Source organism: Prunus avium, chromosome 8 (genome assembly GCF_965620075.1).
Source record: "Prunus avium chromosome 8, drPruAviu1.hap1.1, whole genome shotgun sequence".
NCBI lineage: Eukaryota > Viridiplantae > Streptophyta > Magnoliopsida > Rosales > Rosaceae > Prunus > Prunus avium.
The window spans coordinates 18,116,648-18,188,736 of NC_142291.1; the positions used below are offsets into that span (position 1 = coordinate 18,116,648).

The following is a 72,089-nucleotide window of genomic DNA, read 5'->3' on the forward strand; positions in this document are numbered from 1 at the left end:
GCCCAAAACTTGGGCAACATCCTAATATGGTGGGAGGAGTCATTTGGTGAGTTTTGAGTGAAATCCTATCGCTAGAAGTATGGAATACACCAACCACTCCAATTATGAACGAACTTCCGTTGAACTTGAATTGTCCAATTTCTCACACCTATTGATTTCGGATCGAGCCCAAAACTTGGGCAACATCATAATATGGTGGGAGGAGTCATTTGGTGAGTTTTGAGTGAAATCCAATCGCTAGAAGTATGGAATACCCAAACCACTCCAATTAGGAACGAACTACCGTTGAACTTGAATTCTGCAATTTGGAACACCTATTGATTTCGGATCGAGCCCAAAACTTGGGCAACATCATAATATGGTGGGAGGAGTCATTTGGTGAGTTTTGAGTGAAATCCAATCGCTAGAAGTATGGAATACACCAACCACTCCATTTTGGAACGAACTGCCGTTGAAATTGAATTGCCCAATATCTCACACCTATTGATTTCAGATCGAGCCCAAAACTTGGGCAACAACATAATTTGGTGGAAGGAGTCATTTGGTGAGTTTTGAGTGAAATCCAATCGCTAGAAGTATGGAATACACCAACCACTGCCATTAGGAACGAACTGCCGTTGAACTTGAATTGTCCAATTTCTCACACCTATTGATTTCGGATCGAACCCCAAACTTGAGCAACATCATATTATGGTGGGAGGAGTCGTTTGGTGAGTTTTGAGTGAAATCCAATCGCTAGAAGTATGGAATACACCAACCACTCCAATTAGGAACGAACTGCCGTTGAACTTGAATTGTCCAATTTCTCACACCTGTTGATTTCGGATCGAGCCCCAAACTTGGGCAACATCATAATATGGTGGGAGGAGTCATTTGGTGAGTTTTGAGTGAAATCCAATCGCTAGAAGTACGGAATACACCAACCACTCCAATTAGGAACGAACTGCCGTTGAACTTGAATTGTCCAATTTGGAACACCTATTGATTTCGGATCGAGCCCAAAACTTGGGCAACATCATAATATGGTGGGAGAAGTCATTTGGCGATTTTTGAGTGAAATCCGAACGCTAGAAGTATGAAATACACCAACCACTCCAATGAGGAACGAACTGCCGTTGAACTTGAATTGTCCAATTTCTCACACCTATTGATTTCGGATCGAGCCCAAAACTTGGGCAACATCATAATATGGTGGGAGGAGTCATTTGGTGAGTTTTGAGTGAAATCCAATCGCTAGAAGTATGGAATACACCAACCACTCCATTTTGGAACGAACTGTCGTTGAAATTGAATTGCCCAATTTCTCGCACCTATTGATTTCGGATCGAGCCCAAAACTTGGGCAACATCATAATATGGTGGGAGGAGTCATTTGGTGAGTTTTGAGTGAAATCCAATCGCTAGAAGTATGGAATACACCAACCACTCCCATTAGGAACGAACTGCCGTTGAACTTGAATTCTCCAATTACACCTATTGATTTCGGATCGAGCCAAAAACTTGGGCAGCATCATAATATGGTGGAAGGCGTCATTTGGTGAGTTTTGAGTGAAATCCAATCGCTAGAAGTATGGAATACACCAACCACTCCCATTAGGAACGAACTGCCGTTGAACTTGAATTGTCCAATTTCTCACACCTATTGATTTCGGATCGAACCCCAAACTTGTGCAACATCATATTATGGTGGGAGGAGTCATTTGGTGAGTTTTGAGTAAAATCCAATCGCTAGAAGTACGGAATACACCAACCACTCCAATTAGGAACGAACTGCCGTTGAACTTGAATTGTCCAATTTCTCACACCTATTGATTTCGGATCGAGCCCCAAACTTGGGCAACATCGTAATATGGTGGGAGGTGTCATTTGGTGAGTTTTGAGTGAAATCCAATCGCTAGAAGTATAGAAAACACCAACCGCTCCAATTAGGAACGAACTGCCGTTGAACTTGAATTGTCCAATTTCTCACACCTATTGATTTCGGATCGAGCCCAAAACTTGGGCAACATCATAATATGGTGGGATGAGTCATTCGGTGAGTTTTGAGTGAAATCCAATCGCTAGAAGTATGGAATACACCAACCACTCCCATTAGGAACGAACTGCCGTTGAACTTGAATTGTCCAATTTCTCTCACCTATTGATTTCGGATCGAGCCCAAAACTTGGGCAACATCATAATATGGTGGGAGGAGTCATTTGGTGAGTTTTGAGTGAAATCCAATCGCTAGAAGTATGGAATACACCAACCACTCCAATTAGGAACGAACAGCCGTTGAACTTGAATTTTCCAATTTGGAACACTTATTGATTTCGGATGGAGCCCAAAACTTGGGCAACATCATAATATGGTGGGAGGAGTCATTTGGTGAGTTTTGAGTGAAACCCAATCGCTAGAAGTATGGAATACTCCAACCACTTCAATTAGGAACGAACTGCCGTTGAACTTGAATTGTCCAATTTCTCACACCTATTGATTTCGGATCGAGCCCCAAACTTGGGCAACATCATAATATGGTGGGAGGAGTCATTTGGGGAGTTTTGAGTGAAATCCAATCGCTAGAAGTACGGAATACACCAACAACTCCAATTAGGAACGAACTGCCATTGAACTTAAATTGTCCAATTTCTCACACCTATTGAGTTCGGATCGAGCCCAAAACTTGGGCAACATCATAATATGGTGGGAGGAGTCATTTGGTGAGTTTTGATTGAAATCCAATCGGTAGAAGTATGGAATACACCAACCACTCCAATTAGGAACGAACTGCCGTTGAACTTGAATTGTCCAATTTGGAACACCTATTGAGTTCGGATCGAGCCCAAAACTTGGGCAACATCTTAATATGGTGGGAGGAGTCGTTTGGTGAGTTTTGAGTGAAATCCAATCGCTAGACGTACGGAATACTCCAACCACTCCAATTAGGAACGAACTGCCGTTGAACTTGAATTGTCCAATTTCTCACACCTATTGAGTTCGGATCGAACCCAAAACTTGGGCAACATCATAATATGGTGGGAGGAGTCATTTGGAGAGTTTTGAGTGAAATCCAATTGCTAGAAGCATGGAATACACCAACCACTCCAATTAGGAACGAACTGCCGTTGAACTTGAATTGTCTAATTTGGAACACCTATTGATTTCAGATCGAGACCAAAACTTGGGCAACATCAAAATATGTTGGGAGGAGTCATGCAGTGAGTTTTGAGTGAAATCCAATCGCTAGAAGTATGGAATACACCAACCACTCCAATTAGGAACGAACTGCCGTTGAACTTGAATTGTCCAATTTCTCACACCTATTGATTTCGGATCGAGCCCCAAACTTGGGCAACATCATAATATGGTGGGAGGAGTCATTTGGTGTGTTTTGAGTCAAATCCAATCGCTAGAAGTATGGAATACACCAACCACTCCAATTAGGAACGAACTGCAGTTGAACTTGAATTGTCCAATTTCTCACACCTATTGATTCCGGATGGAACCCCAAACTTGTGCAACATCATAATATGGTGGGAGGAGTCATTTGGTGAGTCTTGAGTGAAATCCAATTGCCAGAAGTGTGGAATACTCCAACCACTCCAATTAGGAACGAACTGCCGTTGAACTTGAATTGTCCCATTTCTCACACCTATTGATTTCGGATCGAGCCCAAAACTTGGGAAACATCATAATATGGTGGGAGGAGTCATTTGGTGGGTTTTGAGTGAAATCCAATCGCCAGAAGTATAGAATACACAAACCACTCCAATTAGGAACGAACTGCCGTTGAACTTGAATTGTCCAATTTCTCACACCTATTGATTTCGGATCGAGCCCCAAACTTGGGCAACATCATAATATGGTGGGAGAAGTCATTTGGTGAGTTTTGAGTGAAATCCAATCGCTAGAAATATGGAATACACCAACCACTCCAATTGGGAAAGACCTGCCGTTGAACTTGAATTGTCCAACTTGGAACACCTATTCATTTCAGATCGAGCCCAAAACTTGGGCAACATCATAATATGGTGGGAGGAGTCATTTGGTGAGTGTTGAGTGAAATCCAATCGCTAGAAGTATGGAATACACCAATGATCGGTTCATAATTGTATATCATTTTGTACCCTTCTAGCTTATGATTTGGTTATGTTTTTGAGTTAAACTTGTGCTTTTAATCCTTTTTGTATTTATCTTTCAGTTAATTGACATTTAGGTAACAATGATGACTTTGGATAGGAAATGATGCAATCCATACATGTTAATGGCTGATTGGCATATGAGGAATATGAGCTTAAAGACAAACACATTTTGGCTACAGCCCATTTCCAGCCCAGTTTCGTAGGTCAACTTCTTGGCCTTGGATCAGCATTCTCTGGGGCTCGGATGAGGTGAAGATCTTCATGAAAGTTGTTCCATTGGGTGTGTACTATAACATATCCAAATTTCAGCCCAATTGAACATGTCTGGAGTCCTTAGCCCGTCCAACACTGAACCATGCTCAGGAGGATTTGCAGCTGCCAGCTTTGAGCCTTGTCTCCTCCTTTAAGCCATGTGCCTCACCCATGCTGCAACTGACTTTGGATCCAACATAATGAGTGAAGTGGGGAGGAATTCCAGCAATGAAATTCTAAAGGAGCAAGTTGGTACATAATGGAGCTATTAAAGAGAAAGCATGTGCATGCATGTAAAGCATAAATGAAATGAAGTCAATTCCAGTCTCTGTTCGGCAGCCAAATTGCAAGGCCCAAAACGCACACTTCTACTGCTCCGATGGGAATACTTTCTTCATAGAAGTTGTTCCAATGGGTGTCTACTATAACATATCCAAATTTGAGCCCCATTGGATAAGTTTTGAAACCTCTGGCCTTCCTACACCAAGTCTGGTTCAGAAGACTCGTTTTTGTTCAACAACCAAAAGAAGACCACATGGGTTGGCAGCAAAAGGCAGCCACAATTGATCACCTTTGATCCCATGTGAAGAAAGCTTGAGGTGCAGCAAAAGAAGTATGGGATGAGATTGATTCCAACCACACTAACATAGACAAGATGAAGTGTGAGTTATGGGTTGTATTAAAAGAGGAATGGTGGTGTTGGATTTCATCATGTTGTTCCTCCCTCTTAGCCCTATAAATAGAGAAGCCTTCAAGCTTCAAAACACACCCCAAGGGGGGGAGCTCTCAAACACTTCTCTAGAGCTCCCTTCCCTTCTCTCCCTCAAATTCTCTTAGTTTCCTTTCAAGTTGTAAATTGTTGTAACAAAATGAGTTTACTAAATTTTCCTTCAAGTTTTCTTAGTTCCACTTTACTTTTATTTGTAATGTACATTCTTTCTTAAGTATTCAAGTTTAATTAGTTTCCAAGTTTCAATTATGGTTTTTGTTCTTATTCATTATGCTTATAAGTTAATATGCTAGTTTGAATGATTGATCACCATTTAGGCTTGCATGTTAGCTATCTTGGTTTGAATTAAGAGTAGACACCATGCTTTAATTCGAATTGAACTATGGATAAGAAGAGTATGTATGGACATTCGACAACAGGGATTAGATACATGCTTGGTTGTTTAAATTGTTCTTCTATGCTTAATGGGTTCCTAATGCTTAGTTTTAGGTTAGACAACAAATGATCAAATTAGGGAATTAGGAACACAAGGTTATGACCAAACACCATGGCTTAATCATACTTTAGCTAGAATCAATCCGTTAATCTAATTGAACTTGGGAACTTATTTGCTTGAGTTATTTCCTTTTTCTTGTTTTATTTATTTTCTTTTTCATTTCTGTTTTGTGCAGGAGAAATGAATTGGATCATTCAACCACCAATCCTCGTGGGATCGACCTTGCACTTACATATGCTATACTACCAAACGGCTCGTGCACTTGCGAGTATCACAAGTTGAGGATGCGGCTGAATCTATTTTGGTGCAGCTGAATCGAAGCAACAAGTTTTTGGCGCCGTTGCCGGGGATCGGTAACATTGTTTGATTCTATTTGATTTTCCTACTTTTTATTTATTTATAATGTTTAAAGTCTACTTAGTTCTCTATTGTTCATTCCTAATCCTTTTAATTCCATTTCAAGTTTGTGTGTTGGTTTTAGCAATTTATGACAGCTTAATAAAAATGGAGAGAGATGGCAACCTCAATCGTAAAAATGGGAAGTGTGGAGCAATGGGAGAAGTCGACCTCCAAGTGCATCCATGCTCGACCTAATCGCTTCAAGGGGGAGCATTTCAATCCTTTCTCTTCTTTGAATTCTGTTTATTTATGTTATTGTTTTTGCCTTTCGGTCCGCGTTGGGGTCTTTGTTTTTCTGTGCTGAATCCAACCATATAAAGAACGTGAAATTTGGACTTGCGGTTGGAAAGTTATGGCCTAAAAACTGAACACAGGTCGAAGCTGAAAAACAGAGAAACGAATCTGTCCAAATGGTGATAAATAGGTGATAGAAAGTGCTGTTTGTGTTTTTCTTTGGTTTCTTGGTTTGTTTCTTTTAGTACAACAATTTATTTCGTTTGTTTGAGTTTTTTTAGAGTACTTAGTTCATTTTCATTTATGGTTTTTTGTTTCATTTTATCTTAATTTGTTTTTGTTTTTTTTATCTTAAAAATTTTAAAAAGATTTTTCATATGAGCTGACTTATGGTAACCCCAGTGAGCACTTCTGTCAATACAGTGTCTAGGAGTTCTTTAGGCGACACCTTCGGTGTCTAAGAAGTTTGGGTTTTAAGCGGGACCATTGTGACCCCTCCAACCTTCCCGGATCCCCTGGCTGTGTTTTCTGAGGCCCTTAACTGGTCATCCGTGAGTTGCTTGTATATTCGTGTGTTTTTAAATTAAGTTTTTTTTAAGTTTTCTTTGTTTTCTTTTCTGTTGAGTCTTTGTTTTTGTTTTTGTTTTGTTAAGTTAGTTTATTTATTTATTTACGTGGTATGGTTAGTTAGTTTATTTCTGAGTGTTAAAAACACATTTTTATTTCACTTCAAACTCTGCATTACAAAACAAAACAAAAAACAAAAAAACAAAAACAAAAAAAAAAAACAATAACAACAACTTCTTCTTCTTCTTCTTCTTCTTCTTCTTCTTCTTCTTCATCTTCATCCTCATCATCATGGCATGCCCCTATTTTCTCTTACTTGTAGAATCTGCAGCAGCTCTACATGGTCTTCATTTCTCTTTTGCAGCATTTCTACATGCTGGTTGGCACTGTAGAGCCGCTTCTGCAAGTCTGCCACCATAGCCTTCAAGGAAGCCACTTCCTCGCTCAGCGCGGCACACTCACGTGTCCTCGCCAGTAATCGCATGCCCAAATTGGTAGCCGAGACCGCATGGAGCACAGATAAAGAGTGGGACTCATCCACTGCCATCTTGTCAGACCTACGTGCCACATGCAGATGATCTGCCGGTGTGAGTATACTGCCAATCATGCCACCCAACAGCACTGCTCTGTTCGGCATTGCCTCAGCAAAGTTCGGTATTGCCTCAGCAAAGTTTGAGGCCGTGCCGTGATGATATGTGGAGTTTGGGAAGACAGGAGTTGGAGGAGCCCTTATTTGGGCATTCGGAGGTGCAAGGGACAATTCAAGGTTGAGATCATCAAGGTGAGTGCATGAAGATGCCATTGTTTTGTTTCTGAATTTTTTTGATGTTTTTCCTTGAGTTTGCAGGAAGAAATGCTGGGTATCATCCGCTTGCAGAGGTGTGGTTTAAATAGACATATGCTGATGAGAGAGAGCCAACACCATTTCGGATTTCCCGGGCATGCTCGACCTAATCGCTTCAAGGGGGAGCACATTAACTTTCACTTTACTTTTCTTTTTTCCGTGTTTTCTGGTGTTTTATGTTTTTGCCCGTTACTTTCATTTTCTAGTGCTTTGTGTTTTTGCCTTTCCCTTTCGGCTATCATCTTTGTCTTATTTTAGTTAGGGAAATGTGTTTTCTTTTCCGTTTGTCGTCTTTGTTTTATTTTAGTTGGGAAGTGTGTTTTCTTTTTTTTTTTCTTTTTCTTTCTGCAACCTTACTCTTTTATTTCCGAAACAAAATAACGAAAATACAAAAACAACAAAATAAAATAAAAACAACAATAATGCAGTAGGAAATCATTTCTTCACAGTGCTCGGTGTCTCGACCATTGGAGCTTTGAGTTTGGCCCTATGGCTGTCCTCTTCTGGATTTTCACGAACAGCCTCTTGGGGCTCATCACTTGAGCTCCCAAAGATCGCAATCTTAGCTTGAGCGTAACTACTCTCGCGATCTGCTTGTTTGCGTTTACCCGGTCGGTCTAGGTCCTCCAGCTGTTTTCGCATGTCGCGAGAGTACAACTCTACCATTTTTGATAGGTTTTTATTCTCGTCCCGCAATACTTCTAGCTGGTGTCGATTCACCTCCACTATCCTTGCCCTCTCCCTTTTCAAGCTTTTTATAGCACTCTGACACTCTTCAACCATACTTCGCTCCGCCGCCAACTGACCCTTTAGCACCTCTACCTCATGGGACTTCGCAAGTAGGCGATGACCCAAACTTGCGACTGTTGCCGTACTCTGCACGCTCAGTGCCAGGGCATCGCTCACGACCCGGTTGTCATCCCTTGTCCCCAGCACACGTATATCTTTAGGAGTCACTAAATTTCTAGCCACTCCAATGGCAACATCGTTGTCCAGGAGTATTGAGTCAGTTACTGTCACAGGCCCCCGTGCGGAAGCAAAGTAGGGCATCCATACTGGTGCCGCTGCTTGGCCTCGTGTCTGAGTCGGTGGAGCTAGGTTGAGATCCAACGAAAATGGGTAGTTAGAGGCCATTTGATTTCTCACTCTTTTTTCTTCTTTCTTTTCTGTTTTGTGTGTTTCTGAGTTTGTGTTTTTCACCCATTCTTTTTACCTTTTTATAGACTTAGTCTGCTAAACCCTAGCCGCTGCGGTTCTGGGTTATGCGCAGCCCTTATGGCTTATCTCTATTTGTCGCCGCACCCGTTTCCCAACCCCCCTTAATTGCATTTTCACCTTTCACCACCTTCAAAGTGAAAAAGTCATCCCGCTTCACCCAAGAGGCCAATAATTCTGGCTTGGGGGATGTGAAAGCGGCCTCTGCGCGCCGACACGTCCCTCACCTCTTTTGCCCGTGACTTCCCAAGAACCGAGGCATTAGGGACCACATTTTCTCTTTTCAGAAATCCCGCCTTTGCGCTCCCAATTCACATTTCTTCTTAAAAATAAAAAATAATAATAAAAAAAAATGTGTGGGCTTCGGATTTCTTTGTGGGTCGGGTTTTCACCGTTGTCTAGGTTTCAAAGTAGGCTAACTTTCTTTTGGGTTGAGCTTTGAATTGTTTGGGTTTTGGTTTGCATTTTGGGTTGAGCTTTGAATTGTTTGGGTTTTGGTTTGCATAAGACTGTTTAGGGCTTTCTGTTTCGTTTCTTTTGTTTGTTTGTTTTGTAATTTTTATTTTGTAATTATTTTGTTTTTGTATTTTAACTCTTGTGTGTTTTGTGATTTTTTATTGCTTTAATACCTTCATTTGTTATTTTTGACATTGCTTGTGCCTAAATTTTAAACATTGAGGACAATGTTCATTTCTAGGTTTGGGGGTATTGGAGTTTAACATGTAAATTTGGTTTTTCCTTAATTTAATTTTTTTTTTTATTTGCTTGTTTTTATTTTTATTTTATTTTGTTTAAGTCTTGCTTTTATTTTTTATTTTATTTTGAGTCTTGTTTTATTTTGATTTTATTTCACTTTCCGAACACATTTGATGAGATTGTGATAAATGTTTGCATGACTTAAATGAAAATTGAATTTTATTTATTTATTATTATTTTTTTTTATTGTAAAAAAAATAAAAAATAAAAAATAATTAATTTGGCATCGTTCTAGCATGATATGTTCGAAACCTTCTTTGCGCTTGCCATTTGTTTCATAATTTTCCAATTAAAGGATTTGCATGACCCAAAGAATTGTATCAAGCATAAATTAGACTTACATAACCATATAATGTGAGCTTTTGAGCCTTGTGCTTCATTTCATGAGTGTTATACACATACTCTTATTTTCTTGTCATCAAAGTTGTTGTTTGATCTCATTATTCATTGATTTGGTTGAACACTTAAAAGTCATTCATTCTTATGCAATTTGATTTCATGACATTTAAGAAGTGATATTAAGGCCCTCTTTGGATCGTTTGTGCCTTTCAAGCTAACCTTATGCATGCTTAAGCATGATTTTCCATTGTTAACCATTTTGAGCCTACATGTAAACCTTTTCTTTCATTTTACCAATTATATTTCCTCGCCTTAGCCCGAAAAACAAATATTTACCTTTCTAAGGAACTCATGAGCTCTAATTCGGATGTGTTTTCAATGCTAAGTTTGGGAAGGGATATTACATAAAGAAAAAAAAAAAACTTCACTCAATTGGTGAAAGAAAAGAAGAAAAAAAAAAAAAAAGTTGTGATTAAGTGGTGGTTGATTAAAAATTCATTTTTGGGCCTTCAAAATAAATTGGCATTTGGAAAGGAGTATGAATCATTGTAAATGAAGGTATAAGGAGTTTTGATCATATAAAAGAAAAAAATCTAATCGTGATGATTCGAAGTCTTGTAAACAATTTTATTTTATGCTCTTACATTGTGAGTTCCTTGGACTTTGTATTATCCATACCTTTCATTTCTCACTCACCTTACACCCTTGGCCCCATTACAACCTATAATAAAGACCTAAATTGATCTTAAATGTCATGTGGTTGAATTGCATTCATTTTTCTACTTTTAAGTGTTTGGCATCCTTCTTGAGATCATATTAATGCAAGTTCTTCATCTTCCTATTTTTGAGTTAAGTCCTTTATGATTTAACTCTAATATCATGTTTATAACTGAGTGTTGCACTGTAACCCTCTTCTGAGTAATTCATTTGTGAGAGGACAACTTTGGTGAGATTTGAAGTTGCATTTGTGTTTGGTATGATTTTTGAAATTGTGTGAAAACTAAGATTGGGGAATTTGTTGCATTTGGCTATCACACTACTACACTTTGAGCATGTTGTGTTTTGAACTTTGCCGCCTTGTAAATAATGTCTAAAATTGAGTTTTTATTGTTAAAACTTTTGAGTCATGTGCATGAGTCATTTCTCTTCAGAAAATGTTCGGAAAGATTGTTTTGAGTTTACTTTTTACATTTATTTATTTATTTATTTATTTATTTTGGTTTTGTAATTATTTTTATTTTGGTTTTTGTTTTAGTTTTATTTTGCTTAAGGACTAACAAATTTAGTAAAGTTTTCTAACCACTTTGTTTTGTAGAGTTAGTAAAACGTTTGTGGGTATCGTTTCTGTTAAACCCTCAGGAGACACAACTCCTCCTACTAGGGATGCCTAGAGGTTTAAAGGCTTGTTGCATATGCTCAATGCAATCGAGTTACCTGCGGAAGTGGTTTAGTTAACTTCTTGTTTTGTTTTTAACTTTGTTTTGTGTTGTTTTGCTCGAGGACTAGCAAAATCTAGGTTTGGGGGTATTTGATCGGTTCATAATTGTATATCATTTTGTACCCTTCTAGCTTATGATTTGGTTATGTTTTTGAGTTAAACTTGTGCTTTTAATCCTTTTTGTATTTATCTTTCAGTTAATTGACATTTAGGTAACAATGATGACTTTGGATAGGAAATGATGCAATCCATACATGTTAATGGCTGATTGGCATATGAGGAATATGAGCTTAAAGACAAACACATTTTGGCTACAGCCCATTTCCAGCCCAGTTTCGTAGGTCAACTTCTTGGCCTTGGATCAGCATTCTCTGGGGCTCGGATGAGGTGAAGATCTTCATGAAAGTTGTTCCATTGGGTGTGTACTATAACATATCCAAATTTCAGCCCAATTGAACATGTCTGGAGTCCTTAGCCCGTCCAACACTGAACCATGCTCAGGAGGATTTGCAGCTGCCAGCTTTGAGCCTTGTCTCCTCCTTTAAGCCATGTGCCTCACCCATGCTGCAACTGACTTTGGATCCAACATAATGAGTGAAGTGGGGAGGAATTCCAGCAATGAAATTCTAAAGGAGCAAGTTGGTACATAATGGAGCTATTAAAGAGAAAGCATGTGCATGCATGTAAAGCATAAATGAAATGAAGTCAATTCCAGTCTCTGTTCGGCAGCCAAATTGCAAGGCCCAAAACGCACACTTCTACTGCTCCGATGGGAATACTTTCTTCATAGAAGTTGTTCCAATGGGTGTCTACTATAACATATCCAAATTTGAGCCCCATTGGATAAGTTTTGAAACCTCTGGCCTTCCTACACCAAGTCTGGTTCAGAAGACTCGTTTTTGTTCAACAACCAAAAGAAGACCACATGGGTTGGCAGCAAAAGGCAGCCACAATTGATCACCTTTGATCCCATGTGAAGAAAGCTTGAGGTGCAGCAAAAGAAGTATGGGATGAGATTGATTCCAACCACACTAACATAGACAAGATGAAGTGTGAGTTATGGGTTGTATTAAAAGAGGAATGGTGGTGTTGGATTTCATCATGTTGTTCCTCCCTCTTAGCCCTATAAATAGAGAAGCCTTCAAGCTTCAAAACACACCCCAAGGGGGGGAGCTCTCAAACACTTCTCTAGAGCTCCCTTCCCTTCTCTCCCTCAAATTCTCTTAGTTTCCTTTCAAGTTGTAAATTGTTGTAACAAAATGAGTTTACTAAATTTTCCTTCAAGTTTTCTTAGTTCCACTTTACTTTTATTTGTAATGTACATTCTTTCTTAAGTATTCAAGTTTAATTAGTTTCCAAGTTTCAATTATGGTTTTTGTTCTTATTCATTATGCTTATAAGTTAATATGCTAGTTTGAATGATTGATCACCATTTAGGCTTGCATGTTAGCTATCTTGGTTTGAATTAAGAGTAGACACCATGCTTTAATTCGAATTGAACTATGGATAAGAAGAGTATGTATGGACATTCGACAACAGGGATTAGATACATGCTTGGTTGTTTAAATTGTTCTTCTATGCTTAATGGGTTCCTAATGCTTAGTTTTAGGTTAGACAACAAATGATCAAATTAGGGAATTAGGAACACAAGGTTATGACCAAACACCATGGCTTAATCATACTTTAGCTAGAATCAATCCGTTAATCTAATTGAACTTGGGAACTTATTTGCTTGAGTTATTTCCTTTTTCTTGTTTTATTTATTTTCTTTTTCATTTCTGTTTTGTGCAGGAGAAATGAATTGGATCATTCAACCACCAATCCTCGTGGGATCGACCTTGCACTTACATATGCTATACTACCAAACGGCTCGTGCACTTGCGAGTATCACAAGTTGAGGATGCGGCTGAATCTATTTTGGTGCAGCTGAATCGAAGCAACAACCAACCACTCCAATTAGGAACGAACTGCCGTTGAACTTGAATTGTCCAATTTCTCACACCTATTGAGTTCGAATCGAAACCAAAACTTGGGCAACATCATAATATGGTGGGAGGAGTCATTTGGAGAGTTTTGAGTGAAATCCAATAGCTAGAAGTATGGAATACACGAACCACTCCAGTTAGGAACGAACTGCCGTTGAACTTGAATTGTCCAATTTCTCACACTTATTGATTTCGGATCGAGCCCCAAACATGGGCAACATCATAATGTGGTGGGAGGAGTCATTTGGTGAGTTTTGAGTGCAATCCAATCGCTAGAAGTATGGAATACACCAACCACTCCAATTAGGAATGAACTGCCGTTGAACTTAAATTGTCCAATTTGTCACACCTATTGAGTTCGGATCGAGCCCAAAATTTGGGCAACATCATAATATGGTGGGAGGAGTTGTTAAGCTCATAATTTCATACATATACATGCCCAATTTACTTACTTCTTTTGCTTAGTTTCTTATAATTTTGAGTTATTTGCCTCCCTTTATGTGTTTTGTAGGCCAAAAGAGCAAGAGAGCATAATTCATGCAATTCATGCATGTTAAGGCCTAATTTGGATGAAGAGAAGAAGAGCTTAAAGACAAACTCATTTTGGCTACAGCCCCCTGCCAGTCCAGTTCCGTAGGTCATATTGCAAGCTTTGTTTCAGCAACCTACATAGCTCGGATGAGGCAACATTCTTCATGAAAGTTGTTCCAATGGGTGTGTACTATAAGATATCCAAAATTCAGCCCCATTGGATAAATCTGGAGTCCGTCACCTAGCAAACACAGAACCATGCTCAGGATGGATTTTGTCAGCGAGCAAACTGAGTTAGCAATTTGTTTCGGCCTTAACTTCCTCCTCCGAGCTTGGATTGGGCCAATACTTGTGTGGTTGGATCATACACATTCTGAACTTCACAATGGACATCTTAAAGTCTTCATTTGATTCAGCCTAGCCCAAGTTGTAAGCCCTTGAAGTTGCTGGTCATGCTGACCTCAGGATGAGCTGGTTGGAAGCTTGGTCATGGTGAGCTAGGCATGAGCTATTGTAGCTGGTTGGAAGCTTGGTCATGGTGACATGAAGATGAGCTAGGGCTGCTGGTGGGATTTATTGCTGAAGTGCATCAACCAATTCAGATTTTATAATGCAAGTGTTGTATGCATTAGTGAAGTGCATCAACCAATTCATCTTTTATAATGCAAGTGTTGTATGCATTAGCCATATTGAATTCAGATTTATCACTCCCCTCTCCCTATAAATACCACATCCATTCCACATTCAAGACACAAAAAATCCTGAGATTCACAACCCCCCACAATTCACTCCAACCATCCTCAAACACTCTCACAATCCCAAACACTCCAACAATCACCAAAACAACTCCAGCAAACTTCTCTTCCATTTCCCTACGAATTTCATCTTCCTTAGCCATCACCACTCACTCAAACTCATCCCAAATCACCTCCATATCCTTCATACATCTTTCTAGAAGTGGGGAAGCTCTTGGAGAAGCATTAGAAGTGGAGAAGCACTTGGAGAAGCCTTGGACACCACAAGAACTTCAGAAAAAGGGTTTTTCTACTCTTATTGCATTCATTATGTTTTCTCATTTCTGTTCAAGTCTCTTTTCCATTATGAGTAGCTAAATCCATAACTAGGGCTTCGATGTAACCTAACATGAATATTCTGGGTTTATAAGTTTGGAGTTTCAAGTTTGATTCATGATTCATGTTCTTATTCATTATGCTTATAAGTTAACATGCTTGTTTGAATGATTGATCACCATTAGAACTTGTTTGTTAACTATCTTGGTTTGAATTAAGAGTATACACCATGCTTTAATTCGAATTGAACTATGAATAGGAAGAGTATGTATGGACATTCGACAACAGGGATTAGATACATACTTGGTTGTTTAAAATGTTCTTCTATGCTTAATGGGTTCCTAATGCTTAATTTTAGGTTAGACAACAAATGATCAAATTAGGGAATTAGGAACACAAGGTTAGGACCAAACACCATGGCCTAATCATACTTTAGCTAGAATCAATCTTTGAATCTGAATTAGACTTGTTACTTGAATCTTTATAACCCAGAATTGAAGTGTTATGGTGAATCGAATGCCCTAGTCTCCAAACCTGTGTTTTAACTTTCAAAACCACCCTTTGTTACTTTTGTTTACTTGCTTTCCGTTGCAATTTCAGTTTGTTCATTTCTTTCTATAATCACAAGCATTCTCACTTCAAAGTTCATTTTAATCTTGCTGCATTTGTTTTCAAACTCACTCTTGCTTTAAATTCTGTTTTAGATTTAACTTCCTAACTTCTTGAATTTGGTAATCTAAAGTACATAACTAATTTGAACTTCTCAGTCTTCGTGGGTACGACCTCGTACTTGTCTTGCTATACTACTAATTGCCCCGTACAATTGCGAGTTAACATATTATTAACAACAAATTTTGGCGCCATTGCCGGGGAGACCAAGAGAAAACCACATTCACATGCCCATTTGGTACGTTTGCTTATAGAAGGATGCCATTCGGTTTGTGCAATGCCCCAGCAACTTTCCAAAGATGCATGATGTCAATCTTTTCAGATATGGTGGAACGATTCATTGAGGTATTTATGGATGATTTTTCAGTTTTTGGTTCCTCTTTTGATAATTGTCTTCACCACTTGTCTCTAGTGCTTAAAAGATGCCAGGAAACAAATCTGATTTTGAATTGGGAGAAGTGTCACTTCATGGTGAGACAAGGCATTGTGCTAGGCCATGTGATTTCAAGCAAGGGAATCGAAGTGGATAAAGCCAAGATCGATCTCATCTCAAATCTTCCACCCCCTACCTCTGTTAAAGGAATTAGAAGCTTTCTAGGTCATGCTGGATTCTATAGAAGGTTCATAAAAAATTTCTCAAGCATTACAAGGCCATTGTGTAATCTCCTTGCTAAGGATGCTGTTTTTGAGTTTAATGAAGCTTGCATGGAAGCTTTTTCTACCTTGAAGAGGGAGCTAACTTCAGCCCCTATTATCATAGCTCCGGATTGGTCTTTACCATTTGAAATAATGTGTGATGCCTCTGACTTTGCTATTGGTGCAGTTTTAGGTCAAAAGAAGAACAAGCTGCCCCATGTGATTCATTATGCTAGCCGGACCTTGAATGATGCTCAAATCAACTACTCCACAACAGAGAAGGAGTTGCTTGCTGTGGTTTTTGCTTTAGAAAAATTTCGTTCTTACCTTGTTGGTTCTAAAGTAATTGTTTATTCTGACCATGCAGCCCTTAGATACTTGCTCACTAAGAAGGATGCCAAACCACGCTTGATTAGATGGATTCTCTTGCTGCAAGAATTCGATTTGGAGATTCGAGATAAGAAGGGATGTGAGAATGTGGTAGCTGATCATTTGAGCAGAATTGTGGTTGAAGAAAAAGGAGGAGCTGTGCTACCCTTGAATGAGACTTTCCCTGATGAACAACTATATGCTGCCCAAGTCAAAGAGCCATGGTATGCTGATTTTGTTAATTATCTTGCTTGTGGTGTTCTTAGAAATGATTTAACTTCTCAGGATAAGAAGAAGTTCTTTTCCATGGTGAAACATTATGTATGGGATAAACCTTTCTTATTCAAGCATTGCCCGGATCAACTCATCAGAAGATGTGTTCCAGAAGAAGAGCAAGAAAGCATACTTAGGCATAGCCACGAATTGGCCTGTGGAGGTCACTTTGGAGCTAAGAAAACAGCACTTAAAATTCTGCAATCTGGTTTCTTTTGGCCCACTCTATTTAAAGATGCATTTAATTTTTGTGTTAAGTGTGATAGGTGCCAAAGGATGGGGAACATAAGTCGCAGGAATGAAATGCCATTGAATAACATACTTGTTGTGGAGCTCTTCGATGTGTGGGGTATTGATTTCATGGGACCATTCCCATCTTCCTTTGGTTATACTTACATACTTGTTGCTGTTGATTATGTGTCTAAATGGGTGGAAGCCATAGCCACCAAAACCAATGATTATAAGGTGGTGCTGAAGTTCTTGAAGGATAATATTTTCACAAGGTTTGGTACTCCAAGGGCTGTCATTAGTGATGGAGGCAGCCACTTCTGTAACAAGCCATTCGAAGCACTCATGAAGAAGTACAACATCACCCATCGAGTCTCTACACCATATCATCCGCAAACTTCTGGTCAAGTGGAAATAAGCAATAGAGAAATTAAGCACATCCTGGAGAAGGTGGTGAACAATACAAGGAAAGATTGGGCAGCTAAGCTCAATGATTCATTATGGGCTTATAGGACTGCATATAAGACTCCCATTGGAATGAGCCCTTATCGTCTTGTGTTTGGGAAAGCTTGTCACCTGCCAATGGAGCTTGAACACAATGCTTTTTGGGCCATCAAGAAGTTAAATTTTGATCTAGACAAGGCAGGCCATGCAAGAAAGTTTCAGCTCAATGAATTGGAAGAAATTAGACATGAGTCTTATGAGAATGCAAAGCTTTACAAAGAACGAACCAAGAGTTACCATGACAGAAACATTCAACGGAAAGAGTTCTCCAAAGGTATGTCAGTTCTTTTGTTTAACTCACGTTTGCGTCTCTTTCCAGGAAAATTGAAGTCTAGATGGCAAGGCCCATTCACCGTGGTCAATGTTTCTCCCTATGGAGCTGTGGAGATTCAAAACCCTAAAGATGGCTCGACTTTCAAAGTAAATGGACAACGTTTAAAGCCATTCTATGAGGGAGTTTCAGCTGGCATCCAAACTGGCCATGTGGTAGATCAACTTCCCTTCGTACCATCAACTTAGCTGATTGCACAATGTCTTGCCAAGACAGTAACTAAGGCGCTTCTTGGGAGGCAACCTATGTGTTCAAGAAGAAGGTGCTTGGTAGCAATCGACCTAATCGCATCAAGGGGAAGCATTTCAATCCTTTCTCTTTACTTGTTTTGTTTTTATTTTTAAGTTTCTGTTCCTTTTTATAAATAAATAAATATAAAAATTAAAAAAAAATTAAAAAAAAAAAAAATCATATAAGCTAACTTTTGGTAACCCCAGTGAGCACCTCCGTCAATACAGTGTCTAGGAGTTCTTTAGGCGACACCTTCGGTGTCTAAGAAGTTTGGGTTTTAAGCGAGACCATTGTGACCCCTCCAACCTTCCCGGATCCCCTGGCTGTGTTTTCTGAGGCCCTTAACTGGTCATCCATGAGTTGCTTATATATTCATTTTTTTATTTTTTTTATTTTTCCTAAACCTTCTTCTAACTTTTCCCTTATCATTTGTTTGTTCTCAATCATCTTTTGTATGCTTTCACATTGAGGACAATGTTTAATTCAGGTCTGGGGGGAAGGTTTTCAAATTTCATTCATTTGTGTTTCAATTTTCGTTCATTTGTCACTAATTTTTTTTTTCTAAATGTCATACAATCGATGCTATGGAGCTGCCATTGAGGTTTTCATATCAGAATTTTGCACTTCACAAAGCTTTGGCTCTTAGAATTCTGGTGGCTAAAGTACCATGCTCAAATTCTTGAAGGAAAATAGTGGAGACTACCCTAGTGAGCTATATCGAGCCTAATTGCTTTCTTGAGAGGGTTTAAAGTGTTCTATTTCTCATCCATACTTATTTTCTTCAATTCACTCTAATTGATCTCATCATTTCATTTTGATCGAATACTAAGGATGATTCTCTTTTGCAGATATCATATGCTTGCTCTCATTCATGAATGAACTCATTGAAGTGATGCTAGGCTATGTGTGTATAACCATTCTATATGCTTTCTTTTCACCCTACCCATATGTGTGTTCCATTAGCCCTCTTGAAGCCAAACACTCAAAGCCTTTTCTTTTATCACCCTCATCATTTTCCCTACCTTTGTATCTCAATCTGAGATACTTAACCTCTTGTAGCCATACCCTATAACTTAGAAATATACCAAGGTGTGCCAAGATAAAGTTTGATGCAAGGAAGTTGCTGCCGTGTACCTAAATGAAATTTGGTGTGAATCTGTGCAATGAAGTTAATGAAGATGCAGATCAAATCAACGAAGATGAAAGTGTTTCGATTTGATCTAAGTGTGAAAAATAAAGTCCATGCCAGGTGATACCATGAAGTTTGCTGCCATGCCAATCTAAATCAATGATGCCTTGCAGATTAATGAAGCATGCAACCTTGGTATGTTCTTAAGTTATTTGTTTTTCCTTCCAATTCTTCCATTTCCCCTAAACCTTAGCCTTTCATTACAACATTGTGAAAGACCTAGCTGATCTTTGAGGATGTATTCATGGGTGCTGGTAAGTATGTGTGTATCTCTATTCTTAGTATTTAATTCCTTTCATGAGATCTAACCAAATTTGTGCTTCTATTTCATACACTCACTTATGCTTTCTTGAGAGAATTAAAACATAGGTTCTGAGTGATTGAGTGTTATCTGTGAGAATTAGAGTCGAAGCATGTTCTCTATTCAAGGTTTGAGTGTGCTTGCTTTGAAACTGTGTGCCTTTGAGCTATAGCTTCCACTTGTACACACTGATTGATGACCTATCTTGGCAACTCTATGGTGTTGAAGGTATGACTAAAACTTTCTTTCATTTTCATTAGTTGATTTCAAAGTTGTTTTTCTAACCATTTTGTTTTGTAGAGTTAGAAAAACGTTTGTGGGTATCGTATCTGTTAAACCCTCAGGAGACACAACTCCTCCTACTAGGGATGCCTAGAGGTTTAAAGGCTTGTTGCATACGCTCAATGCAATCGAGTTACCTACGAAAGTGGTCTAGTTAACTTCTTGTTTTGTTTTTATCTTTGTTTCTCTTTTGTTTTGCTCGAGGACTAGCAAAATCTAAGTTTGGGGGTGTGTTAAGCTCATAATTTCATACATATACATGCCCAATTTACTTACTTCTTTTGCTTAGTTTCTTATAATTTTGAGTTATTTGCCTCCCTTTATGTGTTTTGTAGGCCAAAAGAGCAAGAGAGCATAATTCATGCAATTCATGCATGTTAAGGCCTAATTTGGATGAAGAGAAGAAGAGCTTAAAGACAAACTCATTTCGGCTACAGCCCCCTGCCAGTCCAGTTCCGTAGGTCATATTGCAAACTTTGTTTCAGCAACCTACATAGCTCGGATGAGGCAACATTCTTCATGAAAGTTGTTCCAATGGGTGTGTACTATAACATATCCAAAATTCAGCCCCATTGGATAAATCTGGAGTAACTTCCTAACTTCTTGAATTTGGTAATCTAAAGTACATAACTAATTTGAACTTCTCAGTCTTCGTGGGTACGACCTCGTACTTGTCTTGCAATACTACTAATTGCCCCGTACAATTGCGAGTTAACATATTATTAACAACAGGAGTCATGTGGTGAGTTTTGAGTGAAATCCAATCGCTAGAAGTATGGAATACACCAACCACTCCAATTAGGAACGAACTGCCGTTGAACTTGAATTGTCCAATTTCTCACACCTATTGATTTCGGATGGAGCCCCAAATTTGTGCAACATCATAATACGGTGGGAGGAGTCATTTGGTGAGTTTTGAGTGAAATCCGATCGCTAGAAGTATGGAATACACCAACCACTCCAATTAGGAACGAACTGCAGTTGAACTTGAATTGTCCAATTTCCCACACCTATTGATTTCGGATCAAACCCCAAACCTGTGCAACATCATAATACTGTGGGAGGAGTCATTTGGTGACTTTTGAGTGAAATCCAATTGCTAGAAGTGTGGAATACACCAACCACTCCAATTAGGAACGAACTGCCATTGAACTTGAATTGTCCAATTTCTCACACCTATTGATTTCGGATCAAGCCCCAAACTTGTGCAACATCATAATACTGTGGGTGGAGTCATTTGGTGAGTTTTGAGTGAACTCCAATTGCTAGAAGTGTGGAATACACCAACCACTCCAATTAGGAACGAACTGCCGTTGAACTTAAATTGTCCAATTTCTGACACCTATTGAGTTGGGATCGAGCCCAAAACTTGGGCAACATCATAATATGGTGGGAGGAGTCATTTGGTGAGTTTTGAGTGAAATCCAGTCGCTAGAAGTATGGAATACACCAACCACTCCACTTAGGAACGAACTGCCGTTGAACTTGAATTGTCCAATTTCTCACACCTATTGATTTCGGATGGAAACCCAAACTTTGGCAACATCATAATACGGTGGGAGGAGTCATTTGGTGAGTTTTGAGTGAAATCCAATTGCTAGAAGTGTGGAATACACCAACCACTCCAATTAGGAACGAACTGCCGTTGAACTTGAATTGTCCAATTTCGAACAACTATTGATTTCGGATCGAGCCCAAAACTTGGGCAACGTCATAATATGGTGGGAGGAGTCATTTGGTGAGTTTTGAGTGAAATCCAATCGATAGAAGTATGGAATACACCAACCACTCCAATTAGGAACGAACTGCCGTTGAACTTGAATTGTCCAATTTGGAACACCTATTGATTTCGGATCGAGCCCAAAACTTGGGCAACATCATAATTTGGTGGGAGGAGTCATTTGGTGAGTTTTGAGTGAAATCCAATCGCTAGAAGTATGGAATACACCAACCACTCCAATTAGGAACGAACTGCCGTTGAACTTGAATTGTCCAATTTCTCACACCTAGTGATTTCGGATCGAGCCCCAAACTTGGGCAACATCGTAATATGATGGGAGGAGCCATTTGGAGAGTTTTGAGTGAAATCCAATCGCTAGAAGTATGGAATACAGCAACCACTCCAATTAGGAACGAACTGCCGTTGAACTTGAATTGTCCACTTTGGAACACCTATTGATTTCGGATCGAGCCCAAAACTTGGGCAACATCATAATATGGTGGGAGGAGTCATTTGGTGAGTTTTGAGTGAAATCCAATCGCTAGAAGTATGGAATACACCAACCACTCCAATTAGGAACGAACTGCCGTTGAACTTGAATTGTCCAATTTGGAACACCTATTGATTTCGGATCGAGCCCAAAACTTGGGCAACATCATAATATGGTGGGAGGAGTCATTTGGAGAATTTTGAGTGGAATCCAATCGCTAGAAGTATGGAATACACCAACCACTCCATTTAGGAACGAACTGCCGTTGAACTTGAATTGTCCAATTTGGAACACCTATTGATTTCGGATCGAGCCGAAAACTTGGGCAACATCATAATATGGTGGGAGGAGTCATTTGGTGAGTTTTGCGTGAAATCCAATCGCTAGAAGTATGGAATACACCAACCACTCCAATTAGGAATGAACTGCCGTTGAACTTGAATTGTCCAATTTCTCACACCTATTGATTTCAGATCGAGCCCAAAACTTGGGCAACATCATAATATGGTGGGAGGAGTCATTTGGTGAGTTTTGAGTGAAATCCAATCGTTAGAAGTATGGAATACACCAACCACTCCAATTAGGAACGAACTGCCGTTGAACTTGAATTGTCCAATTTCTCACACCTATTGATTTCGGATGGAACCCCAAACTTGGGCAACATCATAATACGGTGGGAGGAGTCAATTGGGGAGTTTTGAGTGAAATCCAATTGCTAGAAGTACGGAATACACCAACCACTCCAATTAGGAACGAACTGCCGTTGAACTTGAATTGTCCAATTTCTCACACCTAGTGATTTCGGATCGAGCCCCAAACTTGGGCAACATCATAATATGGTGGGAGGAGCCATTTGGAGAGTTTTGAGTGAAATCCAATCGCTAGAAGTATGGAATACAGCAACCACTCCAATTAGGAACGAACTGCCGTTGAACTTGAATTGTCCACTTTGGAACACCTATTGATTTCGGATCGAGACCAAAACTTGGGCAACATCATAATTTGGTGGGAGGAGTCATTTGGTGAGTTTTGAGTGAAATCCAATCGCTAGAAGTATGGAATACACCAACCACTCCAATTAGGAACGAACTGCCGTTGAACTTGAATTGTCCAATTTGGAACACCTATTGATTTCGGATCGAGACCAAAACTTGGGCAACATCATAATATGGTGGGACGAGTCAATTAGTGAGCTTTGAGTAAAATCCAATCGCTAGAAGTATGGAATACACCAACCACTCCAATTAGGAACGAACTGCCGTTGAACTTGAATTGTCCAATTTCTCAAACCTATTGATTTCGGATCGAGCCCCAAACTTGGGCAACATCATAATATGGTGGGAGGAGTCATTTGGTGAGTTTTGAGTGAAATCCAATCGCTAGAAGTATGGAATACACCAACCACTCCAATTAGGAACGAACTGCCTTTGAACTTGAATTGTCCAATTTGGAATACCTATTGATTTCGGATCGAGCCCAAAACTTGGGCAACATCATAATATGGTGGGAGGAGTCATTTGGTGAGTTTTGAGTGAAATCCAATCGCTAGAAGTATGGAATACACCAACCACTCCAATTAGGAACGAACTGCCGTTGAACTTGAATTGTCCAATTTGGAACACCTATTGATTTCGGATCGAGCCCAAAACTTGGGCAACATCATAATATGGTGGGAGGAGTCCTTTGGTGAGTTTTGAGTGAAATCCAATCGCTAGAAGTATGGAATACACCAACCACTCCAATTAGAAACGAACTGCCGTTGAACTTGAATTGCTCAATTTCTCACACCTATTGATTTCGGATCGAGCCCAAAACTTGGGCAACATCATAAAATGGTGGGAGGAGTCATTTGGTGAGTTTTGAGTGAAAGCCAATCGCTAGAAGTATGGAATACACCAACCACTCCAATTAGGAACGAACTGCCATTAAACTTGAATTGTCCAATTTCTCACAACTATTGATTTAGGATCGAGCCCAAAACTTGGGCAACATCATAATATGGTGGGAGGAGACATTTGGTGAGTTTTGAGTGAAATCCAATCGCGTGAAGTATGGAATACACCAACCACTCCAATTAGGAACGAACTGCCCCTGAACTTGAATCGTCCAATGTCTCACACCTATTGATTTCGGATCGAGCCCAAAACCTGGGCAACTTCATAATCTGGTGGGAGGAGTCATTTGGTGAGTTTTGAGTGAAATCCAATCGCTAGAAGTATGGAATACACCAACCACTCCAATTAGGAACGAACTGCCGTTGAACTTGAATTGTCCAATTTCTCAAACCTATTGATTTCGGATCGAGCCCCAAACTTGGGCAACATCATAATATGGTGGGAGGAGTCATTTGGTGAGTTTTGAGTGAAATCCAATCGCTAGAAGTATGGAATACACCAACCACTCCAATTAGGAACGAACTGCCTTTGAACTTGAATTGTCCAATTTGGAATACCTATTGATTTCGGATCGAGCCCAAAACTTGGGCAACATCATAATATGGTGGGTGGAGTTATTTGGTGAGTTTTGAGTGAAATCCAATCGCTAGAAGTACGGAATACACCAACCACTCCAATTAGGAACGAACTGCCGTTGAACTTGAATTGTCCAATTTGAAACACCTACTGATTTCGGATCGAGACCAGAACTTGGGTAACATCATAATATGGTGGGAGGAGTCATTTAGTGAGTTTTGAGTGAAATCCAATCGCTAGAAGTATGGAATACACCAACCACTCCAATTAGGAACGAACTGCCGTTGAACTTGAATTGTCCAATTTATCACAACTATTGATTTCGGATCGAGACCAGAACTTGGGCAACATCATAATATGGTGGGAGGAGTCATTTGGTGAGTTTTGAGTGAAATCCAATCGCTAGAAGTATGGAATACACCAACCACTGCAATTAGGGACGAACTACCGTTGAACTTGAATTGTCCAGTTTGGAACACCTATTGATTTCGGATCGAGCCCAAATCTTGGGCAACATCATAATATGGTGGGAGGAGTCATTTGGTGGGTTTTGAGTGAAATCCAATCACTAGAAGTATGGAATACACGAACCAGTCCAATTAGGAACGAACTGCCGTTGAACTTGAATTGTCCAATTTGGAACACCTATGGATTTCGGATCGGGCCCAAAACTTGGGCAACATCATAATATGGTGGGAGCAGTCATTTGGTGAGTTTTGAGTGAAATCCAATCGCTAGAAGTATGGAATACACTTACCACTCCAATTAGGAACGAACTGCCGTTAAACTTGAATTGTCCAATTTGGAACACCTATTGATTTCGGATCAAGCCCAAAACTTGGGCAACATAATAATATGATTCGTGGAGTCATTTCGTGAGTTTTGAATGAAATCCAATCGCTAGAAGTATGGAATACACCAACCACTCCAATTAGGAACGAACTGCCGTTGAACTTGAATTGTCCAATTTATCACACCTATTGATTTCGGATCGAGACCAGAACTTGGGCAACATCATAATATGGTGGGAGTAGTCATTTGGTGAGTTTTGAGTGAAATCCAATCGCTAGAAGTATGGAATACACCAACCACTCCAATTAGGGACGAACTACCGTTGAACTTGAATTGTCCAATTTGGAACACCTATTGATTTCGGATCGAGCCCAAAACTTGGGCAACATCATAATATGGTGGGAGGAGTCATTTGGTGGGTTTTGAGTGAAATCCAATCGCTAGAAGTATGGAATACACGAACCAGTCCAATTAGGAACGAACTGCCGTTAAACTTGAATTGTCCAATTTGGAACACCTATGGATTTCGGATCGGGCCCAAAACTTGGGCAACATCATAATATGGTGGGAGGAGTCATTTGGTGAGTTTTGAGTGAAATCCAATCGCTAGAAGTATGGAATACACTTACCACTCCAATTAGGAACGAACTGCCGTTAAACTTGAATTGTCCAATTTGGAACACCTATTGATTTCGGATCAAGCCCAAAACTTGGGCAACATAATAATATGATTCGTGGAGTCATTTGGTGAGTTTTGAATGAAATCCAATCGCTCGAAGTATGGAATACACCAACCACTCCAATTAGGAACGAACTGCCGTTGAACTTGAATTGTCCAACTTCTCACACCTATTGATTTCGGATCGAGCCCAAAACTTGGGCAACGTCATAATATGGTGGGAGGAGTCATTTGGTGAGTTTTGAGTGAAATCCAATCGCTAGAAGTATGGAATACACCAACCACTCCAATTAGGAACGAACTGCCGTTGAACTTGAATTGTCCTATTTCGCACACCTATTGATTTCGGATCGAGCCCAAAACTTGGGCAACAACATAATATGTTGGGAGGAGTCATTTGGTAAGTTTTGAGTGAAATCCAATTGCTAGAAGTATGGAATACACCAACCACTCCGATTAGGAACGAACTGCCGTTGAACTTGAATTGTCCAATTTCTCACACCTATTGATTTCGGATCGAACCCAAAACTTGGGCAACATCATAATATGGTGGGAGGAGTCATTTGGTGAGTTTTGAGTGAAATCCAATCACTAGAAGTATGGAATACACCAACCACTCAAATTAGGAACGAACTGCCGTTGAACTTGAATTGTCCAATTTCTCACACCTATTGACTTCGGATCGAGCCCAAACCTGGGGCAACATCATAATATGGTGGGAGGAGTCATTTGGTGAGTTTTGAGTGAAATCCAATCGCTAGAAGTGTGGAATACACAAACCACTCCAATGAGGAACGAACTGCCGTTGAACTTGAATTGTCCAATTTGGAACACCTATTGATTTCGGATCGAGACCAAAACTTGGGCAACATCATAATATGGTGGGAGTAGTCATTTGTGAGTTTTGAGTGAAATCCAATCGCTAGAAGTATGGAATACACCAACCACTCCAATTAGGAACGAACTGCAGTTGAACTTGAATTGTCCAATTTCTCACAAGTATTGATTTCGGATCGAGCCCAAAACTTGGGCAACATCATAATATAGTGGGAGTCATTTGGTGAGTTTTGAGTGAAATCCAATCGCTAGAAGTATGGAATACACCAACCACTCCAATTGGGAACGAACTGCCGTTGAACTTAAATTGTCCAATTTCTGACACGTATTGATTTCGAATCGAGCCCAAAACTTGGGCAACATCATAATATGGTGGGAGGAGTCATTTAGTGGGTTTTGAGTGAAATCCAATCGCTAGAAGTATGGAATACACCAACCACTCAAATTAGGAACGAACTGCCGTTGAACTTGAATTGTCTAATTTTTTACACCTTTTGATTTCGGATCAAGCCCCAAAGTTGGGCAACATCATAATATGGTAGGAGGAGTCATTTGGTGAGTTTTGAGTGAAATCCAATCGCTAGAAGTACGGAATACACCAACCACTCCAATTAGGAACAAACTGCCATTGAACTTGAATTGTTCAATTTCTCACACCTATTGATTTCGGATCGAGCCCAAAACTTGGGCAACATCATAATTTGGTGGGAGGAGTCATTTGGGGAGTTTTGAGTGAAATCCAATCATTAGAAGTATGGAATACACCAACCACTCCAATTAGGAACGAACTGCCGTTGAACTTGAATTGTCCAATTTGGAACACCTATTAATTTCGGATCGAGCGCCCAAAACTTGGGCAACATCATAATATGGTGGGAGGAGTCATTTGGTGAGTTTTGAGTGAAATCCAATCGCTAGAAGTATGGAATACACCAGCCACTCCAATTAGGAACAAACTGCCATTGAACTTGAATTGTCCAATTTCTCTCACCTATTGATTTCGGATCGAGCCCAAAACTTGGGCAACATCATAATATGGTGGGAGGAGTCATTTGGTGAGTTTTGAGTGAAATCCAATCATTAGAAGTATGGAATACACCAACCACTCCAATTAGGAATGAACTGCCGTTGAACTTGAATTGTTCAATTTCGAACACCTATTGATTTCGGATCGAGCCCAAAACTTGTGCAACATCATAATATGGTGGGAGGAGTCATTTGGTGAGTTTCGAGTGAAAACCAATCGCTAGAAGTACGGAATACACCAACCACTCCAATTAGAAACGAATTGCCGTTGAACTTGAATTGTCCAATTTCGCGCACCTATTGATTTCGGATCAAGCCCAAAATTTGGGGAACATCATAATATTGTGGGAGGAGTCATTTGGTGAGTTTTGAGTGAAAACCAATCGCTAGAAGTACGGAATACACCAACCACTCCAATTAGGAACGAACTGCCGTTGAACTTGAATTGTCCAATTTCTCACACCTATTGATTTCGGACCGAGCCCCAAACTTGGGCAACATCATAATATGGTGGGAGGAGTCATTTGGTGAGTTTTGAGTGAAATCCAATCGCTAGAAGTATGGAATACACCAACCACTCCAATTAGGAACGAACTGGCAATGAACTTGAATTGTCCAATTTCACACACCTATTGATTTCGGATCGAGCCCAAAACTTGGGCAACATCATAATATGGTGGGAGTAGTCATTTGGTGAGTTTTGATTGAAATCCAATCGCTAGAAGTATGGAATACACCAACCACTCCAATTAGGAACGAACTGCCGTTGAACTTGAATTGTCCAATTTGGAACACCTACTAATTTCGGATCGAGCGCCCAAAACTTGGGCAACATCATAATATGGTCGGAGGAGTCATTTGGTGAGTTTTGAGTGAAATCCAATCGCTAGAAGTATGGAATACACCAACCACACCAATTAGGAACAAACTGCCATTGAACGTGAATTGTCCAATTTCTCACACCTATTGATTTCGGATCGAGCCCAAAACTTGGGAAACATCATAATATGGTGGGAGGAGTCATTTGGTGAGTTTTGAGTGAAATCCAATCGCTAGAAGTATGGAATACACCGACCACTCCAATTAGGAACGAACTGCCGTTGAACTTGAACTGTCCAATTTCTCACACCTATTGATTTCGGATCGAGCCCCAAACTTGGGCAACATCATAATATGGTGGGAGGAGTCATTTGGTGAGTTTTGAGTGAAATCCAATCGCTAGAAGTACGGAATACACCAACCACTCCAATTAGGAACAAACTGCCATTGAACTTGAATTGTCCAATTTCTCACACCTATTGATTTCGGATCGAGCCCAAAACTTGGGCAACATCATGATATGGTGGGAGGAGTCATTTGGTGAGTTTTGAGTGAAATCCAATCATTAGAAGTATGGAATACACCAACCACTCCAATTAGGAATGAACGGCCGTTGAACTTGAATTGTTCAATTTCGAACACCTATTGATTTCGGATCGAGCCCACAACTTGTGCAACATCATAATATGGTGGGAGGAGTCATTTGGTGAGTTTTGAGTGAAATCTAATCGCTAGAAGTATGGAATACACCAACCACTCCAATTAGGAACGAACTGCCGTTGAACTTGAATTGTCCAATTTCGAACACCTATTGATTTCGGATCGAGCCCAAAACTTGGGCAACATCATAATATGGTGGGAGTAGTCATTTGGTGAGTTTTGATTGAAATCCAATCGCTAGAAGTGTGGAATACACCAACCACTCCAATTAGGAACGAACTGCCGTTGAACTTGAATTGTCCAATTTGGAACACCTATTAATTTCGGATCGAGCGCCCAAAACTTGGGCAACATCATAATATGGTGGGAGGAGTCATTTGGTGAGTTTTGAGTGAAATCCAATTGCTAGAAGTATGGAATACACCAACCACTCCAATTAGGATCGAACTGCCGTTGAACTTGAATTGTCCAATTTCTCACACCTATTGATTTCGGATGGAGCCCAAAACTTGGGCAACATCATAATATGGTGGGAGGAGTCATTTGGTGAGTTTTGAGTGAAATCCAATCGCTAGAAGTATGGAATACACCAACCTCTCCCATTAGGAACGAACTGCCGTTGAACTTGAATTGTCCAATTTTTCACACCTATTGATTTCGGATCGAACCCCAAACTTGTGCAACATCATAATATGGGGGGCGGAGTCATTTAGTGAGTTTCACTACAAAAAAAAGGGTCATTACCGACGAACTTTTTCCGAGGACCTCGAAATTTCATCGGTAAAAGTGATATTTCCGACCAAAAAATGTTGTCCGTTGGAAATACTTCACAAGGATGAAATTTATTTCCGACAAAGGAACTACCCTCGGAAAAAGTCTCTAAATTCGTAGAAAATGTAATTTATTTGGCGGGAAAACTTTGCGCCAACTTTATTAACGACAAAAAATATTTTAGTCGGAAATAAGATGATTATTTCCGAGGGGCTACTCATTCCGTCGAAATTGTTTGACTATTTCCGAGGAGCTTCTCTTTCCCTCGGAATTGTTTGACTATTTCTGAGGAGCTTCTCATTCCGTCGGAATTGTTTGACTATTTTTGAGGGGCTTCTCATTTCCATCGGATTTGTCTATGAACAAAATTGAGTTTTTATTATTACTTTGTATTTTATAATTCAAAATTGGATTTTTTGAACTTTAAGGTAAAGAGAATGTCACAAGGAGTTCCTAGGAATTTTCGGTGTATTTTTCTTATTTTAAATTTATTTATTATGAATTATAGAAGTTAAATCTAAAAGAAATAATATGAAATAGAATGGATTGACACATGTCATTCTCTTAAAGGCACTCCGTCAACGTTTCTGACAGGAGGCCTATAATATGGCGACACATGTCATTTTCTTACTATTTATTGCTTTTATCTTAAACAATTCATTAAAATTAAATAAAAAGCATAAAAATGCACCGAAAATTGCTACAAACTCTTTATAAATTAGCCTTTGATTATGAAGATCTAAAATCATGATTCCACATGTTTGAGTTCATGAGAATCATTGGATCTAATAAACAAGAGTGTTATGAGATAGAATGTTTTGATTTGTATATGAACAAAGTTGTGTTTTCGTGCTCCATTATTGTTTGTGGTTTGGTCAAACTCAAACTCAAACACAACATTAATATATTAGAACGTCATTAAGATGGTAAGATGGTAACATGTGATAGAATGTTTTGATTTGTCTATGAACAAAGTTGATTTGCGCATGTCAGCATTTCTCATGTGTGGCCTTATAAGATGGTAACATGTGTAATGTTTTTTTTGTAATTTATTGTGTTTTATCTTAAACAATTCTTAAAAATTATATAAAAATCATAAATATACACCAAAAAATGATAAAAATTTCTTACGACATAGCCTTCGATTATGGAGATCTAAAATCATGATGATTTCATTTGTTTAAATTAATGGGAATCATTGGATCAAATAAACAAGAGTGTATGTGATAGAATGTTTTGATTTATCTATGAATAAAGTTGAGTTTTTATTATTGATTTGTATTTTTATAATTTAGAATTAGAATTTTTTAGCTTTAAGGAGAAGAGAATATCACAAGGTGTTCATAGGAATTTTTGGTGTATTTTTCTGATTTTTAATTTATTTATTATGAATTTCTAAATTATAGAGAAATAATATGAAATATAATAGATTGACACGTGGCTGAGTCTTGGACGTTGATTTCTACAACATGTCATGCGCTCATAAACATTGATTTCTCTTCCCCATTTTTTTTTCGCTGGCGCTCTTTTTTTAAAAGGAAATATACCCAAAATTTATGCGGGAGAACTCCCTCTCTCTCAAAATGTTAAAACATTTGAAAGTTTTCTAAAACCCCTCTTTTCTGAATAACATTTCACGGCCCCTCTTTCTTTTGCCCATCACTCTCACACTGCTAAACCTAGGGAAAAATCCAATATCCCTACCTCTTTTGCTCCATCCCAGCCATCTCTCTCTCTCTCTCTCTCTCTCTCTCTCTCTCTCTCTCTCCATGGCAGATCTGGTTGCTGAACTTGTGTGTTCTCCTCCATGACAGAGCTTCTAGGTATTGGTTTTAAGATTTTTCATTCGAGTGTAATTTGGGGCTAAATATGGGTGATATTAGGTATTGTTATTATTTATATTTTTTCAATTTAATCTTTTGTGGGCGATTGGGGCATTATTTGTAGGTATTCAATTAATTTTTTATTTATAAATTTCTGCTTTTAATCGAAGACATGCTTAGTTAGTTCAATTATATGTGGATGAACTCTTGGTTTCTTTTTGCTGTTAAGAAATCTTGTCTGCCATTGCAGTCGATGAACACACTTGACACCCATACGACCCTTTTGGCTTCTCTTTGCTATTGCAGTCGGTAATCCAAATATTTTTAATCTTGTTTCTTTTTATGGATTAACTAAAGATTGCCTCAAATTTAATCATGTTTCTTTTCTGGTATTGCTGTTGGAATTGGCCCAAATTGTATTGATTAATTAAGTGTGTAAGGGCCACTTTATTGATGTTTGCTAGCTTTCTTCCTTGTCATGCCGTGGGTTTTGAAATGAGGAAATGATGGCACATGCCATCTTTGTTTCAAAGCTGGAGACAAAGAGATGAAGTGGGAGCCAACACTTGAGTGATCTACACCTAAAGCAATTGGAGTGCAATTCGGTGGGCATGTGCGGCTATTTTCTGTGGCTAGCAAAGTCAAGAAAGAGGAGCGGCTAGTTGTAGTTATGAATCTCTCTGTTTTTTGTTGGTCGAATCCATCTCTCGGTTTTAATTATGAATCTGAATTTTTTCCCTTTTTGATTTTTTTAAATTCCTCTTCCTCTGCAACTAAGGATCAACGCCACCACCCCATGACCACTGACTGCTCCACACTTTGGTAAGAATATTTTATTTTTTATTTGAGTTTTATTTTCTTTTGGTGTTTGGGGTTGAATCTGTCTGGATTTTCTGGGTTATATTGATTATTTGAGTTTTGTGGATTTTCTGGGTTGTATAGGTTTTATTTAATTTCTGGGTCACAACATAGTTGATCTTTTTAATTTGACAGTAATATGGTTTTACAGATTTGCATAGGTCTTTTTAATTTGATAGTTGGAGGAGGTGTTCAATTTTCATAATTTATGTCTGATCTTCTAGCCAATTGTTTTCACACATATAATATTGATAACTTTGTACATAAAGGATGTGTTACTTCTTTGGCTATGTCACCTGTTACAGGTGTGGTTGCTTCAGCTAGTTACGATAAGATTGTCAAGCTGTTTGGATCGCTATTCCACAGGTGTTAGAGATGATGAGTACAAACCTTGGGGTTACAAAGGGCATAAAGCTTGAACATTATTAGTTGAAGATGACTGAACGACAAGATTAGTTGTGTTAGTTTGCCATAAAGCATGTACATTATTGTTATATGAGAATAAATGAGACGCTACTATATTTAGGGAGCCTTGTTTTATCACGGCTATGTATTGCACAATGAATTTTTATTTATTTATGATGATATTTAGTGTTTTCAATTGTTTTGCTTTTATATACCATTTAACAAGATTTTTTTACAATGAATTGACATTGTTAGAAATAAATTTGTTGGTTGAATATAATGTTTTCGACCACTTGTTCATCGAAAATATTTGTCGACAAGATTAATCTATTTGCAACAAACTTTGCGATGACTAAATGTGGTTGAAAATATATATTTCCGATGAGATATTATATATTTTCCACAAACTCTTTTGGTCAGTAATGATAATTGCGATGAAATTTAGCCCTTGCAAATAATATATTATTGTTGGAAAATGTATTTTCGACAACACTCATTGGTCGAAAATATGAATTCGCGAAATCTTGATAAAAAAAATTGTTTCCGACAATCTTTTAAGTAATTGCGACTACATGTACGGGTCGGAAATAAATATGCATGGTCGTTTTAAAAATTCATTTCCGATAGAAATTTAAGCAGCAGCTACGAAACATGGGCGTCGAAAATACATTATTTTCGACGGAATGGTCGAAAAAGAAGTATTTCCAACCAGCGTTTTACCGACGACTTCCGACGGACTTTTGCCGTCGTAAAAGGGTATTTCCGACAGCAAAAGGCTTTTTACGACAAAAAAAAGCCCTCGCTAAAGGGGTTCTGTTTTGTAGTGTTTTGAGTGAAATCCAATCCCTAGAAGTATGGAGTACACCAACCACTCCAATTACGAGCGAACTGCGGTTGAACTTGAATTGTCCAATTTCTCACACCTATTGATTTCGGACCGAGCCCCAAACTTGGGCAACATCATAATATGGTGGGAGGAGTCATTTGGTGAGTTTTGAGTGAAATCCAATCGCTAGAAGTATGGAATACACCAACCACTCCAATTAGGAACAAACTGCCATTGAACTTGAATTGTCCAATTTCTCACACCTATTGATTTCGGATCGAGCCCAAAACTTGGGCAACATCATAATATGGTGGGAGGAGTCATTTGGTGAGTTTTGAGTGAAATCCAATCGTTAGAAGTATGGAATACACCAACCACTCCAATTAGGAATGAACTGCCGTTGAACTTGAATTGTTCAATTTCGAACACCTATTGATTTCGGATCGAGCCCAAAACTTGTGCAACATCATAATATGGTGGGAGGAGTCATTTGGTGAGTTTTGAGTGAAATCCAATCGCTAGAAGTATGGAATACACCAACCACTCCAATTAGGAACGAACTGCCGTTGAACTTGAATTGTCCAATTTCGAACACCTATTGATTTTGGATCGAGCCCAAAACTTGGGCAACATCATAATATGGTGGCAGTAGTCATTTGGTGAGTTTTGATTGAAATCCAATCGCTAGAAGTATGGAATACACCAACCACTCCAATTAGGAACGAACTGCCGTTGAACTTCAATTGTCCAATTTGGAACACCTATTAATTTCGGATCGAGCGCCCAAAACTTGGGCAACATCATAATATGGTGGGAGGAGTCATTTGGTGAGTTTTGAGTGAAATCCAATCGCTAGAAGTATGGAATACACCAACCACTCCAATTAGGAACGAACTGCCGTTGAACTTGAATTGTCCAATTTGGAACACCTATTGATTTCGGATCGAGCCCAAAACTTGGGCAACATCATAATATGGTGGGAGGAGTCATTTGGTGAGTTTTGAGTGAAATCCAATCGCAAGAAGTATGGAATACACCAACCACTCCAATTACTAACGAACTGCCGTTGAACTTGAATTGTCCAATTTCTCACACCAATTGATTTCGGATCGAGCCCAAAACATGGGCAACATTATAATATGGTGGGAGGAGTCATTGGGTGAGTTTTGAGTGAAATCCAATCCCTAGAAGTATGGAATACACCAACCACTCCAATTAGGAACGAACTGCCTTTGAAATTGAATTGTCCAATTTCTCACACCTATTGATTTCGGATCGAGCCCAAATTTTGGGCAACATCATAATATGGTGGGAGGAGTCATTTGGTGAGTTTTGAGTGAAATCCAATCGCTAGAAGTATGGAATACACCAACCACTCCAATTAGGAACGAACTGCCGTTGAACTTGAATTGTCCAATTTCTCACACCTAGTGATTTCGGATCGAGCCCCAAACTTGGGCAACATCATAATATGGTGGGAGGAGTCATTTGGTGAGTTTTGAGTGAAATCAAATCGCTAGAAGTATGGAATACACCAACCACTCCAATTAGGAACGAACTGTCGTTGAACTTGAATTGTCCAATTTGGAACACCTATTGATTTTGGATCGAGCCCAAAACTTGGGCAACATCATAATATCATGGGAGGAGTCATTTGGTGAGTTTTCAGTAAAATCCAATCGCTCGAAGTATGGAATACACCAACCACTCGAATTAGGAACGAACTGCCGTTGAACTTGAATTGTCCAATTTCTCACACCTATTGATTTCGGATCGAGCCCCAAAAATGGGCAACAACATAATATGGTGGGAGGAGTCATTTGGTGCGTTTTGAGTGAAATCCAATCGCTAGAAGTATGGAATACACCAACCACTCCAATTAGGAACGAACTGCCGTTGAACTTGAAATGTCCAATTTCTCACACCTATTGATTTCGGATCGAGCCCAAAACTTGGGCAACATCATAATATGGTGGGAGGAGTCATTTGGTGAGTTTTTAGTGAAATACAATCGCTAGAAGTATGGAATACACCAACCACTCCAATTAGGAACGAACTGCCGTTGATCTTGAATTGTCCAATTTCTCACACCTATTGATTTTGGATCGAGCCCAAAACTTGGGCAACATCATAATATGGTGGGAGGAGTCATTTGGTGAGTTTTGAGTGAAATCAAATCGCTAGAAGTATGGAATACACCAACCACTCCAATTAGGAACGAACTGCCGTTGAACTTGAATTGTGCAATTTGGAACACCTATTGATTTCGGATCGAGCCCAAAACTTGGGCAACATCATAATATCATGGGAGGAGTCATTTGGTGAGTTTTCAGTAAAATCCAATCGATCGAAGTATGGAATACACCAACCACTCGAATTAGGAACGAACTGCCGTTGAACTTGAATTGTCCAATTTCTCACACCTATTGATTTCGGATCGAGCCCAAAACTTGAGCAACATCATAATATGGTGGGAGGAGTCATTTGGTTAGTTTTGAGTGAAATCCAATCGCTAGAAGTACGGAATACACCAACCACTCCAATTAGGAACGAACTGCCGTTGAACTTGAAATGTCCAATTTTGAATACCTATTGATTTCGGATCGAGCCCAAAACTTGGGCAACATCATAATATGGTGGGAGGAGTCATTTGGTGAGTTTTTAGTGAAATACAATCGCTAGAAGTATGGAATACACCAACCACTCCAATTAGGAACGAACTGCTGTTGAACTTGAATTGTCCAATTTCTCACACCTATTGATTTCGGATCGAGCCCCAAACTTGGGCAACATCGTAATATGGTGGGGGGAGTCATTTGGTACGTTTTGAGTGAAATCCAATCTCTAGAAGTATGGAATACACCAACCACTCCAATTAGGAACGAACTGCCGTTGAACTTGAATTGACCAATTTGGAACACCGATTGATTTCGGATCGAGCCGAAAACTTGGGCAACATCATAATATGGTGGGAGGAGTCATTTGGTGAGTTTTGAGTGAAATCCAATCGCTAGAAGTATGGAATACACCAACCACTCCAATTAGGAACGAACTGCCGTTGAAATTGAATTGTCCAATTTCTCACAGCTATTGATTTCGGATCGAGCCCAAATCTTGGGCAACATCATAATATGGTGGGAGGGTCATTTGGTGAGTTTTGAGTGAAATCCAATCGCTAGAAGTATGGAATACGACGACCACTCCAATTAGGAACGAACTGCCGTTGAACTTGAATTGTCCAATTTCTCACACCTATTGATTTCGGATCGAGCCCAAAACTTGGGCAACATCATAATATGGTGGGAGGGTCATTTGGTGAGTTTTGAGTGAAATCCAATCGCTAGAAGTATGGAATACTCCAACCACTCCAATTAGAAACGAACTGCCGTTGAACTTGAATTGTCCAATTTCGAACACCTATTGATTTCGGATCGAGCCCAAAACTTGGACAACATCATAATATGGTGGGAGGAGTCGTTTGGTGAGTTTTGAGTGCAATCCAATTGCTAGAAGTGTGGAATACACCAACCACTCCAATTAGGAACGAATTGTCGTTGAACTTGAATTGTCCAATTTCTCACACCTAGTGATTTCGGATCGAGCCCCAAACTTGGGCAACATCATAATATGGTGCGAGGAGTCATTTGTTGAGTTTTGAGTGAAATCCAATCGCAAGAAGTATGTAATACACCAACCACTCCAATTATCAACGAACTGCCGTTGAATTTGTATTGTCCAATTTCTCACACCTATTGATTTCGGATTGAGCCCAAAACTTGGGCAACATCATAATATGGTGGGAGGAGTCATTTGGTGAGTTTTGAGTGAAATCCAATCGCTCGAAGTGTGGAATACACCAACCACTCCAATTAGGAACGAACTGCCGTTGAACTTTTATTGTCCAATTTCTCACACCTATTGATTTCGGATCGAGCCCAAAACTTGGGCAACATCATAATATGGTGGGAGGAGTCATTTGGTGAGTTTTGAGTGAAATCCAATCGCAAGAAGTATGGAATACACCAACCACTCCAATTACTAACGAACTGCCGTTGAACTTTAATTGTCCAATTTCTCACACCAATTGATTTCGGATCGAGCCCAAAACATGGGCAACATTATAATATGGTGGGAGGAGTCATTGGGTGAGTTTTGAGTGAAATCCAATCGCTAGAAGTATGGAATACAAAAACCAATCCAATTAGGAACGAACTGCCTTTGAAATTGATTTGTCCAATTTCTCACACCTATTGAGTTCGGATCGAGCCCAAAACTTGGGCAACAACATAATATGGTGGGAGGAGTCATTTGGTAAGTTTTGAGTGAAATCCAATCGCTAGAAGTTCGGAATACACCAACAACTCCAATTAGGAACGAACTGCCATTTAACTTAAATTGTCCAATTTCTCACACCTACTGAGTTCGGATCGAGCCCAAAATTTGGGCAACATCATAATATGGCGGGAGGAGTCATTTGGTGAGTTTTGAGTGAAATGCAATCGATAGAAGTACGGAATACACCAACCACTCCATTTAGGAACGAACTGCCGTTGAACTTGAATTGTCCAATTTCTCACACCTATTGATTTCGGATGGAACCCCAAACTTGTGCAACGTCATAATATGGTGGGAGGAGTCATTTGATGAGTTTTGAGTGAAATCCAATCGCTAGAAGTATGGAATACACCAACCACTCCAATTAGGAACGAACTGCCGTTAAACTTGAATTGTTCAATTTCTCACACCTATTGATTTCGGATGGAACCCCACACTTGTGCAACATCATAATATGGTGGGAGGAGTCATTTGGTGAGTTTTGAGTGAAATCCAAGATCTAGAAGTATGGAATACACCAACCACACCAATTAGGAACGAACTGCCGGTGAAGTTAAATTGTCCAATTTCTCACACCTATTGAGTTCGGATGGAACCCCAAACTTCTGCAACATCATAATATGGTGGGAGGAGTCATTTAGTGAGGTTTGAGTGAAATCCAATCGCTAGAAGTATGGAATACACCAACCACTCCAATTAGGAACGAACTGCCGTTGAACTTGAATTGTCCAATTTGGAACACCTATTGATTTCGGATGGATCCCCAAACTTGTGCAACATCATAATATGGTGGCAGGAGTCTTTTGGTGAGTTTTGAGTGAAATCCAATCGCTAGAAGTATGGAATACACCAACCACTCCAATTAGGAACGAACTTCCGTTGAACTTGAATTGTCCAATTTCTCACACCTATTGATATCGGATCGAGCCCAAAACTTGGGCAACATCATAATATGGTGGAAGGAGTCATTTGGTGAGTTTTGAGTGAAATCCAATCGCTAGAAGTATGGAATACACCAACCACTCCAATTAGGAACGAACTGTCGTTGAACTTGAATTGTCCAATTTCTCACACCAATTGATTTCGGATCGAGCCCCAAACTTGGGCAACATCATAATATGGTGGGAGGAGTCATTTGGTGAGTTTTGAGTGAAATCCAATCGCTAGAAGTATGGAATACACCAACAACTCCAATTAGGAACGAACTGCCGTTGAACTTGAATTGTCCAATTTCTCACACCTATTGATTTCGAATCGAACCCCAAACATGTGGAACATCATAATATGGGGGGAGGATTCATTTGGTGAGTTTTGAGTGAAATCCAATCGCTTGAAGTATGGAATACACCAAACCCTCCAATTAGGAACGAACTGCCGTTGAACTTAAATTGTCCAATTTCTCACACCTATTGAGTTCGGATCGGGCCCAAAACTTGGGCAACATCATAATATGGTGGGAGGTGTCACTTGGTCAGTTTTGAGTGAAATCCAATCGCTAGAAGTATGGAATACACCAACCACTCCAATTAGGAACGAACTGCCGTTGAACTTGAATTGTCCAATTTCTCACACCTATTGATTTCGGATGGAACCCCACACTTGTGCAACATCATAATATGGTGGGAGGAGTCATTTGGTGAGTTTTGAGTGAAATCCAATTGCTAGGAGTATGGAATACACCAACCACTCCAATTGGGAACGAACTGCCGTAGAACTTGAATTGTTCAATTTCTCACACCTATTGATTTCGGATAGAGCCCAAAACTTGGGCAACATCATAATATGTTGGGAGGAGTCATTTGGTGAGTTTTCAGTGAAATCCAATCGCTAGAAGTATGGAATACACCAACCACTCCAATTAGGAACGAACTGCCGTTGAACTTAAATTGTCCAATTTCTCACACCTATTGAGTTCGGATCGAGCCCAAAACTTGGGCAACATCATAATATGGTGGGAGGAGTCATTTGGTGAGTTTTGAGTGAAATCCAATCGCTAGAAGTATGGAATACACCAACCACTCCAATTTGGAACGAACTGCCGTTGAACTTGAATTGTTAAATTTCTCACACCTATTGATTTCGAATCGAGCCCAAAACTTGGGCAACATCATAATACGTTGGGAGGAGTCATTTGGTGAGTTTTCAGTGTAATCCAATCGCTAGAAGTATGGAATACACCAACCACTCCAACTAGGAACGAACTGCCGTTGAACTTGAATTGTCCAATTTGGAACACCTATTGATTTCGGATCGAGCCCAAAACTTGGGCAACATCATAATATGGTGGGAGGAGTCATTTGGTAAGTTTTGAGTGAAATCCAATCGCTAGAAGTATGGAATACACTAACCACTCCCATTAGGAACCAACTGCCGTTGAACTTGAATTGTGCAATTTCTCACACCTATTGATTTCGGATCGAACCCCAAACTTGTGCAACATCATAATATGGTGGGAGGAGGCATTTGGTGGGTTTTGAGTGAAATCCAATCGCTAGAAGTATGGAATACACCAACCACTCCAATTAGGAACGAACTGCCGTTGAACTTGAATTGTCCAATTTGGAACACCTATGGATTTCGGATCGAGCCCAAAACTTGGGTAACATCATAATATGGTGGGAGGAGTCATTTGGTGAGTTTTGAGTGAAATCCAATCGCTAGAAGTATGGAATACACCAACCACTCCAATTAGGAACGAACTGCCGTTGAACTTGAATTGTCCAATTTCTCTCACCTATTGATTTCGGATCGAGCCCAAGACTTGGGCAACATCATAATATGGTGGGAGGAGTCATTGGTGAGTTTTGAGTGAAATCCAATCGCTAGAAGTATGGAATACACCAACCACTCCAATTAGGAACGAACCGCCGTTGAACTTGTATTGTCCAATTTCGAACACCTATTGAGTTCGGATCGAGCCCAAAACTTGGGCAACATCATAACATGGTGGGTGGTGTCCTTTGGTGAGTTTTGAGTGAAATCCAATCGCTGGAAGTATGGAATACACCAACCACTCCAATTAGGAACGAACTGTCGTTGAACTTGAATTGTCCAATTTCAAACACCTATTAATTTCGGATCGAGCCCAAAACTTGGGCAACATCATAATCTGGTGGGAGGAGTCATTTGATGAGTTTTTAGTGAAATCCAATCGCTAGAAGTATGGAATACACCAACCACTCCAATTAGGAACGAACTGCCGTTGAACTTGAATTGTCCAATTTCTCACACCTATTGATTTCGGATCGAGCCCAAAACATGGGCAACATCATAAAATGGTGGGAGGTGTCATTTGGTGAGTTTTGAGTGAAATCCAATCGCTAGAAGTATGGAATACACCAACCGCACCAATTAGGAACGAACTGCCGTTGAACTCGAATTGTCCAATTTCTCACACCTATTGATTTCGGATCGAGCCCAAAACTTGGGCAACATCATAATATGGTGGGAGGAGTCATTTGGTGAGTTTTGAGTGAAATCCAATCGCTAGAGGTATGGAATACACCAACCACACCAATTAGGAACGAACTGTCGTTGAACTTGAATTGTCCAATTTGGAACACCTATTGATTTCGGATCGAGCCCAAAACATGGGCAACATCAAAATATGGTGGGAGGAGTCATTTGGTGAGTTTTGAGTGAAATCCAATCGCCACACCAACCAGACCAATTAGGAACGAACTGCCGTCGAACTTGAATTGTCCAATTTCTCACACCTATTGATTTCGGATCGAGCCCAAAACTTGGGCAACATCATAATACGGTTGGAGGAGTCATTGTGTCAGTTTTGAGTGAAATCCAATCGCTAGAAGTATGGAATACACCAACCACTCCAGTTAGGAACGAACTGCCGTTGAACTTGAATTGTCCAATTTGGAACACCTATTGATTTCGGATCGAGCCCAAAACTTGGGCAACATCATAATATGGTGGGAGGAGTCATTTGGTGAGCTTTGAGTGAAATCCAATCGCTGGAAGTGTGGAATACACCAACCACTCCAATTAGGAACGAACTGCCGTTGAACTTGAATTGTCCAATTTGGAACACCTATTGATTTCGGATAGAGCCCAAAACTTGGGCAACAGCATAATATGGTGGGAGGAGTCATTGGGTGAGTTTTGAGTGAAATCCAATCGCTAGAAGTATGGAATACGCCAACCACTCCAATTAGGAACGAACTGCCGTTGAAATTGAATTGTCCAATTTCTCAAACCTATTGATTTCGGATCGAGCCCAAAACTTGGGCAACATCATAATATGGTGGGAGGAGTCGTTTGGAGAGTTTTGAGTGACATCCAATCGCTAGAAGTATGGAATACACCAACCACTCCAATTAGGAACGAACTGCCGTTGAACTTGAATTGTCCAATTTCGAATGCCTATTGATTTCGGATCGAGCCCAAAACTTGGGAAACATCATAATATGGTGGGAGGAGTCATTTGGTGAGTTTTGAGTAAAATCCAATCGCTAGAAGTATGGAATACACAAACCACTCCAATTAGGAACGAACTGCCGTTGAACTTGAATTGTCCAATTTGGAAGACCTATTGATTTCGGATCGAGCCCAAAACTTGGGCAACATCATAATATGGTGGGAGGAGTCATTTGGTGAGTTTTGAGAGAAATCGAAACGCTAGAGGTATGGAATACACCAACCAATCCAATTAGGAACGAACGGCCGTTGAACTGGAATTGTCCAATTTGGAACACCTATTGATTTCGGATCAAGCCCAAAACTTGGGCAACATCATAATATGGTGGGAGGAGTCATTTGGTGAGTTTTGAGTGAAATCCAATCGCTAGAAGTATGGAATACACTAACCACTCCCATTAGGAACCAACTGCCGTTGAACTTGAATTGTGCAATTTCTCACACCGATTGATTTCGGATCGAACCCCAAACTTGTGCAACACCATAATATGGTGGGAGGAGTCATTTGGTGAGTTTTGAGTGAAATCCAATCGCTAGAAGTATGGAATACACCAAGCACTCCAATTAGGAACGAACTGCCGTTGAACATGAATTGTCCAATTTGGAACACCTATTGATTTCGGATCGAGCCCAAACTTGGGCAACATCATAATATGGTGGGAGGACTCATTTGGTGAGTTTTGAGGGAAATCCAATCGCTAGAGGTATGGAATACACCAACCACTCCCATTAGGAACGAACTGCCGTTGAACTTGAATTGTCCAATTTCTCACACCTATTGATTTCGGATTGAGCCCAAGACTTGGGAAACATCATAATATGGTGTGAGGAGTCATTTGGTGAGTTTTGAGTGAAATCCAATCGCTAGAAGTATGGAATACACCAACCACTCCAATTAGGAACGAACTGCCGTTGAACTTGAATTGTCCAATTTCTCACACCTATTGATTTCGGATCGAGCCCAAAACTTGGGCAACATCATAATATGGTGGGAGGAGTCATTTGGTGAGTTTTGAGTGAAATCCAATAGCTAGAAGTATGGAATACACCAACCACTCCAATTAGGAACGAACTGCCGTTGAACTTGAATTGTCCAATTTGGAACACCTATTGATTTCGGATCGAGCCCAAAACTTGGGCAACATCATAATATGGTGGGAGGACTCATTTGGTCAGTTTTGAGTGAAATCCAATCGGTAGAAGTACGGAATACACCAACCACTCCAATTAGGAACGAACTGCCGTTGAACTTGAATTGTCCAATTTGGAACACCTATTGATTTCGGATCGAGCCCAAAACTTGGGCAACATCATAATATGGTGGGAGGAGTCATTTGGTGAGTTTTGAGTGAAATCCAATAGCTAGAAGTATGGAATACACCAACCACTCCAATTAGGAACGAACTGCCGTTGAACTTGAATTGTCCAATTTGGAACACCTATTGATTTCGGATCGAGCCCAAAACTTGGGCAACATCATAATATGGTGGGAGGACTCATTTGGTCAGTTTTGAGTGAAATCCAATCGGTAGAAGTACGGAATACACCAACCACTCCAATTAGGAACGAACTGCCGTTGAACTTGAATTGTCCAATTTCTCACACCTATTGATTTCGGATCGAGCCCAAAACTTGGGCAACAAAATAATATGGTGGGAGGACTCATTTGGTGAGTTTTGAGGGAAATCCAATCGCTAGAGGTATGGAATACACCAACCTCTCCAATTAGGAACGAAGTGCCGTTGAACTTGAATTGTCCAATTTGGTTCACCTATTGATTTCGGATCGAGCCCAAAACTTGGGCAACATCATTATATGGTGGGAGGAGTCATTTGGTGAGTTTTGAGTGAAATCCAATCGCTAGAAATATGGAATACACCAACCACTCCAATTAGGAACGAACTGCCGTTGAACTTGAATTGTGCAATTTCTCACACCTATTGATTTCGGATCGAACCCCAAACGTGTGCAACATCATAATATGGTGGGAGGAGTCATTTGGTGAGTTTTGAGTGAAATCCAATCGCTAGAAGTATGGAATAAACCAACCCCTCCAATTAGGAACGAACTGCCGTTGAACTTGAATTGTCCAATTTCTCACACCTATTGACTTCGGATCGAGCCCAAAACTTGGGCAACATCATAATATGGTGGGAGGAGTCATTTGGTGAGTTTTGGGTGAAATCCAATCGCTAGAAGTATGGAATACACCAACCACTCCAATTAGGAATGAACTGCCGTTGAATTTGGATTGTCCAATTTGGAGGACCTATTGACTTCGGATCGAGCCCAAAATTTGGGCAACATGATAATATGGTGGGAGGAGACATTTGGTGAGTTTTGAGTGAACACCAAACGCTAGAAGTATGGAATACACAAACCACTCCAATTAGGAACTAACTGCCGTTGAACTTGAATTGTCCAATTTGGAACACCTATTGACTTCGGATCGAGCCCAAAACTTGGGCAACATCATAATATGGTGGGAGGAGTCATTTGGTGAGTTTTGAGTGAAATCCAATCGCTAGAAGTATGGAATACACCAACCACTCCAATTACGAACGAACTGCCGTTGAACTTGAATTGTCCAATTTGGAACACTTATTGACTTCGGATCTAGCCCAAAACTTGGGCAACATCATAACATGGTTTGAGGAGTCATTTGGTGAGTTTTGAGTGAAATCCAATCGCTAGAAGTATGGAATACACCAACCACTCCAATTAGGAACGAACTGCCGTTGAACTTGAATTGTCCAATTTCTCACACCTATTGATTTCGGATCGAGCCCAGAACTTGGGCAACATCATAATATGGTGGGAGGAGTCATTTGGTGAGTTTTGAGTGAAATCCAATAGCTAGAAGTATGGAATACACCAACCACTCCAATTAGGAACGAACTGCCCATGAACTTGAATTGTCCAATTTGGAACACCTATTGATTTCGGATCGAGCCCAAAACTTGGGCAACATCATAATATGGTGGGAGGAGTCATTTGGTGAGTTTTGAGTGAAATCCAATCGCTAGAAGTATGGAATACACCAACCACTCCAATTAGGAACGAACTGCCGTTGAACTTGAATTGTCCAATTTCTCACACCTATTGATTTCGGATCGAGCCCAAAACTTGGGCAACATCATAATATGGTGGGAGGAGTCATTTGGTGAATTTTGAATGAAATCCAATCGCTAGAAGTATGGAATACACCAACCACTCCAATTAGGAACGAACTACCCTTGAACTTGAATTGTCCAATTTGGAACACATATTGATTTCGGATCGAGCCCAAAACTTGGGCAACATCATAATATGGTGGGATGAGTCATTTAGTGAGTTTCGAGTGAAATCCACTCGCTAGAAGTATGGAATACACCAACCATTCCAATTAGGAACGAAATGCCGTTGAACTTGAATTGTCCAATTTGGAACAACTATTGATTTCGGATCGAGCCCAAAACTTGGGAAACAACATAATATGGTTTGAGGAGTCATTTGGTGAGTTTTGAGTGAAATCCAATCGCTAGAAGTATGGAATACACCAACCACTCCAATTAGGAACGAACTGCCATTGAACTTGAATTGTCCAATTTGGAACACCTATTGATTTCGGATCTAACCCAAAACTTGGGCAACATCACAATATGGTCGAAGGAGACATTTGGTGAGTTTTGAGTGAAATCCAATCGCTAGAAGTATGGAATACACCAACCACCCCAATTAGGAACGAACTGTCGTTGAACTTGAATTGTCCAATTTCTCACACCTATTGATTTCATATCGAGCCCAAAACTTGGGCAACATCATAATATGGTGGGAGGAGTCATTTGGTGCGTTTTGAGTGAAATCCAATCGCTAGAAGTACGGTATACACCAACCACTCCAATTAGGAACGAACTGCCGTTGAACTTGAATTGTCCAATTTCTCACACCTATTGATTTCGGATCGAGCCCAAAACTTGGGCAACATCATAATATGGTGGGAGGAGTCATTTTGTGAGTTTTGAGTGAAATCCAAACGCTAGAAGTGTGGAATACACCAACTAGTCCAATTAGGAACGAACTGCCATTGAACTTAAATTGTCCAATTTCTCACACCTATTGAGTTCGGATCGAGCCCAAAACTTGGCCAACATCATAATATGGTGGGAGGAGTCATTTGGTGAGTTTTCAGTGAAATCTAGTCGCTAGAAGTATGGAATACACAAACCACTCCAATTAGGAACGAACTGCCGTTCAACTTGAATTGTCCAATTTGGAACACCTATTGATTTCGGATCGAGACCAAAACTTGGGCAACATCATATTATGGTGGGAGGAGTCATTTGGTGAGTTTTGAATGAAATCCAATCGCTAGAAGTATGGAATACACCAACCACTCGAATTAGGAACGAACTGCCGTTGAACTTGAATTGTCCAATTACTCACACCTATTGATTACAGATCGAGCCCAAAACTTGGGCAACATCATAATATGGTGGGAGGAGTCATTTGGTGCGTTTTGAGTGAAATCCAATCGCTAGAAGTATGGAATACACCAACCACTCAAATTAGGAACGAACTGCCGTTGAACTTGAATTGTCCAATTTCTCACACCTATTGACTTCGGATGGAACCCCAAAGTTGTGCAACATCATAATATGGTGGGTGGAGTCATTTGGTGAGTTTTGAGTGAAATCCAATCGCTAGAAGTATGGAATACACCGACAACTCCAATTAGGAACGAACTGCCATCGAACTTAAATTGTCCAATTTCTCACACCTACTGAGTTCGGATCGAGCCCAAAACTTGGGCAACATCATAATATGGTGGGAGGAGTCATTTGGTGAGTTTTGAGTGAAATCCAACCTCTAGAAGTATGGAATACACCAACCACTCCAATTAGGAACGAACTGCCGTTGAACTTGAATTGTCCAATTTGGAACACCTATTGATTTCGGATCGAGCCCAAAACTTGGGCGACATCATAATATGGTGGAGGAGTCATTTGGTGAGTTTTGAGTGAAATCCAATTGCTAGAAGTGTGGAATACACCAACCACTCCAATTTGGAACAAACTGCCGTTGAACTTGGATTGTCCAATTTGGAACACCTATTGATTTCGGATCGAGCCCAAAACTTGGGCAACATCATAATATGGTGGGAGGAGTCATTTGGTGAGTTTTGAGTGAAATCCAATCGCTAGAAGTATGGAATACACCAACCACTCCAATTAGGAATGAACTGCCGTTGAACTTGAATTGTCCAATTTCTCACACCTATTGATTTCAGATCGAACCCAAAACTTGGGCAACATCCCAACATGGTGGGAGGAGTCATTTGGTGAGTTTTGAGTGAAATCCAATCGCTAGAAGTATGGAATACACCGACAACTCCAATTAGGAACGAACTGCCATTGAACTTAAATTGTCCAATTTCTCACACCTACTGAGTTCGGATCGAGCCCAAAACTTGGTCAACATCATAATATGGTGGGAGGAGTCATTTGGTGAGTTTTGAGTGAAATCCAACCTCTAGAAGTATGGAATACACCAACCACTCCAATTAGGAACGAACTGCCGTTGAACTTGAATTGTCCAATTTGGAACACCTATTGATTTCGGATCGAGCCCAAAACTTGGGCGGCATCATAATATGGTGGAGGAGTCATTTGGTTAGTTTTGAGTGAAATCCAATTGCTAGAAGTGTGGAATACACCAACCACTCCAATTTGGAACAAACTGCCGTTGAACTTGGATTGTCCAATTTGGAACACCTATTGATTTCGGATCGAGCCCAAAACTTGGGCGACATCATAATATGGTGGAGGAGTCATTTGGTGAGTTTTGAGTGAAATCCAATTGCTAGAAGTGTGGAATACACCAACCACTCCAATTTGGAACAAACTGCCGTTGAACTTGGATTGTCCAATTTGGAACACCTATTGATTTCGGATCGAGCCCAAAACTTGGGCAACATCATAATATGGTGGGAGGAGTCATTTGGTGAGTTTTGAGTGAAATCCAATTGCTAGAAGTGTGGAATACACCAACCACTCCAATTAGGAACGAACTGCAGTTGAAATTGAATTGTCCAGTTTGGAACAACTATTGATTTCGGATCGAGCCCAAAACTTGGGCAACATCATAATATGGCGGGAGGAGTAATTTGGAGAGTTTTGAGTGAAATCCAATTGCTAGAAGTATGGAATACACCAACCACTCCAATTTGGAACGAACCGCCGTTGAACTTGAATTGTCCAATTTGGAACACCTATTGATTTCGGATCGAACCCAAAACTTGGGCAACAACACAATATGGTGGGAGGAGTCATTTGGTGGGTTTTGAGTGTAATCCAATCGCTAGAAGTACGGAATACAACAACCACTCCAATTAGGAACGAACTGCCGTTGAACTTGAATTGTCCAATTTCTCACACCTATTGATTTCAGATCGAGCCCCAAACTTGGGCAACATCATAATATGGTGGGAGGAGTCATTTGGTGAATTTTGAGTGAAATCCAATCGCTCGAAGTATGGGATACACCAACTACTCCAATTAGGAACGAACTGCCGTTGAACTTGAATTGTCCAATTTCTCACACCTATAGATTTCTGATCGACCCCAAAACTTGGGCAACATCATAATATGGTGGGAGGAGTCATTTGGTGGGTTTTGAGTGAAATCCAATCGCTAGAAGTACGGAATACACCAACCACTCCAATTAGGAACGAACTGCCGTTGAACATGAATTGTCCAATTTCTCACCCCTATTGATTTCGGATCGATCCCCAAACTTGGGCAACATCATAATATGGTCGGAGGAGTCACTTGGTGAATTTTGACTGAAATCCAATCGCTAGAAGTATGGAATACACCAACCACTCCAATTAGGAACGAACTGCCGTTGAACTTGAATTGTCCAATTTGGAACACCTATTGATTTCGGATCGAGACCAAAACTTGGGCAACAACATCATATGGTGGGAGGAGTCATTTAGTGAGTTTTGAGTGAAATCCAATCCCTAGAAGCATGGAATACACCAACCACTCCAATTAGGAAAGAACTGCCGTTGAACATGAATTGTCCAATTTCTCACACCTATTGATTTCGGATCGAGCCCAGAACTTGGGCAACATCATAATATGGTGGGAGGAGTCATTTGGTGAGCTTTGAGTGAAATCCAATCGCTAGAAGTATGGACTACACCAACCACTCCAATTAGGAACGAACTGCCGTTGAACTTGAATTGTCCAATTTGGAACACCTATTGATTTCGGTTCGAGACCAAAACTTGGGCAACATCATAATATGATGGGTGGAGTCATTTAGTAAGTTTTGAGTGAAATCCAATCGCTAGAAGTATGGAATACACCAACCACTCCAATTAGGAACGAACTGCCGTTGAACTTGAATTGTCCAATTTCGGACACCTATAGATTTCGGATCGAGCCCACAATTTGGGCAACACCATAATATGGTGGGAGGAGTCATTTGGTGAGTTTTGAGTGAAATCCAATCGCTAGAAGTATGGAACACACCAACGACTCCAATTAGGAACGAACTGCCGTTGAACTTGAATTGTCCAATTTGGAACACCTATTGATTTCGGATCGAGCCCAAAACTTGGGCAACATCATAATATGGTGGGAGGAGTCATTTGGTGGGTTTTGAGTGTAATCCAATCGCTAGAAGTACGGAATACAACAACCACTCCAATTAGGAACGAACTGCCGTTGAACTTGAATTGTCCAATTTCTCACACCTATTGATTTCGGATCGAACCCAAAACTTGGGCAACATCATAATATGGTGGGAGGAGTCATTTGGTGAGTTTTGAGTGAAATCCAATCGCTAGAAGTATGGAATACACCAACCACTCGAATTAGGAACGAACTGCCGTTGAACTTGAATTGTCCAATTACTCACACCTATTGATTACAGATCGAGCCCAAAACTTGGGCAACATCATAATATGGTGGGAGGAGTCATTTGGTGCGTTTTGAGTGAAATCCATTCGCTAGAAGTATGGAATACACCAACCACTCAAATTAGGAACGAACTGCCGTTCAACTTGAATTGTCCAATTTCTCACACCTATTGATTTCGGATGGAACCCCAAAGTTGTGCAACATCATAATATGGTGGGTGGAGTCATTTGGTGAGTTTTGAGTGAAATCCAATCGCTAGAAGTATGGAATACACCGACAACTCCAATTAGGAACGAACTGCCATTGAACTTAAATTGTCCAATTTCTCACACCTACTGAGTTCGGATCGAGCCCAAAACTTGGGCAACATCATAATATGGTGGGAGGAGTCATTTGGTGAGTTTTGAGTGAAATCCAACCTCTAGAAGTATGGAATACACCAACCACTCCAATTAGGAACGAACTGCCGTTGAACTTGAATTGTCCAATTTGGAACACCTATTGATTTCGGATCGAGCCCAAAACTTGGGCGACATCATAATATGGTGGGAGGAGTCATTTGGTGAGTTTTGAGTGAAATCCAATCGCTAGAAGTGTGGAATACACCAACCACTCCAATTAGGAACAAACTGCCGTTGAACTTTAATTGTCCAATTTGAAACACCTATTGATTTCGGATCGAGCCCAAAACTTGGGCAACATCACAATATGGTGGGAGGAGTCATTTGGTGAGTTTTGAGTGAAATCCAATCGCTAGAAGTATGGAATACACCAACCACTCCAATTAGGAACGAACTGCCGTTGAACTTGAATTGTCCAATTTCTCACACCTATTGATTTCGGATCGAACCCAAAACTTGGGCAACATCACAACATGGTGGGAGGAGTCATTTGGGGAGTTTTGAGTGAAATCCAATCGCTAGAAGTATGGAATACACCAACCACTCCAATTAGGAACGAACTGCCGTTGAACTTGAATTGTCCAATTTCTCACACCTATTGATTTCGGATCGAGCCCAAAACTTGGGCAACATCATAATATGGTGGGAGGAGTCATTTGGTGAGTTTTGAGTGGAATCCAATCGCTAGAAGTATGGAATACACCAACCACTCCAATTAGGAACGAACTGCCGTTGAACTTGAATTGTCCAATTTCGAACACCTATTGATTTCGGACCGAGCCCAAAACTTGGGCAACATCATAATATGGTGGGAGGAGTCATTTGGTGAGTTTTGAGTGAAATCCAATCGCTAGAAGTATGGAATACACCAACCACTCCAATTAGGAACGAACTGCCGTTGAACTTGAATTGTCCAATTTCTCAAGCCTATTGATTTCGGACCGAGCCCCAAACTTGGGCAACATCATAATATGGTGGGAGGAGTCATTTGGTGAGTTTTGAGTGAAATCCAATCGCTAGAAGTATGGAATACACCAACCACTCCAATTAGGAACGAACTGCCGTTGAACTTGAATTGTCGAATTTGGAACACCTATTGATTTCGGATCGACCCCAAAACTTGGGCAACACCATAATATGGTGGACGGAGTCATTTGGTGAGTTTTGAGTGAAATCCAATCGCTAGAAGTATGGAATACACCAACCACTCCATTTAGGAACGAACTGCCGTTGAACTTGAATTGTCCAATTTCTCACACCTATTGATTTCGGATCGAGACCAAAACTTGGGCAACATCATAATATGGTGGGAGGAGTCATTTAGTGAGTTTTGAGTGAAATCCAATCGCTAGAAGTATGGAATACACCAACCACTCCAATTAGGAACGAACTGCCGTTGAACTTGAATTGTCCAATTTGGAACACCTATTGATTTCGGATCAAGCCCAAAACTTGGGCAACATCATAATATGGTGGGAGGAGTCATTTGGTGAGTTTTGAGTGAAATCCAATCGCTTGAAGTATGGAATACGCCAACCACTCCAATTAGGAACGAACTGCCGTTGAACCTGAATTGTCCAATTTCTCACACCTATTGATTTCGTATGGAACCCCAAACTTGTGCAACATCATAATATGATGGGAGGAGTCATTTCGTGAGTTTTGAGTGAAATCCAATCGCTAGAGGTATGGAATACACCAACCACTCCAATTAGGAACGAACTGCCGTTGAACTTGAATTGTCCAATTTGGAACAACTATTGATTTCGGATCGAGCCCAAAACTTGGGCAACATCGTAATATGGTGGGAGGAGTCATTTGGTGAGTTTTGAGTGAAATCCAATCGCTAGAAGTATGTAATACACCAACCACTACAATTAGGAACGAACTGCCGTTGAACTTGAATTGTTCAATTTCTCACACCTATTGATTTCGGATCGAGCCCAAAACTTGGGTAACATCGTAATATGTGGGGAGGAGTCATTTGGTGAGTTTTGAGTGAAATCCAATCGCGAGAAGTATGGAATACACCAACCACTCCAATTAGGAACGAACTGCCGTTGAACTTGAATTGTCCAATTTGGAACACCTATTGGTTTCGGATCGAGCCCAAAACTTGGGCAACATCGTAATATGGTGGGAGGAGTCATTTGGTGAGTTTTGAGTGAAATCCAATCGCTAGAAGTATGGAATACACCAACCACTCCAATTAGGAACGAACTGCCGTTGATTTTGAATTGTCCAATTTCTCACACCTATTGATTTCGGATCGAGCCCCTAACTTGGGCAACATCATAATATGGTGGGAGGAGTCATTTGGTGAGTTTTGAGTGAAATCCAATCGCTTGAAGTATGGAATACGCCAACCACTCCAATTAGGAACGAACTGCCGTTGAACCTGAATTGTCCAATTTCTCACACCTATTGATTTCGTATGGAACCCCAAACTTGTGCAACATCATAATATGATGGGAGGAGTCATTTCGTGAGTTTTGAGTGAAATCCAATCGCTAGAAGTATGGAATACACCAACCACTCCAATTAGGAACGAACTGCCGTTGAACTTGAATTGTCTAATTTGGAACACCTATTGATTTCGGATCGAGCCCAAAACTTGGGCAACATCGTAATATGGTGGGAGGAGTCATTTGGTGAGTTTTGAGTGAAATCAAATCGCTAGAAGTATGGAATACACCAACCACTACAATTAGGAACGAACTGCCGTTGAACTTGAATTGTTCAATTTCTCACACCTATTGATTTCGGATCGAGCCCAAAACTTGGGCAACATCGTAATATGTTGGGAGGAGTCATTTGGTGGGTTTTGAGTGAAATCCAATCGCGAGAAGTATGGAATACACCAACCACTCCAATTAGGAACGAACTGCCGTTGAACTTGAATTGTCCAATTTGGAACACCTATTGATTTCGGATCGAGCCCAAAACTTGGGCAACATCATAATATGGTGGGAGGAGTCATTTAGTGAGTTTTGAGAGAAATCCAATCGCTAGAAGTATGGAATACACCAACCACTCCAATTAGGAACGAACTGCCGTTGATTTTGAATTGTCCAATTTCTCACACCTATTGATTTCGGATCGAGCCCCTAACTTGGGCAACATCATAATATGGTGGGAGGAGTCATTTGGTGAGTTTTGAGTGAAATCCAATCGCTAGAAGTATGGAATACACCAACCACTACAATTAGGAACGAACTGCCGTTGAACTTGAATTATCCAATTTGGAACACCTATTGATTTCGGATCGAGACCAAAACTTGGGCAACAACATAATATGGTGGGAGGAGTCATTTAGTGAGTTTTGAGTGAAATCCAATCGCTAGAAGTATGGAATACACCAACCACTCCAAATAGGAACGAACTGCCGTTGATTTTGAATTGTCCAATTTCTCACACCTATTGATTTCGGATCGAGCCCCTAACTTGGGCAATATCATAATATGGTGGGAGGAGTCATTTGGTGAGTTTTGAGTGAAATCCAAACGCTAGAAGTATGGAATACATCAACCACTCCAATTAGGAACGAACTGCCGTTGAACCTGAATTGTCCAATTTGGAACACCTATTGATTTCGTATGGAACCCCAAACTTGTGCAACATCATAATATGATGGGAGGAGTCATTTCGTGAGTTATGAGTGAAATCCAATCGCTAGAAGTATGGAATACACCAACCACTCCAATTAGGAACGAACTACCGTTGAACTTGAATTGTGCAATTTCTCACACCTATTGATTTCGTATCGAGCCCCTAACTTGGGCAACATCATAATATGGTGGGAGGAGTCATTTGGTGAGTTTTGAGTGAAATCCAATCGCTAGAAGTATGGAATACACCAACCACTCCAATTAGGAACGAACTGCCGTTGAACTTGAATTGTCCAATTTGGAACACCTATTGATTTCGGATCGAGCCCCAAACTTGGGCAACATCATAATATTGTGGGAGTAGTCATTTGGTGAGGTTTGAGTGAAACCCAATCGGTAGAAGTATGGACTATACCAACCATCCCAATTAGGAACGAACTGCCGTTGAACTTGAATTGTCCAATTTCTCACACCTATTGATTTCAGATCGAGCCCAAAACTTGGGCAACGTCATAGTATGGTGGGCGGAGTCATTTGGTGAGTTTTGAGTGAAATCCAATCGCTAGACGTATGGAATACACCAACCACTCCAATTAGGAACGAACTGCCGTTGAACTTGAATTGTCCAATTTGGAACACCTATTGATTTCGGATCGAGACCAAAACTTGGGCAACATCATAATATGGTGGGAGGAGTCATTTAGTGAGTTTTGAGTGAAATCCAATCGCTAGAAGTATGGAATACACCAACCACTCCAATTAGGAATGAACTGCCGTTGAACTTGAATTGTCCAATTTGGAACACCTATTGATTTCGGATCGAGCCCCAAACTTGGGCAACATCATAATATTGTGGGAGTAGTCATTTGGTGAGGTTTGAGTGAAACCCAATCGGTAGAAGTATGGACTATATCGACCATCCCAATTAGGAACGAACTGCCGTTGAACTTGAATTGTCCAATTTCTCACACCTATTGATTTCGGATCGAACCCCAAACTTTTGCAACACCATATTATGGTGGGAGGAGTCATTCGGTGAGTTTTGAGTGAAATCCAATCGGTAGAAGTATGGAATATACCAACCATTCCAATTAGGAACAAACTGCCGTTGAACTTGAATTGTCCAATTTGGAACATCTATTGATTTCGGATCGAGACCAAAACATGGGCAACATCATAATATGATGGGAGGAGTCATTTAGTGAGTTTTGAGTGAAATCCAATCGCTAGAAGTATGGAATACACCAACCACTCCAATTAGGAACGAACTGCCGTTGATTTTGAATTGTCCAGTTTCTCACACCCCAATTGATTTCGGATCGAGCCCCTAACTTGGGCAACATCATAATATGGTGGGAGGAGTCATTTGGTGAGTTTTGAGTGTAATCCAATCGCTAGAAGTATGGAATACACCAACCACTCCAATTAGGAACGAACTGCCGTTGAACTTGAATTGTCTAATTTGGAACACCTATTGATTTCGGATCGAGACCAAAACTTGGGGAACATCATAATATGGTGGGAGGAGTCATGCAGTGTGTTTTGAGTGAAATCCAATCGCTAGAAGTATGGAATACACCAACCACTCCAATTAGGAACGAACTGCCGTTGAACTTGAATTGTCCAATTTCTCACACCTATTGATTTCGGATCGAGCCCAAAACTTGGGCAACATCATAATATGGTGGGAGGAGTCATTTGGTGAGTTTTGAGTGAAATCCAATCGCTAGAAGTATGGAATACACCAACCACTCCAATTAGGAACGAACTGCCGTTGAACTTGAATTGTCCAATTTGTCACACCTATTGATTTCGGATCGAGCCCAAAACTTGGGCAACATCATAATATGGTGGGAGGAGTCATTTGGTGAGTTTTGAGTGAAATCCAATTGCTAGAAGTATGGAATACACCAACCACTCCAATTAGGAAGGAACTGCCGTTGAACTTGAATTGTCCAATTTGGAACACCTATTGATTTCGGATCGAGCCCAAAACTTGGGCAACATCATAATATGGTGGGAGGAGTCATTTGGTGAGTTTTGAGTGAAATCCAATTGCTAGAAGTATGGAATACACCAACCACTCCAATTTGGAACGAACTGCCGTTGAACTTGAATTGTCCAATTTCTCGCACCTATTGATTTCAGATCGAGCCCAAAACTTGGGCAACATCATAATATGTTGGTAGGACTCATTTGGTGAGTTTTGAGTGAAATCCAATCGCTAGAAGTATGGAATACAGCAACCACTACAATTAGGAACGAACCGCCGTTGAACTTAAATTGTCCAATTTCTCACACCTGTTGATTTCGGATCGAGCCGAAAACTTGGGCAACATCATAATATGGTGGGAGGAGTCATTTGGTGAGTTTTGAGTGAAATCCAATCGCTAGAAGAATGGAATACACCAACCACTCCATTTTGGAACGAACTGCCGTTGAAATTGAATTGCCCAATTTCTCACACCTATTGATTTCGGATCGAGCCCAAAACTTGGGCAACAACATAATATGGTGGGAGGAGACATTTGGTGAGTTTTGAGTGAAATCCAATCGCTAGAAGTATGGAATACACCAACCACTCCAATTAGGAACGAACTGCCGTTGAACAGGAATTGTCCAATTTCTCACACCTATTGATTTCGGATCGAGCCCAAAACTTGGGGAACATCATAATATGGTGGGAGGAGTCATTTGGTGAGTTTTGAGTGAAATCCAATCGCTAGAAGTATGGAATACACCAACCACTCCAATTAGGAACGAACTGCCGTTGAACCTGAATTGTCCAATTCCTCACACCTATTGATTTCGTATGGAACCCCAAACTTGTGCAACATCATAATATGATGGGAGGAGTCATTTCGTGAGTTTTGAGTGAAATCCAATCGCTAGAAGTATGGAATACACCAACCACTACAATTAGGAACGAACCGCCGTTGAACTTAAATTGTCCAATTTCTCACACCTGTTGATTTCGGATCGAGCCGAAAACTTGGGCAACATCATAATATGGTGGGAGGAGTCATTTGGTGAGTTTTGAGTGAAATCCAATCACTAGAAGTATGGAATACACCAACCACTCCAATTAGGAACGAACTGCCGTTGAACTTGAATTGTCCAATTTCTCACACCTATTGATTTCGGATCGAGCCCAAAACTTGGGCAACATCATAATATGGTGGGAGGAGTCATTTGGTGAGTTTTGAGTGAAATCCAATCGCTAGAAGTATGTAATACACCAACCACTCCAATTAGGAACGAACTGCCGTTGAACTTGAATTGTCCAATTTGGAACACCTTTTGATTTCGGATCGAGCCCAAAACTTGGGCAACATCATAATGTGGTGGGCGGAGTCATTTGGTGAGTTTTAAGTGAAATCCAATCGCGAGAAGTATGGAATACACCAACCACTCCAATTAGGAACGAACTGTCGTTGAACTTGAATTGTCCAATTTGGAACACCTATTGATTTCGGATCGAGCCCAAAACATGGGCAACATCATAATGCGGTGGGAGGAGTCATTTGGTGAGTTTTAAGTGAAATCCAATCGCGAGAAGTATGGAATACACCAACCACTCCAATTAGGAACGAACTGCCGTTGAACTTGAATTGTCCAATTTGGAACACCTATTGATTTCGGATCGAGCCCAAAACTTGGGCAACATCGTAATATGGTGGGAGGAGTCATTTGGTGAGTTTTGAGTGAAATACAATCGCTAGAAGTATGGAATACACCAACCACTACAATTAGGAACGAACTGCCGTTGAACTTAAATTGTCCAATTTCTCACACCTGTTGATTTCGGATCGAGCCGAAAACTTGGGCAACATCATAATATGGTGGGAGGAGTCATTTGGTGAGTATTGAGTGAAATCCAATCGCTAGAAGTATGGAATACACCAACCACTCCAATTAGGAACGAACTGCCGTTGAACTTGAATTGTCCAATTTCTCACACCTATTGATTTCGGATCGAGCCCAAAACATGGGCAACATCATAATATGGTGGGAGGAGTCATTTGGTGAGTTTTGAGTGAAATCCAATCGCTAGAAGTATGTAATACACCAACCACTCCAACTAGGAACGAACTGCCGTTGAACTTGAATTGTCCAATTTGGAACACCTATTGATTTCGGATCAAGCCCAAAACTTGGGCAACATCATAATATGGTGGGAGGAGTCATTTGGTGAGTTTTAAGTGAAATCCAATCGCGAGAAGTATGGAATACACCAACCACTCCAATTAGGAACGAACTGCCGTTGAACTTGAATTGTCCAATTTGGAACACCTATTGATTTCGGATCGAGCCCAAAACTTGGGCAACATCGTAATATGGTGGGAGGAGTCATTTGGTGAGTTTTGAGTGAAATACAATCGCTAGAAGTATGGAATACACCAACCACTCCAATTAGGAACGAACTGCCGTTGAACTTGAATTGTCCAATTTCTCACACCTATCGATTTCGGATCGAACCCAAAACTTGGGCAACATCATAATATGGTGGGAGGAGTCATTTGGTGAGTTTTGAATGAAATCCAATCGCTAGAAGTATGTAATACACTGTTGAGCCTATTCCTAACAACTAAAATGAGTTATTAAAAATAGAAACTTCAATTCTCGCAAGTGCACGAACCATTTATAGTATAGCTTATGAAATACGAGGTCGATCCCACGGAGAATGGTAACTTGGTTGCAAGTTAAACTACTTAGAATGATTAAAAAACTGAAAACAAAGAAACAAACTAACTAACAATTGGCAAGGTCTAGGACAGAATCCTAGCACCACACACGCACTCGAATGGGGGGTTTTTGTTGTTTAAATGAAAACAAGAGAATGAAATGGAAGTGCTGGAAGTAAACAATGGCAGCAATGAACAAGTTGTGAAACAATGATTGAGAAGTGTTAGAGCCTTGGAATCTACCACTAGTCTTCCTATCCAAGTTATGAATGCATAGAAATTGACTCAAGCTTCATTAACAATAGATTATCGCATACAAGCCTATGGTATCTAGGTGCAGGATGCATGATTCTCCTAAGGCATGTAATTGTGCATGGTATCTACACAACACGTGATCTCTAATATGCAACCTAAGCATGGTATCTACTTAGAATAAAGCATATAAGAGTCATTAAGTTCCTTGAGAATATGATAATCACACAAGTCCTAGAACATGGTATCTGTCCTAGTCAACCTATGGTTATTAACCCCTTGAATGATTCTTAGGCCATTCATGTGTTGCTTGTGAAAGGAGAGTAGAATTGGTGAATCTAAACCCCTTCCCAACCTGTGCTAGATGCATAAAATCCTAGTTAGCTACTCCAAGAAAACATACATCAAGCACATAATAAGCTGGAGATTAACAACTTGATAATGAAAGCAAGGAAATCAATTAACTATGAAATCATCCATAACATTGAATATTCATGACTAGGGCTTCATCCTAAGCCCTAACAAAATGGATTAGTTAAACATAATTATGAATACAGAAGATAAGAAATACATAGGTAGAATAAAGAGAATAGAAGAACTAGCTGGTGGCAGCAAGGTAGTTTCCAGGACAGCTCCCAGCTCTCCCTCCTTTGCAGCTAGCTCTCTCTCTCTCTTTGTGGTGAATCTGAATGTGTGTATGGAAGTAATGGATGAAGTGAATTGTGTCTGGGATGTGGAATGGAAGTGGTATTTATAGGGAGAAGGAAAGGGGAATTCTGAATTGAATATGACTAATGCATACAACACTTGTATTTAGATAATCAGAATTGGTTGCTGCACTAATAAATCCCACCAGCAGCCATAGGTCATCTTCATGTCAGCATGATCAAGCATCCATCCAGAAACCAATAGCTCATGCCTAGCTCACCATGACCAAGCATCCATCAGCTCATCCTCATGTCAGCATGATGTGTATTTTGATGGGCTCACGGATTGGGTTTGGCTGAATCCAAATATGACTTTAAGATATCCATTTTGAAGTTCAGAATGTCTCTGATCCAACCACACAAGTATTGGCCCAATCCAAGCTCGGATGAAGAAGATAAGTCCGAAATGAACTTCTAACTCAATATCCAGTTTTTGCACGTTTTGCACCATTTTGCTTCAAAAGCAATCTCTTGCTGCCTTCAACCTATAGAACACACAAACATAGGTAAGTGACTTGAAATAAAGAGAAACTAAACAAAATTACTAAGTAACGAAGGCATGCAAATGTGTGAAATTATGAACTTATCAAATACCCCCAAACTTAGACTTTGCTAGTCCTCGAGCAAACAAAATAAAACTACAACTTAGAAAACAGAAAATAAGCAGCTAGCCTTCCAAACAATATCCTCAAAGAATCATCAAAGTATATGGTTCCAAAGAAACACAACAATCACAATCTAAGTTCCACACATGATTCAAGAGTGTGCAAAGCTTACAATGACATCCTTAAGTGTAGTGTGTGAATGCCAAATCAGAACAACACCTGCAACTCAAATAAGTACATGCGCACACACTTAAAGCACAATCAAGAATTTCGAGCCCCATAAGCTCATTATGAAATCAGCTCTCCACAGTAATACCACACATTACCAAGGATCAAAAGGACTTTACAAGGGTTGTAATGAGGCTTAGGGTAGTGGTTGAATGAAAGAGGAGACATGGAGATATAACAACATTTTGAGCACAACTAAAGCATAGGTAAAAGCATGAGAGATTACTGAACTTTGTAACAAGCAAGGAACACATACATGAGCAGATTTTCAACATAATTTCAGCACCTTCAAATGTGTTATTTGGCCTAATTTTGTGGCTCTTTACCCTAGATCACCATGATCTTTCCTTATAACACCCTAGGGCCGTGACTACATTGGTCACACTTCATTACCTCTTTTGATTAGTTAACAATACCCCAAAACTTATTTCTTTTCAACACTTGGGTTACAGCACTAATGACTCAGTTTTGCTCCAAAAACCTTGCAATCTTTATGACTCTCCTTTAAAGATAGCTTTAATTGCTCAAAGAATAGGTAAAGATAAGAAACAGAGATTTATTATGGTAGAAATGGTTTACACAAAGAAAGGCTTAACGTAGGCTCAAATGGATTGACTAGGGATGAATACATGTAGAGGGATGGTTAGAAAGGCTCAAACGATTTAAACATGGCCTAAATCACTTCCTAAGCATTGTATGGCAACAGAATGTCTCAAGAGATATTCAAATAAGTTCTAGAGCATGAAACCAAGATCATGAAATAAGCAGAATTGCATAACATCTCCAAGTAGCAAGAAATTGGACTAACTTGGCAAAGTGCTCAATAAGTGCAAGGATGGCATGCAAGACAAAGTTCACTCAGAATCACACATAGGCCTTAAACAATGACTATCAATTTCTGAAAAAACCATATTAGTATTAAATCCAAGTCTTATCATAGGTGTTTGGAAGGATAACGAAACAACACACAAAATCCTGCGTTATTAGACACTAGACACACTTAAAAATTTTAAAATTTGACAATAAAACAACATAACTGAATCCTTCCCCCCAAACTTAAATGAAACATTGTCCTCAATGTTTAGAGTATAAGAACAAGCAATGCCTCATAAATGAAAGGAAAGAAGATAAGGAAAAGACATAACCAAATGTTAGAGTTTAGAAAACAACTCCCCTTTGAAGCGATTAGGACGCAAGCAAGCTCCTTGCACGTTCTATCTTCTCCTCATCACCTTGGGTTGCCTCCCAAGAAGCGCTAAGTTTTATGTCTTCAGCCGGACGTCCAAACTTTGGTGAGCTTCAAGAGAGTGGTGGAGGCTCCTTGAGTGCTTGAGACTCAATATTGGCATCAAAGTTGGCATCAAAGTAAGGTTTCAACCGATGTCCGTTCACCTTGAAGGTGCTGCCATCCTTAATATTTTGAATCTCCACTGCGCCATGATCAAACACATTAGTAATAACAAAAGGGCCAATCCACCGAGAACGAAGCTTACCTGGGAAGAGCTTAAGGCGTGAATTGAATAAGAGAACCTTCTGCCCTTCCTCAAACGTCTTCCTAAGAATCTTCTTGTCATGATACTGCTTTGTTTTCTCCTTATAAAGCTTAGCGTTCTCATACGCCTCATGTCGCAACTCCTCCAACTCATTGAGTTGAAGCCTCCTCTTTTCACCAGCAGCTTTCATGTCAAAATTGAATGCCTTGATCGCCCAATAAGCCCTGTGCTCAAGCTCCACTGGTAAGTGACAAGGTTTACCAAAAACAAGTCTATATGGAGACATACCTATGGGGGTCTTATAAGCTGTCCTATAAGCCCACAATGCATCCTCCAAACGCATGTACCAATCCTTCCTTGTGGTGTTCACTGTCTTCTCAAGTATGTGCTTAATCTCCCTATTGCTTATCTCAACCTGCCCACTAGTTTGAGGATGGTAGGGTGTTGCCACCTTATGCTTGATTCCATACTTCTTCAAGAGTGCTGCAAAAGCTTGGTTAACAAAATGGGAGCCACCATCACTAATGATTGCTCTTGGTGTGCCAAACCTTGTAAAAATATTTCCTCTGAGAAAACTGATCACAATCTTAGCATCATTAGTTCTAGTGGCAATGGCTTCCACCCATTTGGAAACATAATCGACAGCAACTAATATATATTCAAATCCATAAGAAGTAGGAAAAGGGCCCATGAAATCAATTCCCCAAACATCAAATATATCAATGACTAAGATATTAGTGAGAGGCATCTGATTTCTAGCATGCAAATTACCCATCCGTTGGCATCTATCACATGAAGCACAAAATGTATAAGCATCCTTAAAAAGGGTAGGCCAAAAGAAACCTGATTGTAGCACTTTGTTGGCAGTCTTCTTTGCTCCAAAATGGCCTCCGCATGCATGGGAGTGACAAAACTCTAGAATGCTCTTAAAATCACCTTCAGGCACACACCTTCGAATTACTTGGTCCGGACAATGCTTGAATAGGTATGGATCATCCCAAAAGTAGTATCTTGCTTGTTTCCTAAGCTTGTCACGTTGGAATGTAGATAACCCTGTAGGGAGTTCGTTAGTGCATAAGTAGTTAACAATATCAGCAAACCAAGGCAATGGATTAAGAGAATTCAAAGCACAAATAGAGAAGAGTTGCTCATCAGGGAAGCTTTCACGCAATGGCAGTGAATCCTCCTCTTCATTAGATACATGCACCAATCTACTCAAGTGATCAGCCACCACATTCTCACTTCCTTTCTTATCTTTTATCTCCAAGTCAAACTCTTGCAACAAGAGGATCCATCTAATGAGGCGTGGCTTGGCATCCTTTTTAGCTAACAAGTATTTCAATGCTGCATGATCAGTGTAAACAATGACCTTGTTAGTAATCAAATAAGATCTGAACTTCTCTAAAGCAAATATGACAGCTAATAACTCCTTCTCTGTGGTGGAATAGTTGAGTTGGGCATCGTTGAGGGTTCTACTAGCATAGTAGATGGCATGTGGCTTCTTATCAACTCGCTGCCCCAAAACAGCTCCAACAGCATAATCTGAGGCGTCACATATCAGTTCAAAAGGCAAGCTCCAATCCGGTGGCATAATGATTGGGGCAGTTGTGAGCATCATTTTCAAAGCATTGAAAGCATTCTCACAGTTTTGATCAAACACAAAATCCATGTCCTTGGCAAGGAGATTGCACAAAGGCCTTGCAATCTTAGAAAAATCTTTAATGAAACGCCTATAGAAACCTGCATGGCCAAGGAAAGAACGTACTTCTTTGACAGAAGTAGGTGAGGGCATAGAAGCAATCAAATCAATCTTAGCTTTATCTACCTCAATTCCATTACTAGAGATGACATGACCAAGAACTATGCCTTGGTTAACCATAAAATGACATTTTTCCCAATTAAGCACAAGGTTATTTTGTTCACATCTAGCCAACACCTTAGATAAGTTATGCAAACATTGATCAAAAGAATCACCAAAGACAGAGAAGTCATCCATGAATACCTCAATAAACCTTTCTACCATGTCGGAGAAAATGCTCATCATGCACCTTTGGAAAGTGGCTGGGGCGTTGCAAAGACCAAAGGGCATCCTCCTATAAGCAAAAGTACCAAAGGGACATGTGAAGGTTGTCTTCTCTTGATCTTCTGGGGCTATGGCGATTTGGTTGTAACCTGAATATCCATCAAGGAAGCAATAGTGGCTATGGCCAGCCAATCTCTCAAGCATTTGATCAATAAATGGAAGAGGGAAGTGATCCTTGCTTGTTGCTGTGTTGAGCTTCCTATAATCAATGCAAACTCTCCAGCCCGTGGTCATCCGTGTTGGTACAAGCTCGTTTGCTTCATTCTTCACCACTGTGATACCTGATTTCTTGGGGACAACTTGTATTGGGCTCACCCATTTACTGTCAGAAATAGGGTAAATAATACCAACATCTAAAAGCTTCATTACTTCTTTCCTTACCACCTCCTTCATGTTTGGATTGAGACGTCTTTGGGCATCCCTCTTAGGCACTGCATTGTCCTCCAATAGTATCCTATGCATGCACGATGTTGGGCTTATGCCTTTGATATCTGCAATGCTCCATCCAATCGCAGTTTTGTGCTCTTTTAGAACCCTCAAAAGCTTCTTCTCATCATTTGGTTCGAGGTGTGAGGCAATGATAACAGGTAGAGTCTCACTCTCACCTAAATAAGCATATTTAAGGTGTGTTGGCAATTGCTTTAATTCCAACTCCGGTGCCTGCACAATAGAAGGTAAAACCTTATTAGTAGGTGCGGGTAAAGATTCAAATTGGTTTGCATACCTCTTTCCCAACTAGGAACGAACTGCCGTTGAACTTGACTTGTCCAATTTCTCACATCTATTGATTTCGGATCGAGCCCCAAACTTGGGAAACATCATAATATGGCGGGAGGAGTCATTTGGTGAGTTTTGAGTGAAATCCAATCGCTAGAAGTATGGAATACACCAACCACTCCAATTAGGAACGAACTGCCGTTGAACTTGAATTGTCCAATTTCGCACACCTATTCATTTCATATCGAGCCCAAAACTTGGGCAACATCATAATATGGTGGGACGAGTCAATTGGTGAGTTTTCAGTGAAATCCAATCGCTAGAAGTATGGAATACCCCAACCACTCCAATTAGGAACGAACTGCCGTTGAACTTGAATTGTCTAATTTGGAACACCTATTGATTTCGGATCGAGCCCCAAACTTGGGCAACAACATAATATGGTGGAAGGAGTCATTTAGTGTGTTTTGAGTTAAATCCAATCGCTAGAAGTATGGAATACACCAACCACTCCAATTAGGAACGAACTGCCGTTGAACTTGAATTGTCTAATTTGGAACACCTATTGATTTCGGATCGAGCCCCAAACTTGGGCAACAACATAATATGGTGGAAGGAGTCATTTAGTGTGTTTTGAGTTAAATCCAATCGCTAGAAGTATGGAATACACAAACCACTCCAATTAGGAACGAACTGCCGTTGAACTTGAATTGTCCAATTTCGCACACCTATTCATTTCATATCGAGCCCAAAACTTGGGCGACATCATAATATGGTGGGAGGAGTCATTTGGTGAGTTTTGAGTGAAATCCAATTGCTAGAAGTATGTAATACACCAACCACTCCAATTAGGAACGAACTGCCGTTGAACTTGAATTGTCCAATTTCTCGCACCTATTGATTTCTGATCGAGCCCAAAACTTGGGCAACATCATAATATGGTGGGAGGAGTCATTTGGTGAGTTTTGAGTGAAATCCAATCGCAAGAAGTATGGAATACACCAACCACTCCAATTAGGAACGAACTGCCGTTGAACTTGAATTGTCCAATTTGGAACACCTATTGATTTTGGATCGAGCCGAAAACTTGGGCAACATCATAATATGGTGGGAGGAGTCATTTGGGGAGTTTTGAGTGAAATCCAATCTCTAGAAGTATGGAATACACCAAGCACTCCAATTAGGAACGAACGGCCGTTGAACTTGAATTGTCCAATTTCTCACACCTATTGATTTCGGATCGACCCGAAAACTTGGGCAACATCATAATATGGTGGGAGGAGTCATTTGGTGAGTTTTGAGTGAAATCCAATCGCTAGAAGTATGGAATACACCAACCACTCCAAGTCTGAACAAACTGCCGTTGAACTTAAATTGTCCAATTTCTCACACCTATTGATTTCGGATCGAGCCCAAACTTGGGCAACATCATAATGTGGTGGGAGGAGTCATTTGGTGAGTTTTGAGTGAAATCCAATCGCTAGAAGTATGGAATACACCAACCACTCCAGTTAGGAACGAACTGCCGTTGAACTTAAATTGTCTAATTTCTCACACCTATTGAGTTCGGATCGAGCCCAAAACTTTGTCAACATCATAATATGGCGGGAGGAGTCATTTTGTGAGTTTTGAGTGAATTCCAATCGCTAGAAGTATGGAATACACCAACCACTCCAAGTCTGAACGAACTGCCGTTGAACTTGAATTGTCCAATTTGGAACACCTATTGATTTCGGATCGAGCCCAAAACTTGGGAAACATCATAATATGGTGGGAGGAGTCATTTGGTGAGTTTTGAGTGAAATCCAATCGCTAGAAGTATGGAATACACCAACCACTCCAGTTAGGAACGAACTGCCGTTGAACTTAAATTGTCTAATTTCTCACACCAATTGAGTTCGGAACGAGCCCAAAACTTTGTCAACATCATAATATGGCAGGAGGAGTCATTTTGTGAGTTTTGAGTGAATTCCAATCGCTAGAAGTATGGAATACACCAACCACTCCAATTAGGAACGAACTGCCGTTGAACTTGAATTGTCCAATTTCGAACACCTATTGATTTCGGATCGAGCCCAAAACTTGGGCAACATCATAATATGGTGGGAGGAGTCATTTGGTGAGTTTTGAGTGAAATCCAATCGCTAGAAGTATGGAATACACCAACCTCTCCAATTAGGAACGAACTGTCGTTGAACTTGAATTGTCCTATGTCTCTTACCTATTGATTTCGGATCGAGCCCAAAACTTGGGCAACATCATAATATGGTGGGAGGAGTCATTTGGTGAGTTTTGAGTGAAATCCAATCACTAGAAGTATGGAATACACCAACCACTCCAATTAGGAACGAACTGCCGTTGAACTTGAATTGTCCAATTTGGAACACCTATTGATTTCGGATCGAGCCCAAAACTTGGGCAACATCATAATATGGTGGGAGGAGTCATTTGGTGAGTTTTGAGTGAAATCCAATCGCTAGAAGTATGGAATACACCAACCACTCCAAGTCTGAACAAACTGCCGTTGAACTTAAATTGTCCAATTTCTCACACCTATTGATTTCGGATCGAGCCCAAACTTGGGCAACATCATAATATGGTGGGAGGAGTCATTTGGTGAGTTTTGCGTGAAATCCAATCGCTAGAAGTATAGAATACACCAACCACTCCAATTAGGGACGAACTTCCCTTGAACTTCAACTGTCCAATTTCTCACACCTATTGATTTCGGACCGAGCCCCAAACTTGGGCAACATCATAATATGGTGGGTGGAGTCATTTGGTGAGTTTTGAGTGAAATCAATTCGCTAGAAGTATGGAATACACCAACCACTCCAAGTAGGAAGGAACTGCCTTTGAACTTGAATTGTTCAATTTCTCACACCTATTGATTTCGGATCGAACTTACAACTTGGGCAACATCATAATATGGTGGGAGGAGTCATTTGGTGAGTTTTGAGTGAAATCCAATTGCTAGAAGTATGTAATACACCAACCACTCCAATTTGGAACGAACTGCCGTTGAACTTGAATTGTCCAATTTCTCACACCTATTGATTTCGTATCGAGCCCAAAACTTGGGCAACATCATAATATGGTGGGAGGAGTCATTTGGTGAGTTTTGAGTGAAATCCAATCGCTAGAAGTATGGAATACACCAACCACTCCAATTAGTAACGAACTGCCGTTGAACTTGAATTGTCCAATTTGGAACACCTATTGACTTCGGATCGAGCCGAAAACTTGGGCAACATCATAATATGGTGGGAGGAGTCATTTGGTGAGTTTTGAGTGAAATCCAATCTCTAGAAGTATGGAATACACCAACCACTCCAATTAGGAACGAACGGCCGTTGAACTTGAATTGTCCAGTTTCTCACACCTATTCATTTCGGATCGACCCCAAAACTTGGGCAACATCATAATATGGTGGGAGGAGTCATTTGGTGAGTTTTGAGTGAAATCCAATCGCTAGAAGTATGGAATACACCAACCACACCAAGTCTGAACAAACTGCCGTTGAACTTAAATTGTCCAATTTCTCACACCTATTGATTTCAGATCGAGCCCCAAACTTGGGCAACATCATAATACAGTGGGAGGAGTCATTTGGTGAGTTTTGAGTGAAATCCAATAGCTAGAAGTACGGAATACACCAACCACTCCAATTAGGAACGAACTGCCGTTGAACTTGAATTGTCCAGTTTGGAACACCTATTGATTTCGGATCGAGCCCAAAATTTGGGCAACATCATAATATGGTGGGAGGAGTCATTTGGTGAGTTTTGAGTGAAATCCAATCGCTAGAAGTATTGAATACACCAACCACTCCAGTTAGGAACGAACTGCCGTTGAACTTGAATTGTCCAATTTGGAACACCTATTGATTTCGGATCGAGCCCAAAATTTGGGCAACATCATAATGTGGTGGGAGGAGTCATTTGGTGAGTTTTGAGTGAAATCCAATCGCTAGAAGTATGGAATACACCAACCACTCCAGTTAGGAACGAACTGCCGTTGAACTTGAATTGTCCAATTTGGAACACCTATTGATTTCGGATCGAGCCCAAAATTTGGGCAACGTCATAATATGGTGGGAGGCGTCATTTGGTGAGTTTTGAGTGAAATCCAATGGCTAGAAGTATGGAATACACCAACCACTCCAAGTAGGAAGGAACTGCCTTTGAACTTGAATTGTTCAATTTCTCACACCTATTGATTTCGGATCGAACTTACAACTTGGGCAACATCATAATATGGTGGGAGGAGTCATTTGGTGAGTTTTGAGTGAAATCCAATCGCTAGAAGTATGGAATACACCAACCACTCCAATTAGGAACGAACTGCCACTGAAATTGAATTGTCCAATTTCGAACACCTAATGATTTCGGATCGAGCCCAAAACTTGGGCAACATCATAATATCGTGATAGGAGTCATTTGGAGGGTTTTGAGTGAAATCCAATCGCTAGAAGTACGGAATACACCAACCACTCCAATTAGGAACGAACTTCCGTTGAACTTCAATTGTCCAATTTCTCACACCTACTGATTTTGGATCGAGCCCAAAACTTGGGCAACATCATAATATGGTGGGAGGAGTCATTTGGTGAGTTTTTAGTGAAATCCAATCGCTAGAAGTATGGAATACACCAACCACTCCAATTAGGAACGAACTGCCGTTGAACTTGAATTGTCCAATTTCGAACACCTATTGATTTCGGATCGTGCCCAAAACTTGGGCAATATCATAATATGGTGGGAGGAGTCATTTGGTGAGTTTTGAGTGAAATCCAGTCGCTAGAAGTATGAAATACACCAACCACTCCAATTAGGAACGAACGGCCGTTGAACTTGAATTGTCCAGTTTCTCACACCTATTCATTTCGGATCGACCCCAAAACTTGGGCAACATCATAATATGGTGGGAGGAGTCATTTGGTGAGTTTTGAGTGAAATCCAATCGCTAGAAGTATGGAATACACCAACCACACCAAGTCTGAACAAACTGCCGTTGAACTTAAATTGTCCAATTTCTCACACCTATTGATTTCAGATCGAGCCCCAAACTTGGGCAACATCATAATACTGTGGGAGGAGTCATTTGGTGAGTTTTGAGTGAAATCCAATCGCTAGAAGTACGGAATACACAAACCACTCCAATTAGGAACGAACTGCCGTTGAACTTGTATTGTCCAGTTTGGAACACCTATTGATTTCGGATCGAGTCCAAAATTTGGGCAACATCATAATATGGTGGGATGAGTCATTTGGTGAGTTTTGAGTGAAATCCAATCGCTAGAAGTATGGAATACACCAACCACTCCAGTTAGGAACGAACTGCCGTTGAACTTGAATTGTCCAATTTGGAACACCTATTGATTTCGGATCGAGCCCAAAATTTGGGCAACATCATAATATGGTGGGAGGAGTCATTTGGTGAGTTTTGAGTGAAATCCAATCGCTAGAAGTATGGAATACACCAACCACTCCAGTTAGGAACGAACTGCCGTTGAACTTGAATTGTCCAATTTGGAACACCTATTGATTTCGGATCGAGCCCAAAATTTGGGCAACGTCATAATATGGTGGGAGGCGTCATTTGGTGAGTTTTGAGTGAAATCCAATCGCTAGAAGTATGGAATACACCAACCACTCCAAGTAGGAAGGAACTGCCTTTGAACTTGAATTGTTCAATTTCTCACACCTATTGATTTCGGATCGAACTTACAACTTGGGCAACATCATAATATGGTGGGGGGAGTCATTTGGTGAGTTTTGAGTGAAATCCAATCGCTAGAAGTATGGAATACACCAACCACTCCAATTAGGAACGAACTGCCGTTGAACTTGAATTGTCCAATTTCTCACACCTACTGATTTCGGATCGAGCCCAAAACTTGGGCAACATCATAATATGGTGGGAGGAGTCATTTGTTGAGTTTTGAGTGAAATCCAATCGCTAGAAGTATGGAATACACCAACCACTCCAATTAGGAACGAACTGCCGTTGAACTTGAATTGTCCAATTTCGAACACCTATTGATTTCGGATCGTGCCCAAAACTTGGGCAATATCATAATATGGTGGGAGGAGTCATTTGGTGAGTTTTGAGTGAAATCCAGTCGCTAGAAGTATGGAATACACCAACCACTCCAATTAGGAAAAAACTGCCGTTGAAATTGAATTGTACAATTTCGAACACCTACTGATTTCGGATCGAGCCCAAAACTTGGGCAACAACATAATATGGTGGGAGGAGTCATTTGGTGAGTTTTGGGTGAAATCCAATCGCTAGAAGTATGGAATACACCAACCACTCCAATTAGGAACGAACTGCCGTTGAACTTGAATAGTCCAATTTCGAACACCTATTGATTTCGGATCGTGCCCAAAACTTGGGCAACATCATAATATGGTGGGAGGAGTCATTTGGTGAGTTTTGAGTGAAATCCAATCGCTAGAA

The 72,089-nt window shown here is 40.3% G+C and overlaps 1 long non-coding RNA gene across 1 annotated transcript; it reads left to right on the forward strand.

Moving 5' to 3' along the window:
* Positions 1-32,849: 32,849 nt before the first annotated feature.
* Positions 32,850-33,531, forward strand: LOC148292301 (uncharacterized). Its single transcript, XR_015826117.1, has 2 exons — positions 32,850-32,899; positions 33,241-33,531. It is a non-coding gene; the product is annotated as an uncharacterized LOC148292301 (long non-coding RNA).
* The last annotated feature ends 38,558 nt before the right edge of the window (positions 33,532-72,089 follow it).